We start from the raw sequence: 71,029 nt of genomic DNA, 5'->3' as shown, positions 1-71,029 counted from the left end.
TAAGCTAAGTTCCATTGCATGATGGGATGTGTAGAAGTTAGTACGTCATTGACTACCAAATCCATACAGGTACCCATGTTGTCCCATTATTGTCCTAAACTGAGGCGGTCAGAAGCCACTGTATTTTTTAATACACATATTTATCCTTCATAGAACATTCTGGAAGTTATCCTGCTCAGGGTAATAATGAATTGATAAACAAATACTTAATAAATGAATTGCCATACCCTGCCTGTGAATGATATCTAAAGGAATAATGGTTCATTATCTATTGTAAAGAAATTATATCCCTAGAATTATTCTGTACAAGGGAAAGACAATTTAAATCCTGCTAATAGCCCAATCCTATCCTCAGGCTGCGCTGCTAGAATGCATGCCCTGGTTAGGTTGCATGATTTATGATGTTGCCACTAACAGAAATGACAAGTGGTAGGGGCCATGCAAGCAGGCTCCCTGTATTCCCCGCTACCAGAAAGTCAGTGGCAGAGGTGGTCTGTGGGTGGGGAGGGGAAGGGATTGGGAAGACAGGGGAATTTCTGGGTGGGGAAGAGGGAGGAACCAGGGGCAGGAGGGTGTAAGATCCACCAACAATGGATCATACCAGATCTCATTCCCTCCCTCCCCAACCCTTTCCTTAGCTCTGACAAACACCAACAAAATAAGTGGCTTACGTCCAAGGTGACCCAAAGGTGATTGGGCAGTGTACCATTGTTACCAAAAGGGCTGTTTTGTTTAGGGGAATTATTACACTACCCTTATTGGAACCTTAGGATCGTAGGCTGGATAACAAGACGGCGTAATGCAGAGAAATTCCCTTTTGCTTAAAGAGGAGACTGAGAGAAAGATAACTTTTAATCAAAGATTATAGTTTTATTACAAAAGCACAAAAGTAAACATAATGCACACGGAGAGATGTTAAGTGTATGTTTCTTGGTCCTAGTACTTGAATCTAGTGTACCTAGCTTTCATGGTGGTTGCATGTAAAGAGAATTTGGTGCACCCGAGGAAATTAGAAAAAGTAAATGTTGTAGGGAAGGATTTTAGGGGTCCCTGATCTGCCAACCCCAGCTGCTAACTAAAAATGGGGAGAGAAGGGGAGGAAAAGGGGGGAGAAGGGAAAGAGTTCCAGGTGCAAGGTAGTTACCTGTCCTATAGAGCAGTTCAATGGGGGGGAGAGTCCTGTGAAGAGGACCCTCTGACACAACACAGATGTGTTGATCCTTGGAGAGAGAGAGAGAGAGAGAGAGAGAGAGAGAACATGTGAGAGGAAGCCCTCACTTAAAAGGGGTTTGGAGACAATCCTGATTTGGATGGTAGCTTGATTACTACCACACAGCAGGGTGCTTGGAGTGTGTAAAACATTGAAAGGATCAGGATGTCAGTTATCAGCAAAATTCAATGGGGTCTATGGCCAGCTTCCTAGATGGGGGGGACTTAAACAATACAATGAATCAGCAACACAAGAAGGCAGTTCAAGTTTGCATACTTGTACTTAAACTGTGATTGGGTTAGGAGACACTTTTGCATACAGTTCTTAAACAGTGATTGGGTTAAAACAATACAATGAATACAGTAGTGTAGGAGACACTAAAACAATGATTTAAGATGCCAGACTTCCTCCCATAATGTCTGACCATGGGGAGGTGGTAGTTGTGTAATAATGAGCTTGTGACTTGTCCAGAGTTTTGGAAATGTGGCCTGTGTGAGAAGTTTGGCCTCATGATATTTTAGTCCATAGTAACATAACCAGATACAGAGAGAAAAATCACAACTAAAAGGAAAAAGGGGATTTTCACATAACACCAGGAGGAAAGTGCAAAAAGTTTTCACTTACCTCTTGCAGGTTGTCCAATTGCCTCCACCCACTACCTTAAGATGCAGTGAGTGCCTTTTGAAATGGCTGCATTGGCACTGGTGGAGTTGAAAAAAAACTGGGCTCTAAGTGACTTATTATTTTAAAAAAATTATAGCTCCATTGTTTCTCTTTCTTTCTCCACCAAGCTCCACTCACTTCTTCTGAGGTTCTCATTCGACAACACTTGTGGAGATGAAATTAAGTTTAATGAGCATGGAGAACTAAAAGCTGAATTTGATATTACAAACCTGATCACTTTCCAGAATGACTCCTATGTCCAAATCAGAGTAGGAAGACTGGATCCTCAAGCTCCTCCAGGGAAAGAGTTCACCATTAATGATGACAGCATTGAGTGGCATGAAGATGTGACTCAGGTAATGACTCTAATGGCACTACAGGTATTTATTTCATGATAAGGCATATTGTTGCACTATTGGTTACATGAGTAATACAATGAAATTCTAGTGAAGGGAGAATTTCAGAAGAGAAGCCTTGTTGGATCAGTGCAAGGGACCATCTAGTCCAGCCCCCTGCATCTCACAGTGGACCACCAAATGCCTCTGGGAGTACACAGACAACAAGATACCTATACCCCGTTGCCATCATATAATCATTATGGATTGTAACTGTGATGGATTTTATCTCCATTTCCCTTTTAAAGACATCTAGACAAGTGCCACCAAAAGATCTTGTGGCAATGAGTTCCACAGATTAATTATGTGCTTGGGAAAGAAATATTTCCTTTGTTCTAACTCTCCCAACCTTCAGTTTTAGCAGGTGTCAACTTAGACTGGCACTAGCAATATCACTGGTACAGTGACCCATTGCAACTCCTGGGACTTACCCTGTCACCCCGAGGAGACCTCCACCTCACAAAATTCTCCCTTGTAGTTGACGTAGTGTAGCTGGCGCAGGTGCAACTTGCCTTGATGATGTCATAGAGTTACCTGACAGGGAGAGTGGGACCCACGTGTCATCACTATTCCACTCCTTGGTGGCTTGGCACATGCCCATCTCAGTAAGAAGCTTGACTACACCAGCCATGATGAAGGACCCAAACCCACATCCAGCACATGGATGGAGTTTCTTGATCACTGTTCTTATCAAAACGAACCATTGTTTTGTCCAAGAATGGAAATTATAATCATCTTCCATTTGAATTTATACAAATTTATGAATTTGAATTTATGCAAATGATGTGCATCGTTCCCAGTAAATGTTCCACCTGTGAGCTCACAGACACTTCATCACCACTCATGTTAGCAGTGGAATATATTGTAAGGCAAAACAGAAAAGAATCTCAGTGTTCAGGTCTCCTTTTGTTGAAGAACAGGTGCCTCCCTTATCTGTCTGTAATGACAACTGCCTGCCTGGTTCCAGCCGGAGAAGGAAGGAGGGGGAGAAATTTTGCTGCTATGATTGCGCTTCGTGTCCAGAAGGGAAGATCTCAAACCAAACAGGTAAGAGATAAACAGTGAAGAGATATGAATTGGATTACGTTAGTGCCGTGTTTCTCAAACCAGTGGGTCTCAAACTGCTTGTTGGTGGGTCTTGAAACTGAGAAGCTGGTAGCTGACAAGGCAAATGTATTGAGCCCTACTGAAAGGGAAACCGAGCCAGATGCAAGTGTAGGCAACTGTGCCTTCTTATTGAAGGTCAGGTGAAGGGGAAAGTAAAGCTGCCGGAATGGTCCTGATCCAATGTACATGGAGCTTAGCAAATGATCCAGAAGGAGGTCCCCTCACTATAGTAAAAAGGATAAGAACAGGTGCTTGAGTGGCTGGTAAAGTGAAACTTTAGACTAGTAAAGCTAGGTGGGTCCTGACAGAGTGTTGCTTAAAAAGCGTTTTAAAAGGGTTTGGGAACCATTGTATTAAAATATTAGAAGCACACTTGACTGTGGAAAAACTTCAGTAGAACATTTTGAACCTCAGCAAAAATTAGTCTCCTGGTCTAGGCTAATGCCCAGCAGAATTTGATCCTTGGTGGAGTACAATGAAGTGGACGTTTCAGGGTAAAATGCAAAATAATTGCTGAAATGTGAACATATCTTAATTCCAACACTGCAAATGGCTCCCGCTGCATCCCAAGTGCAACCTGGGCAGTGCTGGCGGCTTCTCAGGAGAAGGGGACTAGTCCCCTTCCCCTGGGTAAGGCGAGTAGCCCCTCAATGGGGCTACTTGATTCTACAGTGACTCAAGGGTTGGTGTAGAATCAAGAGCCTCCATGTCGGGCCAGCGGCCCAACCCAACACAAAGGCTCAGGACCAGTGGAGTTCACTGCACTGGCTCCACTTCCCTCCCACCCCTGGCACGCCTCCTCTCTGCCCTCTCCACGCCCTCCCCCACCTCCCTCTGCCACGGAATGGCTCCTCCCCACCTCCCCCATGCCCCCACCTACTTCTCTGCAACCCAGCGGTCTGTGTGACCCCGGAGTGGTGGAGCAGTGGTGGTCTACCATTACTAGCCCAGCGCCAGCCGGGCTAGCACTGGCGCTGGACTTGCGCTAAGGGCCACAGATGTGCCTTACGGCATGTTTTAAACAGTACAAACATGTTAAGGATTGGACCCTGAATCATATATGCCTATCTTTACTTCAAGGTTCAGACCACCAGTACTTTTCAGTAGTATAGGAAGGAAGAGTAATACCTTAATATATCAATACAAATTAAACTGGAATACTAGAGGGCATTAGTCCACTTTCAATATCAGGTAACTACAGAATGGATAATAATTTAACTACTGGATTTGATTGACGTTTGAGAATTCATCAGCAAACATTGTCATTAATGTAGCAACATGGAGCTGGCCCAAAGGCTCAGATGCCATTCCAAACCTGCTCCCATGCTACTCATTCTTGATCCCCAAGAACTCAGGAGATCTGGTCCCAGTTATTCATTGTAAGATATAATTTTCTCCTAAACTTCAGATAGATCTACAAATCATCAATACACCTGCAGGTTGAAAACGATCCTTAGAAAGCAGTTCATTCTGTTGAATATTATTCAGTGGCATAGCTAGAGGGACGTGGATCGCACCAAGTGATGCATACCGGGGGTGACCCCCCCCCCCACTGGCCAAAATTTTTACAATCTTGGTATTTTTGAATAATTCCATCATGTTATATATCAGTTATTCATTGTAAGATATAATTTTCTCCTAAACTTCAGATAGATCCACAAATCATCAATACACCTGCAGTTCATTCTGTTGAATATTATTCAGTGGCATTGCTAGAGGGGCGTGGACCACACCAAGTGACGCGTATCAGGGGGGTGACCCCCCTTACTGGCCAAAATTTTTACAATCTTGGTATTTTTGAATAATTCCATCATGTTATATATCATTCAATGCACAATTTGTTGCAGAGTGCAATAAAAAAAACTACATTGAAATATCTCCATTCTATAGAAAGTTATATCCAAAAAGATAACCAGTGTGGGTGGGGCAAAATTACATTGGAATGCCCACTACCTGGGGCGTTACCACACCCACTGCATGGGAGGAGGTCCATCATCGGGGTGACATGCTAATCTTCCGCACCAGGTGATGCAAACCCTAGTGGCGCCACTGTTGCTATGATTGTAGATTTCAAGTAGGAATGTGTTCCTCTTTCAGACATGGATTACTGTATCACCTGCCCAGAAGATCAATATCCAAACAAGGACCAAGATCAGTGCATTCCCAAGATGCCCAGTTTCCTGTCTTTCAAAGAGTCCGTGGGCATTGTGTTCACTTCCTTGGCTCTTTTCTTTTCTCTGATCACAGCTGTGGTGCTTGGAATCTTCATCAAGGAAAGGGACACTCCCATCATCAAAGCCAAGAACTGCAGCCTCACCTATGTCCTCCTCATCTCCCTCCTCCTTTGCTTTCTCTGCTCATTGCTGTTCATTGGAGAACCTCAAGAGATGAGGTTCGACAAACAGCTTTTGGCCTCATCTTCACTGTTGCTGTTTCTTCGGTTTTGGCCAAAACCATCACAGTGGTTGTGGCTTTTGTGGCCACAAGCCAGGAAACATTTTCCGGAAATGGGTGGGAACAAGATTGGCACATGTGATTGTCTTGTCCTGCTCCTTTGTTCAAGTAGGCATTTGTGCTATTTGGTTCAGTACTTCTCCCCCATTTCCAGATTTGGACATGCACTCACTGACAGCAGAATTCCTTTTAATATGTAACGAAGGATCAGTTACCATGTTTTACTCTGTTCTGGGCTACATGGGCTTACTGGCCTCAGTCAGCTTCATTGTGGCTTTCCTAGCCAGGAAACTGCCCGACACTTTCAATGAAGCCAAGTTCTTCACCTTCAGCATGCTGATCTTTTGCAGCGTGTGGCTGTCCTTTGTGCCAACCTACCTGAGCACAAGAGGAAAAGCCACGGTGGCTGTGGAGATCTTCTCCATCTTGGCCTCCAGTGCTGGGCTACTGGGCTGCATCTTCTCTCCCAAATGCTATATCATTATATTGAGGCCTGAGTTGAACAATAGGGAGCAGCTAATCAGGAGAAAATGATGAGAGATCTATTAATAATTACTGCACAATCCAAACTTGGGCTGGAAGGGGCAGGCCGATGAACCTGCACTGTATTTAGTGTGGGTTTCGGGCTGTCTGAGACTTGGCCCAAGGCAAGAGGAATCTTTTCCCCTTTTCCCGAGGAGAGCTGCAGCAGCCCCAATGGGTCTACTCAGATCTGCGCTGCCTAAAGAGGTAGCGCAAATCCAAGCAGCCTGGGACTGCCCTGGGCCGCCTGGGTTTGGGGTTGGGATCCACCATAACTGTCAGATCCTGGCTCATCTCCCACTCCCTGCCTGCTCCAGGGAAAGCCTGCCTCCCTTTCTCCCTGCCCTGAAATACCTCCCTCCGGCCTCCTCCCCACCCTACCTTCTCCCTGCCCTCCCCACGCACCCCCCAGACTTTCGCACCAACTGAATTTGGCCAGTGTGGACTCATCACTTCCCAGGACCTGTGTCGGCGCTGGGAGGCCGACCCACATCTCTGCACCCACCTATCTCCCCTCAGAGTGGCACAAAAGCGCTTTATGGCACTTTCATGACACTCTTCAGACTTGCGCCAGCCAAAAGGGGTGTTAGGATTGCGCCCTTAGTCTTTTTCATTGCTTATTTGACTTCATCTGAAAGTGTCTTCTGCATATGTCACTATAACTGTCCAGAGCAATGGTTTTCAACCGTTTTCAGCTCAGGGCACACTGACAAGCTACTAAAATTGTCAAGGCACACCATCATTTTTTGACAATTGACAAGGCACACCATGTTGTTGGTGGGGGGGGGGCTCACATCCCCTAATGGCCCTACAAATAAATGACTCTCCACCACTCCGTGGCACACCTGTGGACCATTCATTCAGCCGTGGCACAGTGGATGAAAATGGCTGGTCCAGAGTACTCTATCAAGCTTCTTCTCATATTTCACCTAAATGCCACCGTTCCGATGTGTATGTAGAATAAAGCCTTGTTTGTGATGAGTAGGAGAGAAAGCATTATAAGCTGCTTGTCAATGATTTTTTATTCTATCTGCTTGGGATTTGGGGGGAGAGGGGGAACCAACAGCTGCTTGATTCTTTCCCATTACAGATGGGGAAGAGTTCTCTTTATTCTCCTATGTGTGCCTACTCTGGAGTTAATTCCATTGTGTTCAGCAAGGTTGACTCCTGTTGTCTATAGGCTTGCAGCCGAAGTCATGCTGAAGGAGGCTGGCAATTTGTCTCTCAAACTACTGTTTCCCCACTTGCTTCGTTCTCCTTGAAAGTGGCTGCATTAAACAAGTGGCTTCCTTCCATCAAGCAATTCTTTTTCCTTTGCCCCATTTGTTTCACGGAGGAACCACCTTTCAAAGCATCCAGGAGGGTGTGTGGCTTTGTATGTCTCCGCATACTCCTCTTGCTCTTGGGGGTTCAGCTGGGAACAGCCTATGGTTGGATTGGCCTCCTTTGCTGCATGAGTACAATAAAGACAACTTCCAACTCCTTGCTGGAAAGGCACAATCCTATCCATGCCTGATCAGAAGCAAGTTCCATCATATTCCACGGGGCTCCCAAGAATGTGTGTATTGCCATAGGAACTGAGGCAAAAGGATTGGGAGGAGGAGGCTCCTTCTTTCCTGCTTCCCATTCTCTGTTTGCTTTTTGCTGTCTCCCTCCTCCTGCATTAGTGTGTAGAGCTGTAGCTCAGAGCTGTGGTTCTCTTCTTCCTGCCCGTGGTGTAGCTAAAGGAGGTGCAAAGCACTAAGTTTAACTGATGCCTGAACACAACCTGTGCAAACGAGCCCTCCCCCTCCCCTTTGCAGATGCCTCCGTTTTGCTCCCCCAGAATGACTCCAAGGGGGGGGCGCTTGCAAGGCGCGTTCAGGCACCTGCAAAACTTAGTGCTTTGCACCCCCCTCTAGCTACGCCACTGCTTCCTGTAGTATGTGATTGCATTTCAGTCAGAGCAGCAGGCTTGCCAGAGCTGAAGGGAAAGTCTTTTCATGCATGTCTGGATGCGTACTCTCCAGCAGGGGAATGGGCTTTCTGACATAACCCTGGGTGTGGATGTGTGAGAATGCGTGCTCCTTGCTCCTTTTGCTTCCCCATCTCTCTTTGCCCAAGAGTCCAACCAGATTCACTGAGCACTGCTGTGAATGACTTTTTTCTCCCCGTGAAGACGGGACTTTGTGACACGACCCTATGCCGGCCTTGTCAGAAAGGCCAAGAAAATAAGCAGCACATGAATTCTGCTGTCACCGGCAAGATCACCCCTTTTGCCTGGCAAGTGCTGCTGGGATACATGCAGGTGCAGGCAGCAATTGTTACCCTGCACATGCCTGATCTTGGAAGCTAAGCAGGGTCAGGCCTGGTTAGTACTTGGATGGGAGACCGCATGGGAATACCTGGTGCTGTAGGCTTATACCATAGTCTTTTGAGACTGAAGGTTGCCAACCAGGCTGCCAAGGGATAATTGGCAGTGCCAGGGATTGGATTAGCACAGCTTTTGCCTCAAAGAAAACCCTGGAGAACATGTGGTTCCAAAGCTTGCTCTAGATCAGTTGCGTCACTAAGCTTTGTGTCACCCTGTGCAGGAGACCAGCTCATCACCGCTATGATGCGCCTTCTCCCATGCAGTGGGAAGTAGGCAGTGTGATGTATCACTGCCCCACCCCTGCTGGGGTTACAACGTTTGATAACAAAGAGGTATTTCAATGGGGTCCGTTTCATTGCATTCTGCATGAAATTACGCACTGATTGATGTATAACATGGTGATAGTATTAGAAAGTACCAAGATTTTAAAAATTTTGGCCAGTAGTGGTGTCACCCCACCCCATGCACATCACCTGGTGCGACCCAAGTCCTCCGCGGCCCTTGCAACGCCACTGCTCCAGATCTAAACAAAGATGGGGGCAGATTGATCGCTCTGAATGTTCTGTCCTGGCAGGTCACGATTCCTCACTGTGCAAGTGTTATTTCCATAACATATTCAACCTGTGGTCCAAATGCTATTAACTACCCATTACATAAAGAGCATGGGATGTCAGTCATCTGTTTTCTCACTCAACCTGTCAAATTCCATTCCTTCCTTGTCAGTTATGGATGCAAGAAAACTTTTTTGTTTATACAGTTATGCACAGGGGATTCATTCCTGGACCGCCTGGATAATTAAATTCATGAATGGGGGCCATCAGAGGACCTCCAGACACAACGGGAAGTCACTTTCAGTCACATCCAGAAGGTCAAGTGAGACCCTCCGGCACAGGTTGGCACCCGCACTAAGTCAAATCCATGGGTACTGAATCTGTAGATAAGGAAGGCCCACGGTATCCTAATTGCTCCTTTAGAGATTGTTTCAAAAGTTGTCTCTACAGTGCCATAGAGACCTCATATGCAGAAGGGGGTTTGGATATATTGCTTCCAATATTTTTATTAAACCTGAAGGCATATCAGGCAGTGGAATAGAAGATGCTTGGTCACGTCCCACATTTTCTGTGGGTGCCTCTAGTTGGACAAATGTTGCCGCAACTGTGACATCTGACAAACATGTTTGCTTTGCCAGTTCTGGTATCATGGATGGTACTGCAAATCTGGGGGGGGGGGGGGAAATCAGAAGCAATTCTCTCCCCTCTAATTAACACAATCACTGCAATTAGCTCAGTTGACCAAGGATTCAATGACATCCAAGCAGACATAAAAAAGAAATAAACGCTAATCAGTGTTTTGAAATGCTTATAAATACCCAGTGAGTCATGAACTGAAAAGATTAAGGACAAGAGGAAGGCAGGACTCTGTCCATTTGAACCCTTTCAAACATCCCTTCTATGTATCAGACTTCAAATCTTATCCCAACTATTAGCATTCAAGGCTGGCTTTTCTATCACTGTTGGGACTGAGAAAAAGGCAGATCCTTGTCCTTTGAAGACATTCAGTGGCTTCAGGGTCAGCTGCCATGCTCATATCAGGCCAGTGTTAGAATGATGCTGCAGACAGTCACACGTCAGATTCCAGCACTGGGAGAAGATCTTTGGTCAAAATGATGGAGCCTGCACTGCTGTTAGTGCTGTTACTTCTGCTCCCTCACATGGTATACAGAGGACAAGCTGCTAAGTGCATTGGAAATGATCCTGTCCATATTCCACAAGAGTGGGACCAGCCGGGTGACATTCTCATTGGGGGGATTGCATCTCATGTCCATTACATTTCGCCCAGATATAACTTCAGGAAACATCCTTCTCAGGAATGGGCAAAGAATCTTCTGCTGTAAGAATTCTTCCTCCTCTCCCCTTCACTTTTGATTCCATTTTAACATTTCTTTTAGCTGTGTGGTCACAAACTGTCTGATAGTTGTGAAAGAACTGGGGTAATTGAAACAAAATACATGAAGGTTTGGATGACTGATAGCCAAAGAACCCCAATGCTCGCAAGCATATTACAGTTCCAATCCTATACACACTCTCCTGGGAGTAATCCCAATTGAATTCAATGGGACTGACTTCTGTGTAGACTTGCATAGGATTGTACTGCACAATTTGCATAGTGTTCCCTCCAAGGCAACAGACTCTATTAAGCCATTTCTGCCCAATGTTGCATTTACACAACAGGGATCAAATGTGTACACCTGTGGGCTGTGCAGAAATGTGCTAACATTCTTTTAGCTGATAATCTTCTGTGCAGAATTTGGGAACAACATGCTGGCAGTAGACTTGTATTTGAAAATGGAAGGTGGGACAGAACTTAAGCAGTACGCTTAATCTAATCATATCCAGTATCATATTCTGTTCTGTTCATCTAGAGATATATGTCAGTTTCTTTCATTTTAGAGAATGATATATATCAGTTTCTTTCATCTAGCAGGAAGGGTTGACTTGCAAATTGAATTTCTAACCATTAACCCCCTTTGTTACATCTCGTTAGGCCTTGAAATTCGAAAATCTTTTATCCCAATCATTCCCAAACATTTTAGCACCAGGACCCACTTTTTAAAACAACACTCTATCAGAATTCACCTCAATTTACCAGACTTTAAAAAAGGAGATCTAGAAATATCTATCTATCTCTCTATCTCTCTATCTCTCTATCTATCTATCTATCAGTAATAATAACCAGAAAGACCCACATTTATCTCCCTATATTTACACCAGATTGCAAACTGCAGGAGTTCAGATCCTTGCAGGGCAATTAGCAGCTACAGTATCTGATTTTTGAATAGCTTCAGGGATGGAAGCAATTAGTTATCTGATCTCTCCATCATCCTTTGACTACCCACCAAAAATCAGGTTGCAACCTACCCGTGGGTCCCGACCCACAGTTTGAGAACCACTGTTTTATCCCATTTTGTGTGGATGGCACCACAATTCATGAGTGCTCTGACAGACGTTAAATATCGTTTGAAATGAAACCTGATACCTCTTCCTCGCTTCAGAAACAGACTTAATGTCTACAAATCTATAAGTGAATTATCAGGAAAAGATCAGCCCTGGCAAATTTCTCTTGTTTCCCATGGAACTTGGTCATGACTCACTTTGCTGGCTTGTCCCATTGACTCACAGCAAGGCAGCTAAGTGCCCAGTCCTATTCAACTTTTCAGTGCCAATGCACCCTCAATGCTGCTCTGAGGTAAGGGAAGGAACATTCCCTTACCTTGAGGAGGCATCTATGACTGCCTCCCTCCCCCTGAAGGATGCAACACGTGCCCTGTTGGCACTGCTGCATCAGTACTGGAAGGCTGGATAGGATTGTTCCGTGATGAGCAGGAGTGGACCAATGATGCAATTTCGGACATTATAGAATTCTTCCTTGCAGCTACAGCCAGTTCCTTTTGTTTGCAGTGTGTTGACAAAGTTCTACCAGAATGTCCTGGCCTTGGCGTTTGCAGCAGATGAAGTGAATGAGAACCCCAAGATCCTGCCCAATCTCACTCTTGGATTCCACATTTATGACAGCTATTCTGATGCAAGGATGATCTACCAAGCCACTCTGGACCTTCTCTTCAAATCACACAGATTAATCTCCAACTACAGGTGTGGCATCCAAAACAATGTGATGGGAATCATTGGGGGACTTGATTCTGATATCTCCTTATATATAGCAGACATCGTAGGTCTTTACAAAATTCCACAGGTGAGATCTATTGGGTGGGTGGGTGGGGCATGGGGAGTTTGCCTAAGTCTGCAAGTGTTCTTCCAGTCTCTCAAAATTAGGTGGTTCAGAGTGAGAGGTAGAACTGAATGAAGTAAAAGAAAATGAAATTGTTGAATTGGCACAGTGCTTGAGATTGTCTCCTTGTGAGGGAGAGAGCACACTGGTGAATGAAATGTGATGATGGACTAATCTCATAGGCCATGTCTTGGGGTGAATGGAAACTTATCCATCCAGGAATGCAAAGAGTAACCATTTCTGCCATAATATATTCATGCAGCATAATCTCTGTTGCCCATGACAGGAGTTCATGTAGGCAGACTACAATCCATGATGCTTTTCTTGTCTGAAATTCTGGGCTCAGAAAAATATAATCAGTGATTTGAGATCCAAGCAAGTGGTTCACTCTTTCTTCTTAGTAAACTGCTTGGTATTCAACAGATGAAGTGCTGTCTGAGTTGCTCCTTCATACTTGGAAAGGCTTCTACCTAATGCTGTAGCTAGAGGGGGTGCAAAGCACTAGGTTTTGCAAGGAGTCGCATCCTGGCTTGCAAGTGGCCCCTCCCCCTCTCCTTCAGAGCCATTCCAGGTGGTGGGGGCAAAAAGGAGGTGTACACTGAGGGCCAGAATGACTTCGACGGGGAGGGGGGGACCACTTGCCTGCTACTGTGAGGCTCCCTGCAAAACTTAGTTTTATCGCACCCCCCCTCTAGCTATGCCATTACTTCTGCCAATTAAATTTGTGTATGCAGTCCTTAATTGCTAATCTTGTGACTTTGAGAAAAAACTTTTGCTGCAAAGCAGATCACAAAGGTTTCCCCTTATTTCAAATTATAAAAAAGAGATTCGTTCTTATAAATTTCTTTAAAAAATTATTAGTAGTGAAGAAGAAATTAAGTTAACAGAAAAGTAAATACATATTACTAAGGATCTAAAAGAGACAAGATGACTTCCTATAATTCTATTCCCTGCCTAATATGAGACCCTTGTTTTTCAAAGTTTTCATATGGCTCCTTTGAACCAGTAAAAAATGAAAAGACCCATCTTGATTCCTTTTATCGCATGGTCCCCAATGAAGCTCTTCAGTACCAAGGAATTGTCCAATTGCTTCTGCATTTTGGATGGAAATGGGTCGGCCTCATCACGATGGATAATGATGCCGGGGACCATTTCTTGCAAGTCATGGAACCAATGCTTTCTCAGAAAGGAATCTGTACAGCCTTCACTAAAAGAGCTGTGCATAAAATGCTCTCTGTGTCTGTTACTGAACTGATCGACAGGGTCCTGAATAACATTCCATTTTTCATGGAAAGCAAAGCCAATGCTATTGTTATATATGGGGAAACAAGATCCATTATATGGTTAGTAAATGCTATATGGGGAAGCACAGCTTTGCTGCTTTCTGGATCTGAAATCCCTGTTGGGAAAGTCTGGATTACTACAGCTCAAATTGATTTCACAAGCAATATCTATTACGACATGTTGCATATAAAACCGTTCCGTGATGGTCTGTTCCATGGTGCTCTTTCCTTCACAATTCACTCAAGTGAACATTTGGGATTCACAGAGTTTCTTCGGAATCTAGACCCTTGGGAGGCAAAAAGGGATGGTTTTATCAAGAATTTCTGGGAGCAAGCTTTCAGCTGCTCGTTCCCAAAACTCGGTGTGCCACCCAAGAGTACAGAACCCTGTACTGGGGAGGAACAACTGGAGACCCTGCCAGCACCTGTTTTTGAAATGAGCATGACCGGCCACAGCTACAGTATATACAATGCCATCCATGCTGTGGCACATGCTTTGCGCTTTGTGTATACGTCTAGACCCAAGCACAGAGCAGGAGAAGATGGAGGCAAACTGAACTTGGAACCATGGCGGGTAATATATATATATATTTTTTAACTGACATCACTATATCTCCATAACCTTAGTGCCAAATCACAGTGTGAAATGAAAACATCAATATGCAATTGTCCATGGACTCCATATAAAGAGAGGAGCAGCATAATGATCAATTGATAAAGTTACAATGTGTTATGATTTGCCACCTATATAGAATCTAAAGCAGGTATGGTCCTTCATCAACTGTGTTTCTAATCCTGTCCTAGTAGAAAACCAGCTAAACATGGCTAAAACATTTGTTTTAAAAGACCTTGGCAGGAATATTATCCACTTAACAGTCTCATTGACTCTCTTTCCACCTAGCTTCACTCATTTCTTCTGAGAATCCCATTCAACAACACTTGTGGAGATGAAGTGAAGTTTAATGAACATGGAGAATTAGCAGGCGGATTTGATATTACAAACTTGGTCACTTTTGAAAATGACTCCTATGCCCGAGTAAAAGTGGGGCGGCTGGATCCTCAGGCTTCTCCAGGCAAAGAGTTCACCATTAATGAGGACAGCATTGAGTGGCATGAAGATTTGACTGAGGCAAGACTGTAATGGTACTATCTGTAAAGGCAAAATTCATGGTCAGCAAAGAAAGTGGGAGGGCACGTCATTTACGGGGCCATCGCCAAACAAGTTCCTGAGACATCTCAGGCCCCTGGAAGCATGGTTGATGAGGTGGCAGCTCTTGTTGCCAAAGTCACCACGCTATCGTATTTGGGGCAACTGTTACTCAATGATGTTAATAACCACTGTCATCACCCCTCTTCTTAACCAGAAGATCATTTACACAGCAATATTCCCATTATAAAAAAACACTCAGTGTTATTTTTCCTTTTTTTTTTTTTTAAGGATAGGTGCCCCCCTTATCAGTCTGTAATGACAACTGCCACCCTGGATCCAGCAGAAAAAGGAGGGAGGGTGAAAAATTTTGTTGCTATGACTGTGTTCCCTGTTCAGAAGGGCTGATCTCAGATCAAAAAGGTAAGAAAAGCCCTATTCAGAAATAAAACTGTATTAGAAGGACCAGTGAACTTGCACTGATTTTGAATCTTAGCAATAAGAAGTTCCCCAGCCCAGACCATCTCCTAGGAGAATGGTCCTTTTCTTTTGACCTCTTTGGCAATAATGAAAAAGTATTTAAAGACTGTGTTCATTGTTGGAAGAGGGACAGAATGTGTGGTAAATCTGGACAGAAGTAGAGGAGTGAGGATATGTATGTGTCCATCCCCACCAGGTGGAGGAGCAGTTACCTATTCAGTTCCTAGTTCAGACATTTGTGGGGTGCCTCTCCTACTTTGATTAGGCTTCTCATTAGCTTATTTTCCTCTCTCTCTCTCTCTCTCTCTGCCCAAATAGCCACAAACACTTACTTGTTTTATTTTATTTAGCAGAATACTCTTTTTGTAACTCAACTGTGCAGTGAATGTATTTGTTGTTGTTGTTGTTTTCTACAGTGCTAAAATTTATAATGAATTTTTCAATTATTTTGAGTGTAAGAGAGAATATTTGAAGTTTCTGGAAGCAGGTTATAGAAGAGTAGGACATGTGCATAAAAAGGAGTGAAAATTGGAGACTCTGAGCATCAGCTGAATGATTCTGGCAATATTGTTGGCAAGATAAGACTGCTTCATTATTATTATTAACAGTATTTATATACTGCTTTTCAACTAAAAGTTCACAAAGCGGTTTACAGAGAAAAATCAAATAACTAAATGGCTCCCTGTCCCAAAAGGGCTCACAATCTAAAAAGATGCAAATGAATACCAGCAGGCAGCCACTAGAACAGACACTGCTGGGGTGAGGTGGGCCAGTTACTCTCCCCCTGCTAAAAAAAGGAGCACCCACTTGAAAAAGTGCCTCTTCTGAGTGCCTACATACAATGGAATGCCTTGGAATCCAGAGACTGTGACTGACCCTGCTCTCATGGTCTTTTCCCAAGGGGACAAGTCTGCATCGCAAGGATTGGGGTGTGACATCACCAGTACCCAGAAGTGGCCCAGCCCCAATAAACAGAACTGTAGATGTTCACACCTGAGTTCCTTGAACTTGTTTGTCAGAACTCAGTCCCTTAATATTCAGCCTTTGCCATCTGAAGTTACTAAGCGCCTTCCCCCTTTACATTTATTTCCACCAGGCCCTGAGGGCTAATTCTTTCCCTTCTTCCCCTTCTGATCTCCCCCTTGCTTTTGTCAGATGGCTTAGACTTCCCATCACCAGCTCTCCTCCTGTGCTCATTTCTGACTCTCATGATCAATACAATCCAGCTCCTCTTCAGCTTCTCTCCTGTCTAACACCATCGTTTGTCCTGTCTCCCTTCTACTACTTGCCCTGCTTTTGCTGAGCCTCATTCCCTTGTTGTTGTTGGTCCATGGTCCCTTCTCCTCTCCACCGCTGATTCCTTGACCTTAATCTCCATCTGTTGCTGCTTGTTATCCTGTCTCTGCTCCAATGCTCAGGCAACTCTCCCTCCACCTCATGCTCTAGCTCTCCCTTGTCTCTGCTGGCATGCTTTCTCTCCTGCTCCTTCCATCTCAGTCCCTTCCCCTACTCTTGCCCAGCTCTCCTGTCTTTTCTAATGCACATACCGTCATAGTGTGAATTAAATTAAGAAAATAAAATTGGGGGGGGGGAGAGATGAAAGGACCACTCGCAAATCACTGATTCAGAGGCCATTCCAAATCTGATCCTCTGCTGCTCCTTCTCAGTTTCCACAAAGTCAGGAGATCTGATCACAAATCTTAGACATAATGTGCAATTTAGTCCTCAGCTTCAGACACTGGCGTAGCTAGAGGGTAGGTGGTGCACTAAGTTTTGCAGGAAGCCTCCCTGTGGAGGCGGGGGAACTGAGGTGAATGGTTCCCAAGGGGGGGAGGAGCCACTTGCACGCTGCAGGGAGGCTCCCTGCAAAACTTAGTGTGCTGCCCTCCCTCTAGCTACACCAGTGGCTTCAGATAGCTCTGCAAAACTGCAGTAGTCAGACCTGCAGGTTGAGTCAGGTTCTTAGAAAGCAGTTCATTCTTTTGAGTCTCATTGTTGTCCATTTCAAGTAGCAGTGTGTTCCTCTTTCAGACATGGATTACTGTATCTGCTGCCCAGAAGATCAACACCCGAACAAGGACAGAGATCAGTGCCTTCCCAAGACACCCAGCTTCCTGTCTTTCAAAGAGTCTTTGGGCATTAGTTTCACTTTCTTGGCTCTTTTCTTTTTTCTGATCACAGCAGTGGTGCTTGGGATCTTCATCAAGCAAAGGGACACTCCCATTGTCAAAGCCAACAACCGCAGCCTCACCTACCTTCTCCTCGTCTCTCTCCTTCTTTGCTTCCTCTGCTCTTTGCTCTTCATTGGAGAGCCTAACAAGGTGACCTGCCTCCTTCGCCAAACAGCTTTTGGCCTCGTCTTTTCCATTGCTGTTTCTTCTGTTTTGGCCAAGACTATCACTGTGGTTGTGATTTTCATGGCCACCAAGCCAGGGAACATTTTTCGGAAACTAGTGGGAATGAGACTAGCATATTTGATTGTCTTCTCCTGCTCCTTTGTTCAAGTAGGCATTTGTGCTGTATGGCTGGCCACTTCTCCTCCATTCCTAGATTGGGATATGCACTCAGTTGCTGGAAAAATCATTGTGAAATGTAATGAAGGATCAATCACCATGTTTTACTGTGTTCTGGGGTACATGGGCCTTTTGGCCACAGTCAGCTTCACTGTGGCTTTTCTAGCCAAAAAACTGCCAGACAGTTTCAATGAAGCCAAGTTCATCACCTTCAGCATGCTGGTCTTTTGCAGTGTGTGGCTGTCCTTTGTGCCAACCTACCTCAGCTCGAGAGGAAAAGCCATGGTGGCTGTGGAGATCTTCTCCATCTTGGCCTCCAGTGCTGGGCTTCTGGGCTCCATCTTTTCTCCCAAATGTTATGTCATTATACTGAAGCCTCATCTGAACAAACGGGAACAGTTAATAAGGAGAAAAAGATGAGATATAATAATTAGTCTTTCATTGGCTTTTGGACTTCATCTTAAGAGTCTATCAAATGAGGTTTTGGGTCTGTCTGATGCTTTAACTTGAATTGTCTATACTTGTGGTGGTTTGGGAGTTGGAATCAGATCTGGCAGATCCAGGTTCAAATCCCTGGTCAGCCATGAAACTTCCTGTGTGACCTTAAGTCAATCACCATCTCTCAGTTTTTACTACCTCACAGGGTTGTCGTGAGGACAAAAGGGAGGAACTGTCTACACCACACTGAGCTCCTTGGGGGAAAGGTGGTACAAAAATGTGGGGAATAAAATAAATAAACAAATAAATTTCTTCTCATAACTCTGTTAAATGACCTAATCTTAAAGGGCATTTTTGGCAGAGTAATCTCACAATCCGCAATGGGATGTGCCACTGTGGCATCACAAAAGCTATGGTGCTGTCATGTGTATAACTGGCCCACCTCACCCCAGCACTGTCTGCTGGTATTCCTTTGTATCTTTTTAGATTGTGAGCCTTTTTGGGACAGGGAGCCATTTAGTTATTTGATTTTTCTCTGTAAACCGCTTTGTGAACTTTTAGTTGAAAAGCTGTATATAAATACTGTTAATTAATTAATAATAATTATGGAGCCACCAGCACAAATGTACAGAGGCTCTGAGTGCACACTAGCAGTTCCTAGGTGCTTCACCAGAGCAGATAAGGGGATGGAGGGTATGACTCTTGGGGGACAGCTTGGGGGACAATTGGGAAGGGAGCTAGGCTGCACTGGAAGAAATTCTGGGAGGATGGGGCTGTGGTCTCACATTCCAGAATCTATTCCTATAACCCCACCCCAGAACATCCCCTGAGCTGACATAAGTTTGAGAAGAGGTCGAGAGCATTCTGGAGCAGGGTTGTGGGTATAAGATCTGTCAAGCTGGACTGTTGCTGGATTTCACTGCTCCCTCCCTGACACCCCTCAGTTCCTACCACAAAACTCCCTAATCCCCCCTTCCCATCCACAGCCCCCTGCCACTAACTTACTGGCACCGGTGATGGCAGAATGTTCCAGTAGTGCAGAATTGAGGCTGGAGGGGTGTTTCAGGGCAGGGGAGGGTGGGGAGGGGGGCAGTTAAGGCTCAGGTGGGGGGAGGGGATGGTGGAGACCCCTGGCCTGCCCAATTTCAGCACTAGATATGATGTGGGTCATGTGGCTGTGCTGCGCCAGGGCTGAATAGAATTGGGCTGCTTATGATCCTAGGAGACCTCAGTGTATAAGCTAAGAGGAAACAGGAGAAGCTAAGAGGATTCTGGCCCTGCCTCGCACTCCTCACCTGCCCACCCTTGGGCCCACCCACTGCCTGCCCTCCCCCTCGCCAAACCGACTTCTCTCAGCCCTCTGCCTGCCCCTCCCCAGTCCCACACACCAGCCAAACTTGGCCAGCACAAACTTACTTTCTCCTGCCACCACAGAGGCTGGATTTGGCCTCCACTGGCCAGCACACCTCTGTGCTCTGGTGTGGTTTACTTCCACAGAGGCGTAAACGTGCTTTATGGCATGTTTGTGACTCTCCTGGGCCGGTGCAAGAGACTTGTGCCTGCCCAGGATGCAGTCAGAATTGCGCCCTAAGAAAAAGGTCATAGCATCCATGCACAGGTCTTGCCTGTGGAATAATTGAAGGACCTAAGATGTCTGCTGTGGGCACGGAGGTGACAGAGTCAACTCCACCAATGACTTCAGTGAATTTGTCCTTAAAGTCACAGCTGTAGTTAGAGCAAACTAATATGACCAAAGAGCAAATCCAGAGCATTACAGTAGGTCATCTTGGAATCAGAGTAGCTGTCATAGATGTGGAACTCCAGAGCAACATTCAGCAATTTTGGGATTTCCATTGCTCTCCATTGCCAAGGCCAAGATGTGCTGGTAGAACTTTGTCACCACTCTGTAAATGGCATTTGGCTGTCTCAACTCAGACTCCAATAATGTCTGAAATCATTTAAACATCTAATTGGTTCACCCAGGCGATAGGATTGCAGAGACATCTAGTTGGAATGGATGACATGTTGCTGTATTTCTGGGCCCGAATAGGCATGACACACAACATGTGAAATTTGAATCTCTCACATGCAAGATTACGCATATTTCATAGAGTTAGCAGAAAAGAAGCCATATTTTAAGGATTGACCAGTAGATGTAGTGGCCTTCGACGATTGCAAATTAGTTGTGAACTTGACTGGTGAAAAGCTCTGATGTTTGAAAGTATAGGAAGGCTCATAAATGATTCCCTTGGGTTTTATAAAAATAATTTAGATTCCAGAGGGGAAGGGTTGTTGGGGGGGGCATGCCACCCCCAAGAATTTATTAGCATTCACTGTAATTCTCCTTGGAGGGAATGAGGTCAACGATGGTGTTTTCTTCCTGATGCCACCCCGATGGTGGGGCAATGGGAGTCATTCTGTACTCAGTCCCCGATTCGTGCTCTACTGTGAGATCTGACAAACGTGTTTGCTTCCCCTGCTGTTCTGCTGTTGATGTCACATGACACAGATGATGTCACAGAAAAAAAAAGTGTAACAAAATGGGTTCTCTGCCCTGTCATTATGATAATCACTATTATTAATTTAAACGGCCAAAACTTACATGTTTTTCAAGGTAGCAATAGAAAAACATCCATGGACCAGCCTGGAAGTGGATATAAAAAGTGCATCGTAGAATTCCCAGCTCAGGTTAGGGAATACAGGGAGGCAGGGCTCTGTCCTTTTGAATCATTCCCCCCGCCCTTTCCTTAGCTAACTGTGGTTTCAGAGTATAATCAAGGATTGCTTTTCCAACACTGTTCAGATTTACAATAAGGTGGATACTTGTCCTTCTAAGGGCTGCCTTGGCAGAGTCATTTGCCACCCAAGCCAGCTTGTTTGAATAGGCTGAGAGTAGAGATGATTCTGTAGAGAAAAACCAAGAGTGTCCCTGTCTATGCAGGATCTTCTGTACCAGCATGTTGGAGTCTGTGCTGTTCCTGCTGATTCTGCAGCTTCCTCATATGGTGTGCAAAACCCGATGCCTTGGAAATATTCCCCTTCATATTCCCCATGAGTGGTACCAGCCAGGTGAATTTGCCATTGGTGGGATTGGAACTCATATCCATTACTTCTCCCCTAAATATTCCTTCACGAAACACCCTTCTCAGGAACGACTTAAAAATCTTATACTGTAAGGAGTTATTCCCCACACTCACTCACCCAGATTACATGGTACAGGCTTTAATTTACTGAATCTCTATGTTGGTATGGACCTTTTGCTACCTGCAAGTGTCTAATCATCTTCCAGGAAAGACATTCTGGGTCATTCCATTTTTAATTGGAAGGATGGATGCAGTAGGCTTTGGTAAAACACATAGCATAATTCTCTGTGAGTAGGTGGTTCTGCAAGTAGGTCTGTGTAAACTGAAACAAATTAAATAGAATTTGGATTGGGGCCCTGCAGCAGGCAACAGCTGCAAGCTTTTGCACCACCAAGACTTATAGTAAGAGATCAGGAGATCCACCACTATAAACTCTGGATTGGGGCATTTGTGATGTAGGGTTTAACGTATACATTGGTATCGTCATTTTAAGTTGCTCTTCTTTTGCTAGCTGATGGACATCTACCCATATCCCAAAAAAGACATTCTGAGTCATTCCATTTTAGAATGGGAAGAATGGATGTAGTAGGGTTTGGTAAAAAAAAAAAAGAAGAGCACATAGCACATAATTTGCACATAGACAAATGCTGTCCCTTCTGCATAGTGCATATGGGTGCTCATATACTTTTTGACATGGGGAAAGTAACATTACGAAGGTGGAGAGTAAATAGATGACAGCCTTTCCCCATTTTGTTCAGTGTCTGTTATCATGTTTTAAAAGGAACATGAATATCCCAAATCACAGTTGTCCACTGACACATTTAGCTTGACCCTGAAATACATAAATATGTATGTCATCCTTTGAATCAATGGTTCTACAGTGTATGCCTTTGCAAATGGAAACATTTTAAATAGAATTTGGGATGGAGTCTGGGCTGTGCGTTACAGGTACACACAGTTTCAGAACATCAGAGGAGATCCATAACAGATTCTGCATGAGTCCAGTGGCTCTCAATCATAACTATGTTGAATTTTGCCCTCAAACCAGGCAGCCGCATCTCTTAGAGCCAGAGTGCACCACTTAGGTGATAAGATGATGTCAGGAATTGTTGGAGTCTCTTAAAACTGTCGCTTTATTTGCAGGGTAGTGACCAGGTTCTACCAGCATATCCTGGCGTTGGCATTTGCCATCGAGGAGATCAATGAAAATCCTGAAATCTTGCCCAATGTCACGCTGGGATTCCACATCTATGACAGCTACTTTGATGCAAGGATGACCTACCGTAACACTCTGGACCTGCTCTTTCAATCACGTAGGTTTATCCCCAATTATAAGTGCGGCACCCAGGACAATCTCATTGGAGTTATTGGGGGACTTGACCCGGATACCTCCTCACATATGGCAAGCATCTTAGGCCTTTACAAGATTCCACAGGTAAGATTGAAAGACATAAAGTTATTGGAACACAGTTCTCTTCTGAGAAAATATATTTAAGGTCAAACAACTCCAGCAAAGTACTAGGATTTTCCTATTTAAATTCAAATTGTGCAGTTTTTCTCATTTCTGCCTTCTCAAATATTTTTATTTCTCATTTCATGACAATGGAGAGAAGTTGTCTTTTACAGAATGGGAATAAAAATTCACAGATTTTATTTACATGCTTTGAAAGACTTGGAATATATATCAATATTTTATGATTCCATTAAGCAGACATGAAGATTCTTCTCTGAAAAAGTAGGAAGTAAGCTCCTAAATTCACAAGTAACTTGAATAACAATATTGTGAGTGAAGACAACCTCAGATAAGACAATGTCCTGTCTAATGTAATTGAATTCCTTTTTAAGTTTTCGTATGGCTCGTTTGAACCAGCAAAGAATGATAAATCAGATGTTCCTTCCTTTTATCGCATGGTCCCCAATGAAGTCCTTCAGTACCGGGGAATTGTCCAGTTATTTCTGCATTTCGGCTGGAAATGGGTTGGGCTCATTTCCATGGATAGCGACGGAGGAGATCATTTCTTACAGGTCTTGGAGCCAATGCTTTCTCAAAATGGAATCTGTTCAGCCTTCACTGAGAGATCCAAAAACAAAGTCCGTTTCACAAACATACCTGACCTTATGCAAGAAGTCCTGCAAAATCTTCCAGGTTATCTGGAGAGCAGAGCCAATGCAATTGTCCTCTATGGGGAAACAACATCCATTATATTGTTGGAAACTGTTCTATGGATCTCAAGAACTATGATTCCTCTGGTACATCCAGGCTACAAGGTTCCTACTGGGAAAGTGTGGATTACGACAGCCCAAATTGATTTTACAAGCAACATCTATTACAAGATGTTGCGTATAAAAAATTTCCGTGATGCTACTTTCCACGGCGCTCTGTCCTTCACGATTCACTCAAACAAGCAACCAGGTTTCCAAAACTTTCTTCAGGCTTTAGATCCCTGGGAGTCAGAAGGAGATGGCTTTGTGAAGAATTTCTGGGAACAAGCATTCAACTGTTTCTTCCCCAAAGGAAGCATGACACCAACCAATACAGATACCTGTACTGGGGAAGAGATGCTGGAGAGTCTACCTGCACCGTTCTTCGAAATGGGCATGACCGGACACAGCTACAGTATCTATAATGCTGTCCATGCTGTAGCACATGCCTTGCATCACAGCCATTCATCTAGACCCAGACACAGAGAAATTGTCGACAGAAGCAGACTGAACATAAACCCCTGGCAGGTAATTGTTTCTCACTTAAGCACCATATCATATGATACGGATTGCTGTGGGCCATATGTCACTGACTACCAAACCTATACAGATGATGGGCAGTCATGTCTTCTTTAGACAGGCATGCGGTGCTTAACAACCTTCCGCTTAATGACGGACCGCATATACGATAGTGGTCAATGCATGACAAAGAGGCTCTAAATGAGGCAGTCAGGTCTCCCATGGCCTAAAGCAGAGTGTCAGTTTATACAACCAAGAGGCTCTTAATGCAAAGAAGAGGCAGTCTTCCTCCAGAAGCCTGTGCAGCCAGCTAGTGCCTGGCAGGGAGTGTCTGCTTACACAACAAAGGCACTAGATTGGGCTGAATGTTTGCTTAACAACCTAATCACATAACAACGGGCATCAGAGAACGTACCCCTGTTGTTAAGTGGCACACGCCTCCAGTCCCTAACTCCTTTGCTTTCTAGTCTGAGAATGTATTGGCAACCTTCAGTCTCGAAAGACTATGGTATCGCGTTCTGAAAGGTGGTTCTGGCACAGCGTCTAGTGTGGCTGAAAAGGCCAATCCAGGAGTGACAATCCCTTCCACATCGGGAGCAAGCGCAGTCTGTCCCTGGTCTGTCTCCCTAGCTATGGGCCTTCCTTCTTTGCCTCTTTGGCAGAGTGGGTAGTGACAGCTGCATCGTCGGCAAAGAGGAAGTCACGCAGACATTTCAGCTGAACTTTGGACTTTGCTCTCAGTCTGGAGAGGTTGAAGAGCTTTCCGTCTGATCTGGTCCAGAGATAGATGCCTTCTGTTGCAGTTCCAAAGGCCTGCTTCAGCAGGATAGTGAAGAAAATCCCAAACAAGGTTGGCGCAAGAACACAGCCCTGCTTCACTCCACTTCGGATGTCAAAAGGGTCTGATGTGGAGCCATCGAATACAACAGTGCCCTCCATGTCCTTGTGGAAAGATCTGATGATGCTGAGGAGCCTGGGTGGACATCCAATCTTGGGGAGAATCTTGAAGAGGCTGTCTCTGCTGACCAGGTCAAAAGCCTTCGTGAGATCTATGAAGGCTATAAAGAGTGGCTATGATACAGCAAAGAAAACCCAAAAAACAAACTCCCCATACAAACCTTCAGTATTATTAATAATTTAAATACCCTGCTTGCTCCTCCACTGTTCTTTATGGAAGTCAACCTGAGCATAATAATCAATTGATACTGATACTGAGAGGTGATCTGCCAACTCTTTCCATATATGGCACCTGAAGTAGGTATAGTCCATTAACATATACAAAATAATTATATCCTTTGCTGGCTCATTTGAAGAGTAAAACAATTTACATTCAGCTAAGAAACGTATTTAAGACCAATCGTAATTGAGAATATTACACCGTAACGTCCCACTGACTCTCTTTCCACCTAGCTTCACTCATTCCTTCTGAGGAACTCATTCAACAACAGTTGCGGAGATGAAATTAAGTTTAATGAACATGGAGAATTAGCGGGTGGATTTGATATCACGAACCTGGTCACTTTCAAAAATGACTCCTATGCCAGGGTCAAAGTGGGGAGGCTGGATCCTGAGGCTGCTTCAGGGGTAAAGTTCTCTGTTAACGAGGACAGAATTGAGTGGCATGAAGACTTGAGTCAGGTAGGAATAGAAAGGCACAACCTATGACAAGATGAATCCATGAGAATTAAATGATAACACTTTACGTACACAGCCTCAATCTCTCAAATGTTTATGCTGAGAAACAGGCTTTGATAGTGAGCTTCAGAGTGAACATCGCCAACTTTCAAGAGCTAGTACTTAAGACAGTGATTTTCAACCTTTTACATCTCGTGGCACACTGGCAAGGCACTCAGATGGTCAAGGCACACCACCAGTTTTTTGAGAATTGACAAGGCACACTGTGCTGCCAATGGGGGGGGGGGCTCACATCCCGAATGACCCTACTAATAAATGACCCTCTACCAAATTCCCGTGGCACACCTGGGGACCATTCATGACACACCAATGTGCCACGGTTGAAAATGGCGGGCTTAAGAGATAACAGATGCTCTTGAACATTATGTCTTGCTTGTGAAAGTCAGGCATTTCTCTACCGCTGCTTTAATGGAGAACATTTGTCTGCCTAAATATGGAAATTAGTACACTCCTTCCTTTGTATTTATGCAGATGGCAGTATGTATTTTCTCACTGAATATGCTGTGTGTGAGCTCATAAATGTGATCACCATTATCATCACCCCAGTGGCATAGCTAGTGGGGGTGCAAAGCACTAAGTTTTTCAGGGAGCTTCACCACAGTGTGCAAGCGACCCCACCCCTTCAGAGCTATTGCAAGCAGGGGGAGCAAAACAAAGGCATTCAACCTACATTTTGCTCTCCCTGCCCAGAATGGCTCTGAAGAGGAAGGGGGAGCTACTTGCATACTGCAGTGAGGCTCCCTGCCAAACTTAGTGCTTTGCATCCCTCCAGCTGTACCACTTCATCACCCCTTATCCAGCATTAGGTCCTTTCTGCCTTCCCTTACCCTACCTTCCGCCATCCAAATCACAAGTTTTTACATCTGGTATCATCTCCCTTCTTGATGACCTTCAGATCATTTGTATCGATATCCATACAAAATAATCTCAATGTTACATATTCCTTTCTTTTAAGGACAGGTGCCACCCTTATCTGTCTGTAATGACAACTGCCACCCAGGTTCCAGCAGGAAATTGAAGGAGGGGGAAAAATTTTGCTGCTATGATTGTGCTCCGTGTGCAGAAGGGATGATCTCAGACCAAGATGGTAAGTGTTGTACTACTCTGAAATATGAATCTCAATTAGAAACACAAATAACAATTCTGAACTTTAACAATGACCAGTTCCTGGCCCCACACCAACTCCCAGCAGGATTTTAGAAAACAAACAAACAAACAAACAAACAAACAAACAAACAAACAAGCTTCGTGACAGAGATCTCTTCATCTGATCTTCATGCTAAAGCATGTGACAGACTTGAAACTTCTCTAAATTCTTGTGGAATCAGGATGCCATAACTAAAAGTAGTAGACATGGGAAATAACTTTTCCATGCATCATTACAGATCAACAAATTGCGTTATTTCAGGGTGTAAGTCCTCATTCAATATCTATTTTTAGAAAGGCTTAGATTTCTCTTACAAATGAGAATTATTTATTTCCTGAATTTAAACCGCACCTTTCTCCAAGTAAAGGCACCAAAGGCCCTTCATGGTAGCTTGAAGGTGATATGTTCTCCTTTTTTCAGACATGGATTTCTGTTCTCCTTGCATGGAAGATCACTATCCAAACAAGCACCAAGATGGATGCATTCCCAAGACAACAAGCTTTTTGTCTTATGCAGAACCTTTGGGTATGAGCTTAGCTGCCTTGGCTCTTTTCCTTGCTGCCATCACAGCTCTGGTGTTGGGAATCTTCATTAAACAAAGGGACACTCCCATCGTCAAGGCCAACAACCGCAGTCTCACCTACGTTCTCCTCATCTCCCTCCTTCTTTGCTTGCTCTGCTCTTTGCTTTTCATTGGAAAACCCAATAAGTTGACCTGCCTCCTCCGACAAACAGCTTTTGGCAACATCTTCTCCATTGCTATTTCTTCCGTTTTGGCAAAGACCATCATGGTGGTTGTGGTTTTCATGGCAACCAAACCAGGAAACACCTTCCGGAAATTGGTGGGAACGAAACTGGCACATCTTATTGTCTTCTCCTGCTCCTTTGTTCAAGTAGGCATTTGTGCTGTTTGGTTGGGCACTGCCCTCCTTTCCCATATTTGGACATGCACTCGTTGTCTGGAGAAATAATATTGGTCTTTCTTCCTCCAAGGAGCCTATGAAATGAATGGAGCCTGTGGGAACTTGGGATATTCTGTTCAGCATACCCCAACATATTGCCATTGTTATAGTGTGTTTGTAGAATAAAACTTCAGATTGGATGATGGATTGGATTAAGATTCTTCTGTAGTAGACTGGATCTACTGTAGTCTATTCAATGACCTACTTTCAGAGTATTCTCACTTTTTCTTTAAGTTTATTATTGTAATAAAGGCATCATTTGAACCTCTTGAATCCTTCTTTTTCTCAAAGTCAGAAGGACAAAATCTATGACTATAATAAAAAGAATGCAAGTATGTCCCCTTGCAACTGTCTACCACATAAAATGGCAGCAGAATACAAGGGGTTCATGACCATAGAGGAGCATTCTGCCCCACACAACTAGTTGCAGACCAGCATCTACAAAACCAGCAATTGCAGAAACTATAAAAAGTAAGCAAACTACCTTATCCTATTCACTGCCACATTTTAGCAATGGAGGGTGTGCTGCATGCTATGGTGAGGGGGGTGTTTGAACAGCCTGCAGGAGGTTCTTTATTAATAGCTCCATAGGTAGACTATCTGATCACCCATGGATGTCCTCAGACATACGCTAGTCATTTTGGTGGTATGTGTCCAACGAAAGAAAAGAGGAGAGGCGGTTTTAAAAAAGGAGGCAACATCCAATGTGCACAAGTCCTGCAGGATCCTCCCCCTTCCCATCCCAGTCCCTCCCCAACATGCCCATTACTTCCCCTGACCACCCATGGCCCACCCCTGGTGCTGACTGAATGGCACCTGTGGAGCTTCCCGGGACCACTACAGTGTGCACTATGTATCTTGCTGTACGCAAGGGCAGCCTGGCAGTGCACAACAGTTGCCCAGTTTTCATACTTCCGTAAAGAACCGTGGCCTCATTGGGGCCTAAAAGATATGCAGTTTCTTAGAAGGAATGTTAACAGAGCTCACGGTTAGTAACCTCAGTTCTGCCAAAATAAAAGATACACCAAACACTGAATGCAGAAGACCTGCCCTTTTGCTAAATGGAGAAGGAAGGGAGACGGTTTTAAGATGGAATGAAACAGAGAAAGTTTTAAAAGTGCAATATGGGGGGCTCTTCATCACCCGTGGATTTGACTCAGTGCGGGTGCCAGTCCCAGACTGGAGGGTCTCACTTGACCTCCTGGACACAGCCAGAAGTGCCTTCCTGTCGCATCCAGGAGACTTTCTGAGGCCCAGAGAGACCACACATGGCCTCTACGGGCCTTAGAAAGCCCCCCAGAGGTGCTGAAAAGGCACTTCCAATTTTTGTGAAATTGGGGAGAGGGAGAGGAGTGGGGGTACTTCCTCTAGTCGTTTCCTGACTCAGGAAGCCTGGAGCACGTTCGTACTCACAGCAAACTAGGAATTACCATCGCATGGTGTAATGACATTGTGTGGCAACATGACATCGTGACGTGCCTGCCCCCCACTGCCCGGGCCCCTGGCTATGCCGCTGGCTCTAGCCATGTAGCAGCAGGAAGTAGATGTCAGACCTGGAAAACATGTTTGCTTTGAACATGCGTGATGATGCAAATAAGAGAAACATGTAACAGAAATGACGAATGTCCCTGTAATTATGGCAATCACAGTCATTAACTATCAAGAGCAAAGCTTCCAAACAGGCAGAAGGAAAACACAATGAGCCAGTCCAAGAGTGGTTATAAAAACTGCCCTGCACAATTCCCAGCTGAAATCAGGGACTAGATGCAGGCAGGGCTCTGTCCTTCCGATCCTTTCCAGCCTTTTCTTGTCTAAGTCAAATCCCAAGTTCCAAGAATGGGTGTTCAAGTCTGGCTTTTCAGTTGAGATGCAGGATCAGGAGCAAGGGAAGCTTCTCCATCATCATGGTGGAGTCTCTGTTGTCGCTTCTGATACTGGTGCTCCCTCACACACTGTGCAAAGCGCATGCTGAAAAGTGCACGGGGAATGTCCCCGTACGAATTCCACATGAATGGCACCAGCCAGGTGAAATTCTGATTGGTGGGATTGCCACTCATATGTATTACCTTTCACCCAGATTTTCGTTTAAGCAACATCCTTCTCAAGAAGAGATTCAGAAGCTTCCACTGTAAGGAATAATCTACCTCCTGCATATGGTGATATTCAAATATATTTTAGAGATTCTGCATATTTGAATGACTGCAGCTGATCTCAGTGCTGGGGGTGGTGGTGGAAGAGCAGTGACTTTTTTGTCCTCTTTTACTAGGATGGATACCAAACATTAATAATAAGAAATGGGGGATGCTTAAAAGTCATAAAAGCAAACACATATGCTATGCTCACAGTAGAAAAAGGACTTTTGTGATTGTGGTTAAGTAGATATCAACTTACATGCATTTGGGGCATAAAATCTTTTTTATTACCTGTAGCTTTTTGGTCTCTTCCCTGCTTGTACTCTAGACATCTTTGCTTTCAACTAAAGATTCTAGTTTACTGTTAGAGAAATGAGGTTAAATTGATGTCATCTTTTCCAAAAACACAGAAACCAGGCAAGTTGCTGTGGTCAAGTTTCTTGACCTTTCTCTTCCTGAAGGATACTGACTGAGCCATGTGGCTCAGGGGGGAATTTCAGGGGGAAAAATCTATTTTTTAAAATTTCCAGAGAGAAAGTTGAGAAGCTTCCAGATTTCTGGGCCCCAAAGAGGGGCTACAACAGAGACTCAGCAGGTTTCACGTTTGTGATTTTCTCTAAGAATGTAGTAAAATATCCAAGTTTCATTGCAACAGGTCAAACCTCAAATACAAAAATAGAACTAATAATAATAATAATAATAATAATAATAATAATAATAATAATAATAATAATAATAGAACTTAGTAGAGAAGCTTGGTGTTACTGAGATAAATGGGGTCAATTTCTTAAGATTGTTATGGCAGGAAGTAAATATTATTTAGATTGCAAATGGGGGCTGTGTTTCACTTCAAAAATATATTAGATTCCTATAAGTACATGCTCTTGTCATCAAAGAATAACTGTGACAGATTCCTCATATTTTCAGTTGTGACTTTTTTTTTTCAATTATGCCCTCATGTTATTTCCCAGCAGCTGAGTCTCTTAGAGCCAGTGTGAAGCAGTTAGGTTAAAATGTTAAGTTAAAAATGATTTCAGGCTCTGTTCCGGCTCTACCTTTATTTGCAGAATGGTGACAAAGTTCTATCAGCATATCCTGGCTTTGGCATTTGCCATTGAGGAGATCAATGAAAATCCTGAAATCTTGCCCAATGTCACGCTGGGATTCCACATCTATGACAGCTACAGTGATGCAAGGATGACCTACCGCAACACTCTTGGTCTGCTCTTTCAATCGCATGGCTTTGTCCCCAACTACAACTGTGGTTTCAAGAACAATTTACTCGGAGTCATTGGTGGATTTGACTCTGATATTTCCTCATACATGGCAGATATCTTAGGTCTTTACAAGCTTCCACAGGTGAGAACTATGAATGGAGACCATGAATACTTTTCCTAATTTCACATGTAATTCACTCTTTCCTTGTTTCAGGATTAGAGGTCACACCAGGCACTCAGGACAGATAGTCTCCTGGTGCCCTTTCCTTTGCCCTTTTCTAGCTCCCCTTCTTTTTCCTCTTCTCCATGACCCTTCCCCGTGATCATAATAAATTGCTGTTCAGAACCTGCTGAGTTGCCCTTCTAAGCATGTTCCCTGCAGACAGGACATAAGGACATAAAAAGAGCCTTACTGCACCAGGCCAAGGACCCATTCAGTCCACCTTTTGTAGCTTATTGTGGCCCACCGGCTGCCTCGGGCAACACTGAAGACAACGAGATACCTTTATCTGTCTTCACTCCATTGCAACCAGCTTTCAGACATATGCTACCTCTAAAAACCTGACATTGTATATAGTAACTCGTAATGGATTTTTATTCCATAAATCTGTCCAGTTCCCTTTTAAACTAGACCACCCTGTGGCAGAAATCTGTGGCAGAATAGAAAATATTCTATTAGGTTGGCTGCTGGTTAGAGCTCAGGCCTCTAATCAAACCAATAAGTGCATATATTATTGAATATTCCTTTCTCTTCTGTAAAAATATATATAAGACTAAACAGCAGTAAAATCTAAGGATTTTTCTATATAGGATAGGAACCATTTTTCTCACATCTGCCTTGCTAAAAATATGTATTTGGGGGTGTGTTTGTGTTCTCAAAACATTGGAATGGAAAACATCTTTTCTACAAAATGGAAAAATAAAGAGGTGATCTTAAAATTGTTTCAAAGATTGTCAAGTGCTTTTCTCTTTTATGCATTCGATATGATAAACATCCAATATGATATCGCTTTGCAAAAAGAGGAGGCAGAAATTAATTTCATAAATAAATACATAGCTTGAATAACTATCTGAATGAAGAAAAATATTATTATTATTATTATTATTATTATTATTATTATTATTATTATTAAGTTTTCCTATGGCTCATTTGAACCAGCAAAGAACAACAAGTCAAAATTCTCTTCCTTTTATCGCATGGTCCCCAATGAAGCCCTTCAGTACTGGGGAATTGTCCAATTATGCCTGCATTTTGGATGGAAATGGGTCGGCCTCCTTGCTATGGATAACGATGCCGGAGAACATTTCTCCAAAGCCTTGGAACCCCTGCTGTCCCAACACGGAATTTGTTCAGCCTTCACTGAAAGACATAAAGGCAAAGTCTACTTCACAACCATAACTGAACTGATTGATGAACTCCTGAAAAAGACACCCGTTTTCCTGGTGAGCACAGCCAATGCAATTGTTTTCTATGGGGGGATATCAGACATTATAGCAATGACGGCCACTATATGGATAACTAGAATGATGATTCCTCTAGTTAATCCTGGATATAAAGTCCCTGCTGGGAAGGTGTGGGTTATGACAGCCCAGACTGACTTTATAAGCAACACCTACTACAAGATTTTTCATATGCAGCCGTTCCGTGATGGTCTGTTCCACGGTGCTCTTTCCTTCTCAATTCACTCAAATGAACCTCTCGGATTCACTGAATTTCTTCAGAATAGACATCCTTTGGAAGAGAAAAACAATGACTTTGTGAAGATGTTCTGGGAGCATGCATTCAGCTGCTCATTTCCAAAACTCGGTGTGCCTCTAAGGACTAGAGGAGCATGTACCGGAGAGGAGGACCTGGAAAATCTTCCTGCGCATGTTTTTGAAATGAGCATGACAGGTCACAGCTACAGTATCTATAATGCTGTCTATGCTGTGGCACATGCCTTGCATATCATGTCTTCCTCTAGAGCATGGCATGAAGAAATAGAAGATGGAAACAGACTGAGCGTGAAACCCTGGCAGGTGATACTTCTTTGCTAACACAATATTACCGTCAAATACCATACCATAGTGTGATATGAATTGGCAACCAAAGTGGTGATCTGCCATTGGCTACCCAAGTGGTTCAGAACATGGGCATCCCTTTCCTGCCTAACTACCCAATGCTTCTGGCCCACTGCATGTGTGTTCTAGTGGCGCAGTGTGCTTTACTATGGTCGCAAAGCATGATCCAGCATTCTGTGCAGCAGGGCTGCCACTGCATACAGCCTCCAAAGAAGCCCCAGTTTCAGTGAGTGAATGGTAGGGGTGTGAGAAATGGGGATGGGGAGGAACAAGGCAGAGACCAGGGCAGAGAGAGGATGATTAGCAGCAGCAGTGGCTCTGTCAATATCTCATCCCCCTTTCCCGGCCTCAACCCAAATATCTGGATCCACTTGGACTTGTGCCAACAAAGTAGCTGGCGCAGATCCAAGTTGATGCATCAGAGAAGAGAAGGCCTGCCAACTCCCTTACCTTAAAAAGGCTTCAAAGACCCCAAATAACCCACCAGGATGCCTCGTTGGTATGGCTATATCAGCAGGAGGAGACTTAAGTTGGATCGGGTTGCCCAAACTCCTTGGATCGATGCATCAACAGACTTGCAGTAATAGCACTGAAAGCGCTCTTCCAACATCAGAAGTTCTTCTAGAGCCCAACCCTATGCACTTCTACTCAGAAGTAAGTCCCATTATAGTTAATGGGGCTTACTGCCAGGGAAATGTGGCTAGGATTGAGGCGCTAATCCGTATCATAATTCATTTATACAATTAGTGATCAGGATTTTCCTGTGCTCTTCCTGCATAATGTTATGTAAACAAGTGTTGGGAAAGTTAGGAGAGACAAAAGAAAATATTTATTTACTCAGCGTGTAACTAGTCTGTGGAACTCCTTGCCACAGGATGTGGTGATGGCATCTGGCCTAGATGCCTTTAAAAGGGGATTGGACAAATTTCTGGAGGAAAAATTCATCATGGGTTACAAGCCGTGATGTGTATGTGCAAGTTCCTGATTTTAGAAATGGGCTATGTCAGAATGCCAGAAGCAAGGGAGGGCACCAGGATGCAGGTCTCTTGTTGTCTGGTGTGCTCTCTGGGGCATTTGGTAGGCCACTGTGAGACACAGGAAGCTGGACTAGATGGGCCTGTGGCCTGATCCAGCTGCTCTTCTTATGTTCTTAACAAGACATGGTCCAAAATAACTTGTCAAATAATCATACAGGATAACAGTATAACAAGCTGGAGTTTTGTTCCAGATTCCCTCCCCCCCCCCCCCACCATGGATAACTGAAACTGTGGATAACCTGGGATGCCTTTTAAAAAGATAGTGGAATGTTTAAAAAATCTTCCTGGTTGCTCTGAGGCTTCTCTGATCCTCCAATGCATAGCAACCAGGAAGAGAATGCATTGTGATGCATCCTGGGGTAACATTGGAGGAATGGAGGAGCCTTGGAGCAACCAGGAAGAGACAGCAAGTAGTTCGGAAGGTTGCCTGATAGTGCCATAGCTAGAGGGGGTGCAAAGCACTAAGTTTTGCAAGGAGTCCAGGAAATACAGTTATGAAATTAGTGGGAACATCACTGCAGTTTATAGTTGATTCATTTTATGACCCTTCCCACCAGCTCCACTCACTTCTTCGGAGGCTCGCATTCAACAACAGCTGTGGGAATGAAGTGAAGTTTAATGAACAGGGAGAATTAGAAGCTGGATTTGACATGACAAACTTGGTCACTTTCTGGAATGACTCGTATATCAGAGTCAAAGTGGGGAGTCTGGATCTTCAGGCTGTGTCAGGCATAACATTCACCATTAACACGGGTGAAATTGAATGGCATGAAGATTTGACTTTGGTAAGTGGATCTTGATTATTGCAAGATAAATACTGCCTGACAATGTTTTTATTTATTTTGTTTTAATATGGGCATAGTTACACAGATACATGGCAATAGGTGCCTTCCAAGAGAGCTCAAGAATCATGGTGATGACGCAATTTTTGTTAGTAATATCATCACTCCTCTCCACTCTGTTATATTAGCTTGGAAGGAGCCTTGCCTGATCCTTGGAAATTCCATTAGCAAACAGATCTTGACCCTCCTGTCAAAGCCAAACTCCTAGGAGCTCCCTGACTTAGAGCAAACTTACTATTGACACTAACAAAGGGTCTCCAACCCTAACTGTACTTACCAACTTCATGACCAGATTTACAGCCCAAACCTATTCAACTGCTACCATGACAAAATGGAAGCACCCTATGGGGTTTGTTGAAATGCTGGTGGGCCCCTTGAAATAAGGGAACGTCCGTCCAGTGGCATAGCTAGAGGGGGTGCAAAGCGGTACGTTTTGCAGGGTGCCTCACTGCAGAATGCAAGGGGCCCTCCCCTCCCAAAACACCTCTGTTTTGCTTCTACTGCCTGAAATGGCTCCAAAGGTGAGGGGCCCCTTGCACACTGTGGTGAGGCTCCCAGCAAAACGTAGTACTTTGCACTCCCTCTAGTGACTCCACTGCAAATGCTGCATCCAGTGGTGGAGAGGTTTGTCCTCTTGAGGAAAAGAGACTGAGTGCAGGGCTGCCCTGCCTGGGCTGGAGGAGGAACCAAGTATCTAACCAACTCCCTTCCCACCAAAAGCAATGAAGTTCTGCAAAATCAGTGATCCTCAAATGGTGGGTCACGACCCACTAGCCCGTTTAACACTGCCCCTTTCCCTTTAAGAGGCGTGGGCAAGGTGAAAGCACCTTCACCTCCCTCTTTCGTTTATGCCAATCCATTGAATTTTGCCATTGGCTACTGCGCATGCAACTGATCAAAGTTTGTTCTAAAATGCACAACGGCTAACAACCGCGGATATCTAGATTCATCATGGGTCTGTCCAAGCATGGAAACTATAATCATCTTCCATTTGTATTTTGTATTGGCAACCTTCAGTCTCGAAAGACTATGGTATCGCGCTCTGAAAGGTGGTTCTGGCACAGCGTCTAGTGTGGCTGAAAAGGCCAATCCGGGAGTGACAATCCCTTCCACACCGGGAGCAAGTGCAGTCTGTCCCTGGTCTGTCTCCCTGGCTATGGGCCTTCCTTCTTTGCCTCTTAGCCTCAGACTGTTGGCAAAGTGTCTCTTCAAGCTGGGAAAGGCCATGCTGCACAGCCTGCCTCCAAGCGGGTCGCTCAGAGGCCAGGGTTTCCCACTTGTTGAGGTCCATCCCTAAGGCCTTCAGATCCCTCTTGCAGATGTCCTTGTATCGCAGCTGTGGTCTACCTGTAGGGTGCTTTCCTTGCACGAGTTCTCCATAGAGGAGATCCTTTGGGATCCGGCCATCATCCATTCTCACAACATGACCAAGCCAACGCAGGCGTCTCTGTTTCAGCAGTGAATACATGCTAGGGATTCCAGCACGTTCCAGGACTGTGTTGTTTGGAACTTTGTCCTGCCAGATGATGCCGAGGATGCGTTGGAGGCAGCGCATGTGGAAAGCGCTCAGTTTCCTCTCCTGTTGTGAGCGAAGAGTCCATGACTCGCTGCAGTACAGAAGTGTACTCAGGACGCAAGCTCTGTAGACCTGGATCTTGGTATGTTCCGTCAGCTTCTTGTTGGACCAGACTCTCTTTGTGAGTCTGGAAAACGTGGTAGCTGCTTTACCGATGCGCTTGTTTAGCTCGGTATCGAGAGAATGAGTGTCGGAGATCGTTGAGCCAAGGTACACAAAGTCATGGACAACCTCCAGTTCATGCTCAGAGATTGTAATGCAGGGAGGTGAGTCCACATCCTGAACCATGACCTGTGTTTTCTTCAGGCTGATTGTCAGTCCAAAATCTTGGCAGGCCTTGCTAAAATGATCCATGAGCTGCTGGAGATCTTTGGCAGAGTGGGTAGTGACAGCTGCATCGTCGGCAAAGAGGAAGTCACGCAGACATTTCAGCTGGACTTTGGATTTTGCTCTCAGTCTGGAGAGGTTGAAGAGCTTTCCGTCTGATCTGGTCCGGAGATAGATGCCTTCTGTTGCAGTTCCAAAGGCCTGCTTCAGCAGGACAGCGAAGAAAATCCCAAACAAGGTTGGTGCAAGAACACAGCCCTGCTTCACTCCGCTTCGGATGTCAAAAGGGTCTGATGTGGAGCCATCGAAGACAACAGTGCCCTTCATGTCCTTGTGGAAAGATCTGATGATGCTGAGGAGCCTGGGTGGACATCAAATCTTGGGGAGAATCTTGAAGAGGCCGTCTCTGCTGACCAGGTCGAAAGCCTTTGTGAGATCTATGAAGGCTATAAAGAGTGGCTGTCGTTGTTCCCTGCATTTCTCCTGCAGTTGTCTAAGGGAGAATACCATATCAGTGGTGGACCTGTTGGCTCGGAATCCACACTGCGATTCTGGATAGACGCTCTCTGCAAGTACCTGGAGCCTCTTTAGTACAACTCGGGCAAACAGCTTTCCTACAACGCTGAGGAGAGAGATGCCGCGGTAGTTGTTGCAGTCACCCCTGTCACCTTTGTTCTTGTACAGCGTGATGATGTTTGCATCCCTCATGTCTTGAGGTACTCCACCTTCTCTCCAGCAGGGACAGAGGATTTCATGCAGCTCAGTGACGATGATCTCTTTGCAGCATTTTAGGACTTCAGCAGGGATGCTGTCTTTTCCAGGTGCCTTGCCAAAGGCAAGGGAGTCCAGGGCCACGTGAAGTTCTTCTAGGGTTGGTTCACTGTCAAGCTCCTCCAGCACAGGCAGGCACTCAATGTTGTTCAGTGCTTCTTCGATGACTACATTTTCTCTGGAAAATGTATTTTCATTTGTATTTAAGCGTATAATTTTATGCGCCTTTACAAATTTACAAATTTTCATTTGTATTTAAGCGTATTCATTTGTATTCATTCATTCATAATTCATTTGTATTTAAGCGTATTCATTTGTATTTAAGCGTATAATTTTATGCGCCTGTCCCACGCAATGTGCCATCTGTGAACACAAAGATAGTATTGCGCTCTGTCATTAGCCCTCCTCTTAACAGGCACATAATTTGGACAGCAAAGCTCCCCAAAATGTCTTCACTGTTCACCTCTCCTCTTGTTTAAGGGCAGGTGCCTCCCTTGTCTCTGTGTAATGACAAATGTCAGCCTGGTTCCTGCAGAAAAAGGAAAGAGGGAGAGAAATTTTGCTGCTATGACTGTGCATCATGTCCAGAAGGGAAGATCTCAAACCAAATAGGTAAGGCATGTGCTGTTAGGAAATATGGAACTGATTATGTTAACTTATCAGAAGCACCAGGAATTTTGGAAGAAACTTTGAACCTTAAATACAAGATTCTAATGGCCCAGACTAACTCCCAGAGGGCTTATAGGAAATGTTCCAAGACAATCTTTGCGTAAAGGATGAGTAACCCCAAGTTTCCAGTTCAAATGCCAAAATCATGGGAGAAATCTGAGATTACTTCAGTCCCCAAACCTGTTAAAAACAGAGATCCTCCCAATCTTATACAGTAGACTTGTATCTTTGTCTCATATCCTATCTGAATCAGGATTTCAAAATTTGGATCTCAGTTCTGGCTGTTAGACTTTCTTTATTCAGCATGTGGTTGGTCTGTGGAACTCCTTGCCACAGGATGTGGTGGTGGCGTCTGGCCTGGACGCCTTTAAAAGGGGATTGGACAAGTTTCTGGAGGAAAAATCCATTACGGGTAACAAGCCATGATGTGTATGCGCAACCTCCTGATTTTAGAAATGGGCTATGTCAGAATGCCAGATGCAGGGGAGGGCACCAGAATGAGGTCTCTTGTTATCTGGTGCGCTCCCTGGGGCATTTGGTGGGCTGCTGTGAGATACAGGAAGCTGGACTTGATGGGCCTATGGCCTGATCCAGTGGGGCTGTTCTTATGTTCTTATGTCTGCTGTGCCCAGAACCCACATTCTGGCAGAGCATCGTACTTTACAGAAGCCACAAAATGCGACACTGCATAGATCACAGCCTGGCCATTATCGCAGACAGTGACTGGCAATGGCCAGGCGGTGGCAGCAAGAGGACCAGTGGCCTCCACAGGGTCCTTGGGGCTGATCAGTTAGTGCCGAATGGAGCAGGGAGGAGTGAGAATGAGGCAGGGACTGGGACAAGAATAGAAGGTGTCAAAGGCAGGAAATGGTGGTTATTGGTGGCAGCCATTCCACTGCTACCTTATCTCTCTTCTTGGCCTTGGTCCACCTACCTTGTTCCACTCAGACGTGCACCAGCAAGATCACCGGCACAGGTCTGGGTGGACCCATTTGGGCAGAGGTGGCTTACCCCTGGTCAAGAGAACAAATGTTCTCTTACCTGTAGGAGACCTCTGCAACTGCCCTCCCAACGGTGCAGAATGCACTCCAGTGGTGTGCTTCCATTGGGGGGAGTAGATTTAGATTGTTAGAAAAATAATAAACACATCACTTTGGATCAATCTGGCTTTAACGTCGCTCAGTGACAGGCCAGACCTTTTCAGACAGACCGCTGTGGGTTTTAGACCCATCTCCCTGTCCTGTTTAGTCCATGCCATGGAGCTTTCTTACTTGCCTTGCAGAGGGTGACAGTGCCAACATGTGCTCCATTTTCAGACATGGATAACTGTATTCCTTGTATAGAAGATCACTATCCAAACAAGCACCAAGATGGATGACTCCCAAAGACTCTAAGCTTTTTGTCTTATGCAGAACCCTTGGGCATGACTTTAGCTGTCTTGGCTCTTCTCTTTGCTGCCATCACTGCTCTGGTGTTGGGAATCTTCATTCAGCAAAGGGACACTCCCATCATCAAAGCCAACAACCGGAGCCTCACCTACGTCCTCCTCATTTCTCTCCTTCTTTGCTTCCTGTGTTCTTTGCTCTTCATTGGAAAGTCTTCAAAAACAACCTGCCTTGTCCGACAAACAGCCTTTGGCCTCATCTTCTCCATTGCTGTTTCTTCAATCTTGGCCAAAACCATCACAGTGGTGGTGGCTTTCATGGCCTCCAAGCCAGGAAATGTTTTCCGGAAGTGGGTGGGGAAAAGACTGGCACATTCCATTGTGTTTTCATGTTCTCTTGTTCAAGTAGGAATTTGTGCCTTTTGGTTGGGTGTTTCTCCTCCATTCCCAGAGCTGGACACGCACTCCTTGTTCAGAGAAATCATAGTCCAGTGTAATGAAGGTTTAGCCTCCATGTTCTACTTTGTCCTGGGTTACCTGGGCTTCCTGGCCTTTGTCAGCTTCAGTGTGGCTTTTCTAGCCAGGAAATTGCCAGACACCTTTAACGAAGCCAAGTTCATCACCTTCAGCATGCTGGTCTTTTGCAGTGTGTGGCTGTCCTTTGTGCCGACCTACCTGAGCACCAAAGGAAAATACATGGTGGCTGTGGAGATCTTCTCCATCTTGGCCTCTAGTGCTGGGCTCCTGGGCTGCATCTTTTCTCCCAAATGCTATATCATTATACTGCGGGCTGAATTGAACAAACGAGAACAGTTAATAAGAAGACAGTGATGAGAAATCTAATAACTAGAGATGTTCTTAAATTTTTTTTTGGAGATTTCATTTTTTCCCAAGGATGAAAAATGCATAAAGAGTGTGTGTGTGTGTGTGTGTGTGTGTGTGTGTTGTTTTTATTTGAAAGACATTTTTATACTTTATAGTTATAAGTTATGATCACTTTAAAAGTGTATTAGGTAAGTGATCTAGGTAGTAGTGTCAGCAGATGCTGCCATAGTCATTACCCATGCACCCCCCCGGCCATTACCCACCCCCCTGGTCAGTCCAGCCCAACCACAAACAGTGATCAATTTTTACAGATGTTAGAGAGAGAAAAGACCTGCAGCAGGGGACTCTGTGTGCAGGCCACTTTGTCAAGGAACCATCTCGTAAGCATCTGGTTCCTCCCAAGTAATTAATGGGTGTTGCCAACCTGACTCAAAGCTACCCTCCATCAGAGACAGAGAGAGCTTATCATTGTCAACCCCAAAGGGCTGGCGCAGCTGGACTGCACTGCTTCCCACAGAGCAGTGAGCATGGTAGTTCTTTGCGTCCAACCAGATGGCTTGCCAGCCAGCCACACTGAGCCAGAAAAGTAACATGTGAGTGGTATCTACTGACCTTACTATGATATCTGACCAATGGGTCCTGCATCCAAATACAGGTCCCAGTGGGTTAGCTGCATTGGTTTTCCAACACACCCATCTCATTGTCTCAAGCACACAGTGAGTCTGTGATGCACATTTCTCAATTTTCTGAAGCGACTAGAACCCTTAGATCAGTGGTTCTCAAACTTTTTAGCACCGGGACCCACCTTTTAGAAAGATAATCTGTCGAGACCCACCAGGAGTGATGTCATTAACCTGGAAATGATGTCATAGCCAAATGTGACAACATCAAGCAGGAAAATATTTAACACACCCCATACAACAAAATCAAATCAAATTAAGGGTACAACTCAAAAGGTGCTCTAGGCCAGCACAAGTCGTTTGCACCGGCCTCCGGATATTGCAAAAGTGTCATAAGGTGAAGTACTGTAAGGAGAATTCAGCCTCCAGAGCATGAGCATCTGGTAAGTTTGCGCAGAATGGCTTCAGCCAGTGCGGGGGTCTGGGAAGCTCAGGGAAAGGGCATTTTGAGTGCATTCTGGGGCCAGGGCATGATGGATGGTGGACAGGCCTGTGGACGGACCAGGCCCTGGGGGGGACCAGGATCCCGTACTTAAGCTGGATCCTAATCATGCTTCTGGGTGACCTGGTCTGGCCTTGCATCGGACCACTTGGATCTGTGCCATCGGATTAGGTGGCACAAATCTGAGTAGCCACATTTAGGCTCCTACTGTGTTACCCTGGGTAAGGGGAATTGATTCTCCTTGCCCTGGGTTGTACCGCAGTCAACCCCAACCCATCCCCAATGGATGGGATTTGCCAGCAGAGGGACACTCCCATCATCAAAGCAAACAACCAGACCCTCACATACATTATCCTCATTTCCCTTCTACTTTGCTTCTTCTGCTCTTTGTTCTTCATTGGAAAGCCTACAAAAATATAACCTGCCTTGTCCAGCAAACAACCTTTGGCATCATCTTCTCTATTGCTGTTTTGTCTGTCTTGGCCAAAACTATGACAGTGGTTGTGGCATTCATGGTTTCCAAGCCAGGAAATATTATCTGGAAATTTCTCTTCAGCCTAGAAAAGAGATGCCTGAGGGGGGACATGATTGAGACATACCATTTTATGCAGGGGAAGGATAAAGTGGATAGAGAGATGCTCTTTACACTCTCACATAACACCAGAACCAGGGGACATCCACTAAAATTGAGTGTTGGGAGAGTTAGAACAGACAAAAGAAAATATTTCTTTACTCAGCGTGTGGTTGGTCTGTGGAACTCCTTGCCACAGGATGTGGTGATGGCATCTGGCCTGGATGCCTTTAAAAGGGGATTGGACAAGTTTCTGGAGGAAAAATCCATCACGGGTTACAAACAATGATGTGTATGTTCCACCTTCTGATTTTAGAAATGGGCTATGTCAGATGCAAGGGAGGGCACCAGGATGAGGTCTCTTGTTATCTGGTGTGCTCCTTGGGGCATTTGGTGGGCCGCTGTGAGATATAGGAAGCTGGACTAGATGGACCTATGGCCTGATCCAGTGGGGCTTTTCTTATATGTTCTTGTGATGCCAACACCATATACTAAAAGCATAATTTATTGATCACTGTAATTTTTTTATTGACATTTAGAAATTCCAATGCTTTGTAACTTTCTATATAAGCTGTGTGTAGCAAAGGCTCGGGGCTCTCGCCTGATCTGAGATTCAGGTCTCTGGAGAGCCTTGAGAATTCTCAATAAACAAACTTTGTTTTTCTTCTGCTCTTACTGGGTGTCTGTGTGATTCATTTCACTCTGTGCCGCCCTGGGACGCATCCACCAGCCTTTAGCCCCAGCAGGGCAGGCCTGTACTCATGACCAAGGACAACAACGTCTTTCTGAACTATTTACCTGAGGCTTGAAGATTACCAACAGGTCAACGAAAGTGGACTCTCTGTGCCCTCACGATGGCAAAAAGACTTACAGTACTTAATTGGAAGGAATGCAACCCTCTGACTTGAGTTCAGTGAATGGATGATCTTCTGCAGTTTTTAGGCAATTCGCTTATAGACATAGCTGCATACAGATAGATTTGGAACTATCAGGAGGCCATACCTTGACAAAACACTTAAAACTGCATGTAGATACATTTATTTAATATTACAGACTGTTAGTATATCCAATTTTTTTGGTAACTGGTAAATTTATAATGATCACATTTCTGTATGTTTTTTTCTGTTGCGCAAAATAAAATAAAATTTAAAAGGGGGGGAAGAGGTGGTCATTTAGAGCAGCGCCCACTTTTTTCACCACCAGAAATAATTGCAATTAAGTATGGCTCACGGCGGAGTGGCACTGGCCTTCCTGGCCCCAGGGTGGCACAAGGAAAGCCAGTGCCCTGCGTCAGCCTGGGTAATTGGCTCCACAGTGGCTGGCACCGCCGCAGTCGAGGGAATTGGACACTCAGCCAGCCGGCCCCAGTCAGCCTCCAGAAGGGCTGTTGCCCCACCAACTCCCCAAGGGATGGTGACCCTCCAGGCTGGGGATGGGTTTTAAGCAACTTTTCTTTCACTCTCCCTGTCATTAGGGCTATTTTTCCACTTTAGCAGCCACTGAAGCCTTGCTCTTTCTCTGTGTGAGCGCCTGCATGCTGCTTCCCCTGTTGTCTGCTTCCCACTAGCAACATCTCCTTGTTCCCCCTGCTGGGCACATGGTGAATTGCTATCAATTAGCAGAAATGCTGTTAATGAGTAGAAAAAGAAAATTTTCTTTTCTTGGACTAGGAGCCCAATTCTGAGCTCAGAGCGCCAGCTCACCACCAGTGCGCACTGTTGCAAATGTACTGTAAGTCACATTTGCGGGCCCTACCGCTGGGCGAGCACCAGTGGTAGCCCAGTGTTTGCCGGTGCTGGGCTACCACTGGGCAGGCGTCCAAGCTCCACCGCTCAGTGGGTGCATGGACCGCCGAGCAGCAGAGAGGTAAATGGGGGCATGGGGGAGACAGGGAGGAGGCGTTCCGGGGAGGGAGTGGAGAGGGAGGGAAACGGAACCAGTGGACCTTTGCTCCACCGGATCCAGAGATTTCGCGTTGGGCTCACCACCCAACACGAACATTCTCGATTCACCGCCAAGCTTTTTGTTGGCAGCGAGTTGAGTAGCCCCATTGTGAGGCTACTCCGTTTCCCTGGGGGAAGGGGACAAAAGTAGCTAGGTAGCTCAAGATTGAGCTGAAAGCAAACACCAGACAGGCCAAAAACAATAAAGGCACCTCTCTTCTGTGATTCTGTTACATTGTGAAGAATAAAGGTACCTCTCTTCTGCTGTTTGGGTGAATACATTTCACCAACATAAATGCAGTTTTCTGACTGTCAAATTGTAGTTTTTTAGCCTTCAGCCAGCATGTTAGCATGATACTTTGTGCGGGGCGGGCCTCAGGAGCTGCGGGCCCAACTGGAAACACTTTTGCGGGACCCCCCTCCAGGGTCACAAATAACTAATAATCACAAATGTCATAAATAACTTTATTAAGAACTTACAAATAAATAACTTATTAAGAATGTAGAAACTATTTAAAGACCAGGTGCACAATCCAGAGAGAGGGGGGGAAGAAAGAGAGAGAGAATATTAGTACTCTTATTAAGCAATGTCCAAATATATGAGATTTTATCTCTGTTATCGCCACCAGCACCACTACAGATTTTGGGGCCTCACAGGCCTCTACAGTCCAAAATGTGCTGCACCAGGGAAGCAAAGAAAGTACTAACATTTTTTTTAAGCAATATCCAAAAGTACATCAGGAACTATTTCTTTGTAATCACCACTGCAACAGATTTTGGTGCCTCACGTTCACACACTTTCTTGAAAATGGTATCTGAAATGGTCCTAAGACAGGGGTGGGCAAACTTTCAACTTGAGGGTTCCTGGACCTTTAACAATTGTGTAGGAACAGGAATTTCAGCAGGTGCACCTTGTCATCTTATAGGAGCCTGATAAGACATGTCCGATAAGATGGGAAATGCAGGATCCTGCAAATAAACATATGGTATATATGCCATGATTCCACGGTGGATCCTGCTTGTTCCCTCTGGTTATTTGCAAAGGGCGTCAAAAGTTTACCCAGCTCCCACTGGTAGGCAAGGAAGAAGGGGGTGGATGCTTGTTCACAAGGCACTGTGATTTCTCAAATATCTTTCTCTACAGTGGAAACATCCTAATGTGGGGGTGGGGGGTTGCTAGGTACCAGTGGTGAGGCAAAAAGACACTCTCCCCGTGCCTAGCTGTGCAGCTTGCATTTGGCTTTGCACATTCTGCCCAAGACGAAGTGATTGGATGATTGCATAGTTGAGTTGAAAGTAAGCCAAGCTAGATCTAGGCATGCATCCTAATGTGCACATAGTGGCGACAAGCAGCCTGACAATCGGACTCCTTCCTGTTGCTGGGCTTTTTGCAGTGGGTCTGCAAAGGAATCTTCCAGCATAACCCCTGTTATGCGGAACAAGCAGCCTCTGTTTGCCTATTCCCTTCTCCCATAATAATGCAACAGCTGCTCACTCTGGTTCCCTTGCCTGCTGCGGTGTCAGTAGTTGGAGAGTGATTCATAATTCTGGAGTGTGGGCAAAGGCAGCGTAGCTCCTCCTTGGCAAGATCTACCTTCATCATCGCACACCCCAGCTCCATGGAGAACAGAGAGAGGGTAAGGAAAAGTGCCGAAGCACTGTTTAAGACCGCAGGGAAGCCTCTGATGGATTCCCTGATCGATCCCGGAGTCTCATAAGGCTGTTTGCTGCAGGTGAGTGCGGCATGGCTTTGCGCAGGGGGGCGCCATCGTGGACCTTTGCCCCGGAGTGCCTTGAGGACAGGTCTGCAACTGCTTTGTACTGCCCCGTATCAGGAGCACTCTACCAGGTGGAGGGAAATTCAGCAGTTCTCCTCCCCTCCCCTGTTTTACTTTCTCTACTGGATGGTGCTGCTCAGCTCCACCTCCCCAAACAGCTATGGGATCTTTCTCTCCCTGCTTCCCTCCCAGCTCCAGGAGTGTGGGGCTGCCGTGATTGGGCTCTGATGAGGAAGGAGTGAAGCTAGAAGGGGTGGGGGCAGCCACTGCTCCAGCCGCTACCCCCTCCCCATATGAAAAGGATAGGATAATAAATTGTGTCAAGCTGTACCTGCCCTGAACAAAGAAGGAAGGGCTGCTGCAGCGTCAAGGTGCTTTTGAAGTCTTGCGCCATGTGCTGCAATAGCACCGACTGCCCAGGCTGAGTGAAGCTGAAGTGGCAGGCTCTGGAGACGGGCAAGTCAAGTGTGCAAGTCACCTTTAGCTTCACACAAGGGCTTGCTCAGTCCAGGCAGCCTCTGCAGCCGGCTTGGTGCGTCGCTGCCTGGAAATCAGTACTATCTCCAATGATCTGCCAGCCTAGTGTGGGGCTCTGTTAGAGGCAGGGCCCAATTTCAGGAAGTTGAGGAAAATCACCCTAAGGCCGGCCCTGACTGTAGAATTTCTGCCCATCATTTAACTTTTAAAGGCACAGTGTCCCTGCCAGAAAAAAGTGATGGCAACAACCCTAATCACAGGCAAAGGTGTCGGATTGCATTTTGTGATCTAATATATAGTTCCTTTCCATAAAACTCAACGGGAGCTCACCTCTCAGTAAGGAATGTGAGGTGGGCAGGTTGCCAAGATCGTTTTGGGAGCTTTTCCTGAAAAGGCAATTCAGCAACTTAAAACAAGTATGTTTAATTTTCAAAATCCATTCAAAAACCGTAGTTCATTTTGAATTTTTGAAATTTGTTTCTTATAGCACAATTCTATGTACGTCTACTCAACAGTTCCATTGTGGTCCATGGGACTTACTCCAAGGAAAGTGTGTATAGGATTGCAACCTTACAGTCCAATCCTAACGAGTGTTGCCCCAGCATGAAATGCCTTATTGGAGTTAAATTCTCCAGCATCATGCAGAGGCAAGCACTGCTGGAATGCCAGCAAGAAGGCCAGAGCGTTCCCACATGTGCCAGCAGATCCACCCGCCAAGGCAGGTAGGTTGGCAGGCAAGGTGGGGTTGGGGAAGGGCAGAACAGAGGTGGGGAAGATGGAACAATGTGGTGATAGGGGCTACAGGGGTGGAATGGGGAGGCAATGGGGATAGGTGGGTCGGATCTGGGAAGGAGGCAGGTTCAGCGACAGCAGTGGCTACCAAATCCTTACCCCCTTCCCAGAACCATCCAACAGAGCAGGTCCACATGGAACTGTGCCAGCAAATTTGCTTGCTCAGGTTGAGTTTGAGATGTGGAAGCTTATCCCTGGGTAAGAGAGCAAAAGTTCCCTTACCTAAGAACATAAGAACAGCCCCACTGGATCAGACCATAGGCCCATCTAGTCCAGCTTCTTGTATCTCACAGCGGCCCACCAAAAGCCTCAGGGAGCACACCAGATAACAAGAGACCTCATCCTGGTGCCCTCCCTTGCATCTGGCATTCTGACATAGCCCATTTCAAAAATCAGAAGGTTGCGCATACACATCATGGCTTGTACCCCATAATGGATTTTTCCTCCAGAAACTTGTCCAATCCCCTTTTAAAGGCATCGAGGCCAGTTGCCATCACCACATCCTGTGGCAAGGAGTTCCACAGACCAACCACACCCTAGTAACCTTGGTAGACTATATCTGCTGCCTTCCTCCCAGGTTTTAGTGAACAGGCAACAGCACAGTAAACACCCCCTCCCTGATCAAAAAGCAAGTGGGGCACAATGGTCTGTGTGTCAAGCTAGGCACAGGGAGACCTGCGTTCAAATCCCTGCTCAGTCTTGCAGCCCACCAGGTGACTCTGGGACACTCAAGACTCTCCTTCAGTCTAATCCCCCTCACAGGAGAGGATAAAATTCATATCATGATGTGAGGGTCTTCACCCAGCTGAGAAGGGGATGGTCCCTTTTGACCACAGAACCAGAAGATAAAATGTGGGACTTTTCACACCTTTTGTGTGTGTGCGCGCACCCGTGCATGGAGGGGTGCTGTGAACAGGAAGCCCTGATAGTCATGAGTGGGCCCACCTGTTCTCTACCACATAGCAACACTTTGCTTCTTGGTGCCAGCAGTGACTCCTGAGGCATTTCTTCAGCTATCTGCAGGGGGGGGGTATATTCTGGGAAGGCAGGATATAGACATGTACAATTAATGGATTCCTGTACTTTTCACAAGTGTGAAGGAGAAAGATTTAAGGCAAGTGCGGCTTGTCATGCAGGAATGTGAGAAGCTGCACCAGCCCAAATTCTGCTGCAGAAAACGGGGGCAAGAGGAGCTCTGCTGCCCTCCATCTAGTTTTGCAAAAGGAGTGTGGGTGGAATGACAACTTCAGAAATATATGCAGAAGAAAACACTTATTAACATGCTGTTGTGCTGTTGCAATAAAAAAAGGATCAGACAAGAGGGATTCCCAGAAGGCAGTTCTTCAGAGATAGTATTCTCTAGGATGGGAGCTGGAAATTTGCTTTGCCTGATGACTTGCAAACATAATGATATCAGAGGGACACCTATTGAGGCCACAATCCTATCCACTCACCTGGGAGTAAGCCCAGTTGACAACAATGGAACTTACTTCTGAGTAGACATGCATAGGATTGGGCTCTCATTCAGAAAAATCCCTCAAGGTGAGATCCATTCACATCCCAGCAGGCACCGTTGGGGGCTAGTGCCTGTTCTACGTTACCTACTTGCAGACATATGCGTTTCGTTTCTCGCAGGGAGAATCGTTCCATGCGTTGAATTCTAAAATGCAAAAGACAGGACAAAAGTTCCTTCTCTTTTTCTCTCATTGGAACCCTTCATTTTTGCCTGAATGGAGCTAGCCAATAAGGTGTTCTGCTTTCATTCATTCAAACCATTTGCTTCTAGCCCTCAGGCTGCTAATGTAATAAATATTCTAAGACTGAGTAAGAAAGGCACCAGGAGAAAAGAGACAGCAATTAATTCTTCTCCCTCCTCCTCTTCCTCCTTTTTTAATCTCATGATATCTACTTCAAGAGGTTTCCCATTCCCACTTCATTTTCCCACTTCCCAATCTGGGTTCCATTCTGAGACCACACTCTCATCATGAACACTGCAGGAGTTTCCTGTATGTCCCTGACACCAGTAAGTGAGCATGGGGTGTGGGGATGGGCGAAGTGGTAAGAGGATGGAAGGTGTGGGAGGGACAGAAAAAGGGAGGAAATGGGGCTGAATGGGGGGCAGATCAACTGCAATCACATACCATGGTAGCATCAAGTCTAATATATTAAAAATAAAATATCAAAATGAATGGGAACCCACCTGAAATTGGCTCGCGATCCACCTAGTGGGTCCCAACCTACAGTTTGAGAAACGCTGGTCTACAGAGTTCAAAAAGTAGACCAGTACTAGACTGGCAAGTAGGGATCCTCAGAACAGTAGCTGAGGCAGGCCCATTCCCGCATCCCCTATGACTGCCAAATCCTTCCTCAGACTCTGAGAAGTAAGTTTACTTACCTGTGGAATAGGTCAGCTCCACACAATATTCAGACTTGTTAAGGTTGTTGGGCTGGTTTTCCATCCAGGACTCGTAGTTGTAAACGGATCCATCAGCCCATCTCCATTTTCCATTCTGTAGAATCGAAGCAAAGCAGATCACGTTTAAAGAAATACCAGGAAAACGTAACAGACTTTTGGGGAGTTGCTGGTACAAAGGTAGAAGAGGACCAACCACAAGAATGGGAGAAGTAGCATGTGGGATTCAACGTAGGCTGAAACTTCACAGGACGATCACCAGGAATGGAACACGACCAATGCTCACCTGACGGGCATCAAGGAGTCCGATCCAGATGTCACTTGGGTTTTTCTGGTAACGGGTGATGTATTTAGCCAGCAACTCAGACTCGAACTTGTTGAGGACAGAGGCAAGTTGAGACCCATGGCGATAGCTCTGGCAATCAACCTGAAGAAGGAGAAGAAAGAGATGAACTTTGCCTCCGTTCTCCTTGCTTCCCATTTTGAAGGCATTTCTATTGGAAGAATTGAGCAAGGACCTCTGAGCATCTTCTTGTCAATTTCCATTTCATTCCCTAGTGAAGATCTTTCAGGGTGCTTAGAACTATGCCAGGGAGGGAGGGGGAATGGGAAAGGTTCTCAGACTGCTGCTACATTGTAAACATGGGGAGAAAGTCTCCCTACAGGCAGCATTTCTTCTGCAGTTGGATGCTTGTATGGGGGAAGAGGAAGACGTGCATCACATGGATCCTTCAGAAGCCCCCTGTGGAGTCCATCAGCACAGGAGAGAGAATGTCTATAGGGAGCTCTTCTTCTATAACAATAATAGACATACCATCCAAACCACTGTTGTCTTTCTTTTCCTGGCACCGTGAGGCAAACACATAGGCCAACCAAGGCATCTCTCCTGCTTGGATGAGAAATGCTTCTTACCTCAGCCTCTGCCCAGGACAGTTTTTCATCAAAATACGCATAGCAGTTGCCCTGGTTCTGCATCCAGTCTCTGTCACAGCTCTCTGCTTCGGCTGCATGAAGACAGGAGCGAGAAAAGGAAAGCAAGAATGGATGGTGCAATGAGAAAAAATTGCTTTTAAAGTTTCCTGTTAAAGGAAAAGGATCCCATGACCCGGAATTGGCAAAGTCTTGTGGAAGTCTTGTGGAATTCCATTTGGAAATGCTACATGTACGCTGTTTTGCTTCACGTCTGATGTATCCCCAAATTCCCTGCTAGGGGGAGACTTTTGCCCCAAGTTAGACCAATTAGAGATGCCACTTGTCTCTCCAGTTTTGGCCCTTCTACACAGTGGTGTTACTAGGGGGGGGGTCAGAGGGACAAAACCCCAGTAGGGCCTGAGGGGGTGGCACCACTGTGTCTGCTGTGCCCAATGTGCTACCACTGTCACCTCCACACGCCCTCTGGAGCCCTTTCACTAATCCTCTGAAAACCTTCTCAGGTTTTCTGATAAAAACTGGAAATATTGTTTAACAGCCCTCAAGAGGACTCAGAACGCTTTCAGATGGTCAGCGGACATCGTTTGAGGCTCTATAACAAGGTAAGTTTTCTCTGGGGGGGATCGTGTTGTGGTCCAGTGTCCCAGGGAGGCACAGGGGCTAGGTCTGCAACTGCTTCTACTCCTTTGCTCAGTAGAAATTAGCTGGGTTAGCATCCTTTCAAAAAGGTTACACCTGTTTTTATTCTAATCACACATATTTCTCTGTAATCCTCACTTCCAGTTTTGATCATCAAGTGATGACAGAAGATCTTTGTTCTTCCCCCAGTGCTCCTTTCAAAATGTGAAGATAGCTTAAGGGTTTGCTCAAGGGACTCACCTCCCAAGAACAAACTGGACATCAGGATGCCAAAAAGACAAAAAGAAGATGAAGTCAGGAGAGACATCTTCTTGTTCCCTGCTGGATGGACAGGAAGGACAGTAAGATTCAGTGAATGGCAGCAAGCAATGCATCCAAGAAAAGAAGGTGCAGCTCTAAATGCATGTGAGTTTCAAACAAACACTTGGAAAAGTAGCACCTCCTTGAGGTATCATTGTCATCATGTCAGCAGCAAGCAGTGCAGTTAGGAGGAAACAAAGATACCACAGCAATGCCCTGAAAGGCCACCTCAGACTTAAACCTATGGCAGCAAATCTAGACCTCTTCTCAAACATGCTCCTGAAGGGAAGCCCCTGCAGCCAATCCCAGCTTCCAAAAGGTGCACCTCTGAGACGTGTATTTTCAAACCCATTGCCTGACACATTTGCAGTTCATATGTTTAGGTGTACATCAGAAAAGAGTCAGGTGCAGTGGCATCACTATGGGTGTGCAGGGGGTGCAGGCCGCACCAGGAGATGTGCACAGGGGGGTGATGCGCACTGGGGGGGTCACCCAGTAAAATCGTGGTTTAAGGATTAATTCCACCATGTCTTATACCGTTGGATGCGTAATTTACAGCTGAATGCAATGAGAAAAACAAGAGTGAAATATCTCCTTTCTACCAAATGTTATGGCCAGAAAATCAGAAAACAGAAATGCATGGAGCCCTATGGAAAGTGAAACTGAGCCATATCACGTGTTTACTCATGCTAGGTGAACTTGCATTCGTCCATCAGAAAGGGCAGGCTAAGAGCAATCCAACAACACCAGAACAGTCCCAAGCCGATGAACACAGCCCCCAAAAAGCACCCAAGAAGAAAGTCCCTCCCTCCAAGCTGACGAATGTACTGAGCCCCTTGGAAAGTGAAACTAAGTCACACAGTTGTGTTTACTAGTAAATAAGCAAACATGCCTTGGCTTGTGATCAGGTCAGGCAAAGGAGAATGTGAGGCCACCAGAATGGTCCTGATCTGACTGAACTGGAGCTCAACAAATCCTCCAGAAGGCAGCCCCTCCCCCCCCAAAGAATAAACAGAGTCTTCAACTAGTAAACATTTTTTTCATTTTTAGACTTGCAAAGCCAGAGGGATCCCGACAGTGATCTGGTTTAAACATAAGAACTTAAATTGAACTGGGCACTGGGTAGGGCTCAAAATCCTAGTGATTTGGGGGAGGGGTATTTAATTGTTTTACTTTAATTTAATTATTTATAATTATTTATTTTGATTTGCTTGATGTTGTCTCTTCCGGCCATAACAGCACTTCTGGTGGGTCCCGGATAGATTGTCATTATAAAAAGTGGGTTCCAGTGCTAAATGTTTGAGAACCACTGCAGTAAGGTGTAATTTGTACTCTCTTGGGGGGGGTGTGTGGATGACACCCCTAAGGACCAAAATCACAGTTTGTAAGAATAACTCCATCACATGTGTGTGTGTAAAAGCCATCATATTTATATATATAAACATTAACAACAACAATAATAATAAATCATGTAATTTCATGCAGAATGCAATGAAACAAACCACGTTGAAATATCTGTGTTCTATAAAAAGATACAGTCAAAAAACCAGCACTTCATGGGAAGAGGTTCATCATGCGGGTGACCACTGGTCAGGTGTGAAGAGGCCCTGAGAGGTCCAAGTTCAGAAGCAGGTGTTTGTTATGGACTCCACCAATTAAGCAACTGTTACCCTGCACGTGCCCAATCTCTGATCTCGGAAGCTAAGCAGGGTCAGGCCTGGTTAGTACTTGGATGGGAGACCGCCTGGGAATACTGGGTGCTGTAGGCTTATACCATAGTCCTTCGAGACTGAAGGTTGCCAACCAATTAATCACAGGCCACATTTCAGCCTGCGCACTGTTCCATTAGGTTAGGATTGCAGCTGCACTTTCAGTCTGCTTAGAAGTATCAAGCTCCTTTTCCATTCCTGTGTCTCCTCTGTTCAATGGAGCAACCTCTTGCGCTTCCTGCCTCCCATACATCCCTCTACATTAATGTTATCACCACTTTTCAAACACTCTGAAACCATGTAGCTTTGCACCCTCTAAAGCCTGCAGGAACCTGCTCCCTGAGCCATGCAGACCTACTTCCCAGCGTACTCAGGCACTCACTTTCTGATGCTTTTTTTCCTGGACAGGAGAAGTTGGACAGGCAGATGCTGACTGCTCAGTTTGCAGGCTCCTCTGTGGCCCTGGTCTTTCTCAATGGCTCTTATACTGACTCTGAGCTGACATGGTGCAATAATAGGAAGGAGCAGGTACTTCAAGGAAATCCAACACCCTGTGGTGAGGAGGAGGGGAGGAAGAGTGAAGCAGCAGGCATGTTCTCCTCCCCACTCATTTCTCAGCTCACATGATTGATTTTCCTTTATCCAAACAAAGGGTGGGGTCAAGAGGCTTTAGACAAGCAGAAGATCTGATTGGATGTCGTTTCACTACTTTAGCTTCCTTGAGAGTTCTGCAGAAAACCCAATGTCAACTTCCTCTTCCCCACCCCACCCCCCCAAACAAAAGAAATCCAAAGTCCTGAGTGGTGTGTTATATTTTTCTGAGGCTGTAGTCAGGAAAACCCTGAAAAGTCAGCCACAGTCCCTGTAGCTGACATGCTGACTGAGGCAGAATTTATCCCCAAACCCAGGAGCCAAAGGAAGGGACCCAGAAATTTCCCAGAATCTTATTTTTCTATCTCACCCAAACTCACTGCCTGCATGGGATGTTGAGTATGCAGCTGCTGTGGCTGCCACAAGACGCATACACCAGGCCGAGCAATGCACACATGACACTCCTTAACGCTAGTGGCATAGCTAGTGAAGGGCGGGGGGGTGGTCCACCCTTGGGAAGGTGACACCACAAGTGTCTGCTCCACAGGATCCAAGGCACTTGTGTAGGGCTGTGTGCCCTATACAAGTGCCTTTACCTTACCACCATAAAGTGAGTAGTCCCATTGCAGGGCTGCTTACCTTACCTGAGAGAAGGGGATGAAAATAGCCTTTCGGAGACATGTAACTGATGTCCCGAAGGGGACGCGGTAGCCCGGGAGGCACAGGATCCGGCAGCAGCCCTTCTCGGTCTGCCGAGCTTGGGAGCCCTGGGCAACTCAGGATTGGGCTGTTAGTGGGGAGGAGAAAGGGCAGGCTAAGAGGAATCCAACAACAGAACTGTCCCAATCCAATGAGCACAGCCCCCCCAAAACCACTTGAGAAGGAAGTCTCTCCCTCCAAGCTGAGGAATGTATTGAGTTCTTTGGAAAGTGAAGCGCAGTCATACAGTCATGGTAATAAGCAAACAGAATATGCAAACAGGTCAAGTTCAGAAGCAGGTGTTTGTTATGAACTTCAGCAATTAATTGCAGGCCACATTTCAGCCTGCGCACTGTTCCATTAGGTTAGGATTGCAGCTGTACTTTCAGTCTGCTTAGAAATATTCAGCTCCTTTTCCATTCCCCTGTGTCTCCTCTGTTCAGTGTAGCAACCTCTTACGCTTCTTGCCTCCCATACGTCCTTCTGTATTAAAGCATCACCTCTTTTCAATGACTCTGAAACCATGTAGCTTTGCACCCTCTAAAGCCTGCAGGAACCTGCTCCCTGAGCCATGTAGACCTTCTCCCCAGAGCACTCAGAAACTCACCTTCTGATGCTCTTTTCCTGTCCAGGCAGATGTTGACTGCTCAGTTTGCAGGCTCCTCTGTGGTCCTGATCTTTCTCAATGCCTCTTATACTGACTCTGAGCTGATATGGTGCAATAACAGGAAGAAGCAGGTACTTCAAAGAAATCCAGCTCCCTATGATGAGGAGGGGGGGGAGGAGTGAAAGAGCAGGCGTGTGAGTTATATTCTCCTCCCCACCACAAAGCTTTCTCTCTTCAAATGATTTCCCTTTATCCAAACAAAGGGTGGAGTCAAGAGGCTTTAGACAAGCAGAAGATCTGATTGGATGTCGTTTCACTACTTTAGCTTCCTTGAGAGTTCTGCAGAAAACCCAATGTCAACTTCCTCTTCCCCACCCCACCCCTCCAAACAAAAGAAATCCAAAGTCCTGAGTGGTGTGTTATATCTTTCACCCCCGGAAGATCTGAGGCTGTAGTCGGGAAAACCCTGAAAAGTCAGCCACAGTCCCTGTAGCTGACATGCTGACTGAGCTGGGGGGGGCGGGGGAGTGAAACAGCAGGCATGTGAGTCATATTCTCCTCCCCACCCCAAACCTTTCTCTCCTCAAATGATTTCTCTTTATCCAAATAAAGTGATAGAAGGATCTTAAAATGAGATCCTCAATGGTTAATGCTTAATGGTTAATTCACTTCTCTAACTTAGACAAAAAACTGAAATTGGAGCCAAGAGAATGACTGTTGTTCCTCTCAAAGGCAGGATGGGAGTGTTGCTGTCACAGTGACCCTAAGAGTCTCAGTGTGTGGTTGGTCTGTGGAACTGCTTGCCACAGGATGTGGTGATGGCATCTGGCCTGGATGGCTTTAAAAAGGGATTGGACATGTTTCTGGAAGAAAAATCCATTACGGGGTACAAGCCACGATGTGTATATGCAACCTCCTGATTTTAGAAATGGGCTATGTCAGAAGGCCAGATGAAAGGGAGGGCACCAGGATGAGGTTATCTGGTGTGCTCCCTGGGGCATTTGGTGGGCCGCTGTGAGATACAGGAAGCTGGACTAGATGGGCCTATGGCCTGATTGAGTGGGGCTGTTCTTATGTTCTTATTGACAAAACATGTAGATCATAATTTTCCCAAAGGGAGTTACCCCAAATCTTGTCTAACCAAGATAAAATAAAGTCAACATGACATGACATGACAAAGTTTCCTGAACTTGTTAAGCTGTTTGTTGTTGAGGATAAATTGATTTTGCTAGTAGGTGTGGTTGGAGAGATGAGGCTGGATAGCAGACAGTGGACATTTGTATCCAAACTGAGATCTATATGGCTTCAGGGACAATTTACTTGGGGTCATTGGTGGACTTGACTGGGATATCACCTCATATACGGCAGACATCATGTTGGCATCCTTTAGTCTCGGAAGACTCTGGTATCGCGCTCTGAATGGTGGTTCTGGAACAGTGTCCTCTCCAGTGCGCAAAGCCTGGGTAAAGTAGGTAAGGAGGATAGGCTGTTCATATGAAGGGTACAATTTATGGAAATGGGCTGCCAAGGGATATGCAAGTGAAAAAGTTTGGGAACCACTGCAGGAGAACCATGAATCAAATCCACCTTTAAGGTGTCTGGTGTGTTAAGCCAGAAGCTCTACGTACAACATACAACCCACACCACATAACTGGGAGTGTGCAATTCAATTCACAGCAGAGAGATGGAGCTGCATATATTTGCAACCCTTTTTACTGAGAAGTAGATCCACTGCTTTCCATGGGCAAAAATTTCCCATGCTTTCCCACTGCTTTCCAAAGCAAAAATTTCACGTACTATAGGCGAGTATCTATGGTAAGTCCTATTTTGTTCAATGGGGCTTACTCTCTGGAAAGTGTGGTTAGGATTGCAGCCTTAACCTCTTCTCCTTCAATTAGAAAAGAACAGAAAAAAGCCTATAAAGTGTCAGCGATGGTTAGCGCCCCCCCCCCCAAAAAAAAAACCCCATCACAGTCTGGAACCTAAATTAGTTTCTAAAACCAAATGAAAGTTGTAGTCCTATACATGTCAACTCAGAAGTAAGTTCTGTTATATTCAATGAAGCTTACTCCTAGGAAAGTGTACACAGGATTGTTGCCAAAATCATGCCCTGCTGTCAGGGTGTATGAGAGGGGGGCTAAAGGGGGTAATTTGTACTCAGAACAAGGGTCAGAAAGGGGTTCAAGAGCCTAAGGAGGGGAACCAGAAATGTCCTAGTATCGTACATTTTCTGATCTCACCTGACTTTGCTGCCTGCACATGATGCTGGGGGCCAGGGCCTGGGGGGGGGGGTAAAGGGGGTAATTTGTGCCCAGGCCCAGGGTCACAAAAGGGCCCAGGAGCCAAAGGAGGGGACCGAGACTCACTGCGCATGTGGGATGCTGTCAATGCCAGGCAGACAGGTAGACCTGACCTATCTATTGGAAGATTGGTAGACCTTGGCTCCTATTCTGGCTTTTGCCACTTTCCCTTTGTTTTGCCCCATTCTACCCACCCCATTGCCACCCCTGACTTGGTTTCATCCCCTTCCTCTTTGGGAAGGGGCCCCAAAGAAACTTTGTACCCCTTGATAAAATTTCTCTCAGAGGCCCTGCTGGGGACACTACTGCAGACACACTACGGTGGCTACAGCTGAAAATCATACACACCAGGCCCAGGAACACAGACAGGACACTCCTTAACACAGTGTCAAATCTGGGGGGAAACCGGCCTGCTACAGTAGTTCTTTGGCTTGTGGATGTGCTTACCATGAAGACGTGTACAGGAGCTCAGAGACACAGCTGCAGGACTGCAGCTGCTGCAGAAGCCAGTTTTGGTACACACAGGACACTTTCCATTCTAGTGTGAAATATCCCGAAATACGATGATGCTAATTTTCTGATTTAGGAGTGCGCTTGGTTTAACACACTATTGTAACTAGTGGCCAATGCCACAAGTGCAGGCAATGTTTGCCCACACCTGCTTTAGAGCAAAACAGATTTTATCAAGCACAGGCATTGTGTGCTGTTGCTTGATAAAACCTGTTTAGCTCTAAAGCAGGGGTAGGCAAACATTTTGACAGGAGGGCTACATCATCTCTCTGACACTGTGTTGGGGGGCCGGGAAAAAAGAATTAATTTACATTTCAAATTTGAATAAATTTACATATATTTTCATAAATGAATACATTAGACACGGAACTTATATGAATGAATGAATTTGATTGAGCTTATTTATAATACACATGAGAACTATAATACAGGCTGTACTCCTAACCACACTTTCCTGAGAGTAAGCCCCATTGAACAAAATAGGATTAACTTCTGAGTAGAATTGGTTAGGATTGTGCCCAAAGGCATGTGGAACCACATGAGAACTATGCACTGTTTGCCACACACCTCTTGCACAGTGAAAACATACAGACCAAGCCAGAAACCCAAGGAGACATTAGTTGTTCAGAGGCAATGGGAAGGCATTTAAAATCAGGCCCAGGGAAAAGCAAAAAACACATGGAGACTATAAAAGGCCTTGCTCTAATTTGGCCCACAGCTTGTGTCTGGCATTTGCGACCAGCAGTTGCAGGCCAGAATGGGCCAACGTGGACCAGAGGCTCATTGGAGACTGGGGTCTCCCTGTGGCCCTGATTTGGGGTCCCCTAGTGCCACAAATGGCCCGCAGGCAGGGGTTTGCTCATCCCCTGTTCTAAAGGAATCCTCTATTAGCCCAATTGGGAGAAGGGCAGAGTTAAAATTCTTCCATCACCACAGAACTTGGTAGTTAACCTTTGAAAGGACCATTTCTTTTAACTTTCAGGTTCGGCCTCTGCAATTAGATAGTAATTATCCTGATCTTCCTCAATGAATTGTTGTAATATGGATAAAGGAGAAAATGTAGACGCACAATTTTCAATATTATACAGTGCACTGTAACTGTTTGATAGTATTATGCCAGGGACTAGACGGAAAGCCACTGAGACGTGATTAGCCATGGGACTCATACCCCCTTTCTATTCTGAAGCCACTGTTCCTGACTCGAAGACGATTATGAATAAAATAATTCAAAGTAAAACATTTATTTTAATAGTTTTAAGTTAACAATAAAATAGAAGGATACTCTGGGTTCAGCTCTTGTTATTCCAAAATTTCACCCTGAGCTTCTGCCAGGAAACCAAGAAAAATGCAACCTATGGCATAAGTACATTTTCACAATGTTTAAACTGAGAGTTTTTATCCTAGGTACACATCACAGTCATTTTGTTGGAGGGGGGGGTGCGTAGATTAGATTCTTATGTATAATCATCCCAGGCTTCACCTTTGGACAGAACACCAGCTCTTTCCATATGTCAGAGACAGGACACTGAAGGAAAAAAAAAACTGATTATTAGATACATCATTGTTGTCGTCTTATTAACTGTTCTCGTTTGTTCAGATCAGGCCGCAGGATAATGATGTAGCATTTGGGAGAAAAGATGCAGCCTAGTAGCCCAGCACTGGAGGCCAAGATGGAGAAGATCTCCACAGCCACCATGGCTTTTCCCCTTGTGCTCAGGTAGGTTGGCACAAAGGACACCCAAACGCTGCAAAAGACCAGCATGCTGAAGGTAATGAATTTGGCTTCATTGAAACTGTCTGGCAGTTTCCTGGCTAGAAAAGCCACACTGAAGCTGACAGAGGCCAGGAAGCCCATGTAGCCCAGGACAAAGTAAAACATGGTGGCCGAACCTTCATTACATTCCACTACAACTTCTCTAATCTGTGAGTGCATGTCCAGCTCGGGGAATGGAGGAGAAACAGCCAACCAAGCAGCACAAATGCCTACTTGAAAAAGAGTGCAGGATAAGACAATAAAGTGTGCCAATCTTTTCCCCACCCATTTCCGGAAAATGTTTCCAGGCTTGGAGGCCATGAATGCCACCACCACTGTGATGGTTTTGGCCAAGACAGACGAAACAGCAACAGAGAAGATGAGGCCAAAGGCTGTTTGCCGAACAAGGCAGGTTGTGTTTGTAGACTTTCCGATGAAGAGCAATGAGCAGAGGAAGCAAAGAAGGAGGGAAGTGAGAAGAACATATGTGAGGCTGCGGTTGTTGGCTTTGACAATGGGAGTGTCCCTTTGCTGAATGAAGATTCCCAGCACCACAGCTGTGATCACAGCAAAGAAAAGAGCCAAGGCAGCTAAAGTCATGCCCAGGGGTTCTGCATAAGATAAAAAGGTTGGTGTCTTGGGAATGCATCCATCTTGCTGCTTGTTTGGGTAATGACCTTCCATGCAAGGAATACAGTAATCCATGTCTGAAAAAGGAACACGAAAAAATCTAAGATTCTGTTCTTCTAAGGCAGCAGTTTTCAAACTCTTGGGGAGAGTTTGAGACGCTCTAAGTTCTTACGGGGCTGGGGGGAGGTAATCCATGTCTGGAAAAAGAACACATTCCACCTTCAAGCTACTATAATTGTTACCAGAAACTACTACCTGTTCTTCCAAGAGTGTCAGTGCTTTTGACACACTAGCAGCCCAATCTTATGATCCTGCTGTGCTGCTGGAAGGGTGGTGGTTGGTGGGAAGAATGGGTAGGGGGGTGGGATGAACAGGGTAGAGATCGGGGTGTGATGGAATGTGTGTCAAGAATGGGAAGGGGGCATTATCAGCTGCAGCATCTTTGCTGATATCCTATCCTTTTTCCCAGCCTCAACCCACCCAGTGGCAGTCCTGGAGAGGGTCGGGGGGGGCAAAAGCCCCAGGTGCCATGCCTGTGGGCCCCGTGGGGGTGGAACCTCTGTGCCTGCTGCAGCACTGCTGTGGCCACCTGCCCCTCAGAGCCATTCTGGGGGCAGGCAGAAGCCCCGTGTTGTATTCAAGGGTGGTCTGGAAGCCTTCTGAGTTCTCCGGAGTGCCCTGTTTAATGGTGCTCCGGAGGACTCAGAATGCTTTCAGAGCACCTGGGAACATTGTGTGAGGCTTCATAGGGTGTGTACGTATCAACGGGAGTGGCAGCGTGTTGCAGGGGGTGGCATGTTGTGGTCCCAGGGCAGCACAGGGGCCAGGTCTGCAACTGAATCCAGTTTGCCAAGTCAGCTCGGACCTGCCCCAGCAAAATTGTCCCCTCATGGCAGTGTACCCCTGGGGCAAGGGAACCAAGAATCTCGCAGAGACAACTGGGACTTCCCCTTTCGTGATGCAGGGTGTGCTCCAGCGGAAGGCTGTTCCAGAGAGGCGGGGGAGAGGGGTTAAAGAGGATTAATCCGATTCAAATTTCTTAGCTATACTCAGCTTACCGCTTTGATTTGAGATCTTCCCTTCTGGACACGGAGCACAATCATAGCAGCAAAATTTCTCCCCTTCCTTCCTTTTCCTGCTGGAACCAGGTGGGCAGTTATCATTACAGAGAGACAAGGGCGGCACCTGTCAAATCAAGGAAGTTTTACCATTAACACCAAGCATGTTTGGGGAGTTTTGGTGTACAAATGATGTGCCAGTTAAGAAGAGGGGTGATGAAAGTGTATAATACTATCCTTGAGCTCACAGGTGGCACATTTGCTCAAATGTACTCAAAATTATTAATGACATAGACATAAACACAAATAGAGGATGATAACAGTTTCCACACTTGGATGGAGCCCTGGTGTATTGAGGTCAAGAAGGAGGAGGTAGCAGTTGTTTTCTTGACCTGGCCTTGTTGTTGTTTTCTTGACCGGGAGCCTGTATTCAGCTGATCACTTCCAAAACTCAGGGCCCAATCTTATGCTTATTGCACCAAGCCATGCTGTGTTGGTTCTCTTCTTACACTGGCACTGACTGCCACTAAGTAGTCAGTGCAAGTAGCAAAACATCAGGAGAGGCAGGAGGGGATGGAAAGAGGGCAACTGGGGGGGCGGAGGGGTGGAATGGGCAGGAGATCTGAAGATTTCATCCCACTGGATATCTTAATCCCCTTCCTGGACCTGATCCTGCACACAGGTCAGTACAGAATTGTGACAGCAAAATAGATGTTCAAGGTCTGAATATACCTCTCTGTGCTGTGGATATTTACCCCTGAGTAAAGGAACTATTGTTCCCTTACCTGGAGAAGACCTCTGCAACTGACCCCCACCTTAGGATGCAGTGGTTGTGGTTTTGGTGCTGGTGCATCCATGGAGGTGGTGGTGGAAATGATAAGATTCGACTAAATGTACCTCTAAGGACTGCAGGGAAATCAACAGGTGAGTAGGAACTGGACCCCCAGACACCCACTGCCACCTACCTGTGTCTCTCTGCACATAGTAAAACAAAATTTCAAATTTTGACAGGAAATATTTACTTGCAAAAAACAAGATTTCCCAACCTGAATAAAATAGTCAGGCCACTCAATTCCATCCACATCAATGGCAAATGTTATGCCCGAATCAGCCTGAAGATTCAAACTCCCTACTTTGGCTCTGACATAGGAGTCATTCCTGAAAGTGATCAAGTTTGTAATATCGAATCCAGCTGCTAATTCTCCCTGTTCGTTGAACTTAATTTCCTCTCCACAACTGTTGTTGAACGAGAGCCTCAGAAGAAGTGAGTGGAGCTGGGTGGAAAGAGGCATGAAAGCATCAGGTTTAAAACCTACAATAATATTCCTAGTAAGCTGTTCTAAATGGAATTCCCTATATGAATTTCCTTCTTAGAGTGAAAAGGGTTTGATGGATTATTCTTTGACAAGTTATATTCGACCATAGCTTCCTTAGGGAGCATGTAAAGGAAAGATCATAGCCAGATTCTATGCCAATTAATTGCATGAGTTGGTTATGATGCTGATTGGGAGAACATCTGAAAAGAACCACGTGTCATGGTAGAGGGAGGGGTTCTCAGCATCTGTGGGCTGATCCAGGGCAGTAGGGCCTAGTGGTTAGCACACTCATACCTTTCCTGCCCCCCCCCCTCTTTCCCCTGCTTGGACACTCAGCAGAATGCAGAAAAGCCTTGGTACAGTGTCACCTCTGCCACCAGCCAGGAGATCAGGCTAAAGAGAGGGGCTAGCTGGGCAAAGCCCCAACTTTAAAAAAAAAAATAAAAATTGAACCTCTGTGTTTTCTATCAAAATCTTCCTCATACTAGCACTTGCAGAGGAAGTAGATGTGACAATCCACAGTGCTTCCCATTCCACAGACTGTGAAGACTCAATGTTCATGTATACTGTAAACAAATTACTAAAAGTCTAACCAAAAAGGGAAAAATGAAATGGTTGATAAAGGTTGTAGCAGTGCAATGCTGCTTTGGGAAGCACCCAAGGCTTAGGCCCTGTTGCTTGAGGGAGTGCAGAAAGCAGAAGCACTGAAGGAACTTTGGGAAAAGAAACTGAAGTAGCCGGAAGTCAGAGCTATGAATAAGACGGCAGACAAGGATTCAAATGTAGACGCAGGAGGGAAGGCTGGAGCTGAAGAAGGAGCTTCCGCTGCACCCCCCACAAGCCTTTTTATTGAGTCTCAAAGAGCACAGTATAAGCTGGGTTACTTTTGTTTAAAGATAAACATTAGCTGGCTCTAGTTTGACCACAATACATTCCTAGATAAAAAGCGTGTCTTCAAAGCACTGTCTCCCATCCTGTTTACGTAGGAACTAGGCAGTGAATTAAGGCTGTCTCAGAATGTGTTCTGAAAGCAAAATGCAGGTTTGCCTGCGGTGTGGCCAAGGTTCTCTAAGTCTTCTTGTTACAATGCCTTTTCCCCACAAAAGGTAGATAAGGAGGAAATAAACTTAGCAAAGGGGTATTCCCAACTGCACTTACAATTTATGTGAGCAGATGGTGCTGAGGCACTTCGTGTTGCATGTTAAAAGGACCAGCTGCAAGTTAAATCTGAGGACATAAGAACAGCCCTGCTGGATCAGGCCATAGGCCCATCTAGTTCAGCTTCTGTGTCTCACAGTGGCCCACCAAATGCCCAGGGAGCACACAAAACAGCAAGAGACCTGAATCCTGGTGCCTTCCCTTGCATCTGGCATTCTGACATAACCCATTTCTAAAATCAGGAGGTTGCACATACACATCATGGCTTGTAACCCGTGATGGATTTTTCCTCCTGAAATTTCTCCAATTCCCTTTTAAAGGCATCTAGGCCAGATGCCATCACCACATCCTGTGGCAAGGAGTTCCACAGATTAACTACACACTGAGTGAAGAAGTATTTTCTTTTGTCTGTCCTAACTCTCTGAACACTCAATTTTAGCAGATGTTCCCTGGTTCTGGTGTTGTGTGAGAGGGAAAAGAGCATCTCTCTATCCACTCTGTCCTTCCCAGGCATAATTTTGTATGTCTCTGGGCGCAATCCTAACTCACTTCCCAGCACCGACATAAGGGTAATACAACTTTGAGGTAAGGGAACAAACATTGCCGTACCTTCAGGAGGCCTCCGTGACTGCTCCCCATCTGCAGGATGCAGCACATGTCCCACTATCACAGCTATGCCAATGCTGGAAAGTTGGTTAGGATTGTGCCCTCAATCATGCCCCACTTCATGCGCCTCTCTTCTAGGCTGAAGAGGCCTGAATGCATTGTGGAAGGAGTACAAATGGCAAAAAAACCATAAGCACTGATGATCTGTAGCTAGACTTATTCCTGTCTTTTCAGGGTTACCCAGTAATCCAACATTTTCAATAATCTTCAGTGAGTCCCTTCCACCCAGAGCCCAATACATGGGCTTTGGGCTGCTGGAACAAAGAGAGCACTCCTTCTTGTCAGCTTGGAACTTTTAGCGCTAGGTTTTAACACCTAGTTTTTTTAACACAAAAAATGATGTTTTGCAGAGCAGAGGACTGCAGACCTCCTGCTCCCAGCATCTAAATGGCACAGCAACTGCCCCCAAATGCAGAGAAATGAGGAAATGCAGAGAAAATGCACAGGAAAAATAAACAGGGGAACTTGGGGAACGCAACCAGTCAGCTATCACCTTTCAGGAACCTGAGGACTCACAGTAAAATGGTAACATTGAATTGACAGGATTACCTGCCAGGGCTCCAGGTTCAGTCTTTTTCCATTCCCTCTTTCTTCATATCTGGCTCTGGGGGAAGGCAGGAGATGCAAGGCATGTGCCACAGCATAGACAGCATTATAGATACTATAGCTGTGGCCTGTCATGCTCATTTCAAAAACAGGTGCTGGGAGGCCCTCCAGCTCCTCCTCTCCAGTACATTGTCTTCTACTCTTTGGAGGCACACCACGTTTTGGGAACGAACAGCCAAATGCATGCTCCCAGAACATCTTCATAAAGTCATTATTTTTATCCTCCAAAGGGTCTATATTCTGAAGAAAGTCTGTGAATCCAGCAGGCTGATTGGAATGAATTGAGAAGGAAAGAGCACCATGGAAGAGAGCATCACGGAATGGCTGAGTATTAACTATCTTGTAATAGATGTTGCTTGTAAAATCAATCTGGGCTGTCATAATCCACAATTTACCTTCAGGGGGTTTAAATCCAGGAATGACTAGAGGAATCATATTTATAGCACACATAGCGGTCGTCAATGATATAGTATTTGGAATGTCCGCATAGAAAACAATTGCATTGGCTTTACTCTCCAGGAACACTGGCATATGGTTCACAAGTTTTTTGAGAAATTCAGTTTTTGTCACAGCATGAATTAGCCCTTTTTCCCTTTCAGTGAAAGCTGAACAAATTCCATTTTGGGACAGCATGGGTTCCAAGACCTGTAAGAAATGTTCTCCAGCTTCATTATCCATAGCAAGGAGGCCGACCCATTTCCATCCAAAATGCAGACATAACTGGACAATTCCCCAGTACTGAAGGGCTTCATTGGGGACCATGCGATAAAAGGAAGGGAATTTGGAATTGTCCTTCTTTTCTGGTTCAAATGAGCCATAGGAAAACTTGAAAAATAGAATCCAGTTACTTTAGGCATGAAATAGGATTATTTGAAATTCATACTATGTACTCGCTTAGAAGTTAATTTCTAATTCACTTTTTTTTAAAGATAGAAATCCTGATGGCTGCTTGGATTGAATTATAAATGTACTTTCCAGTCTTTAAACTGTTTAAAGAAAAACTGTGTATTTTGTCCCACTTCGACAGAAGATAATTCAATTTATTTATTTTTTATTTTTTTGAGGGGGGAAAAAAAGTTTGGGAAGGCTGAAATGTTTGTGCCATCTGATATACTCAAAAATAGAAAAATTCTTAGATTTCACTTATCTCTTTAATCCTACATATATTTTTTCAGAAGATAATGTTCCTGCCCTGAGTACCTGGTGACACATCTAATCATAAAAGAAGGGAAGAGTGACTTGCATGTGGAATGAAGAAAAGTGTTTGTGGCCCTCCCAAGTATAGTTCTTACCTGTGGAATCTTGAAAAGACCTAAGGTGTTTGACATATATGAGGAGATATCGGAGTCAAGTCCACCAATGACTCCAATTAAATTTTTCTTGGAGCCACAGTTGTAGTTGGGGATGAACCTGGATGACTGAAAGAGCAGGCCCAGAGTATTGCGGTAGGTTGTCCTTGCAACATTGTAGCTGTCATAGATATGAAATCCCAGAGTGATATTGGGCAAGATTTCAGAGTTTTCATTGATCTCATCTATGGCAAAAGCCAAGGCCAGGATGTGCTGGTACGACCTTGTTATCATTCTGCAAAGGAAGTGTCTGACAGTTTAAAGTAGAATCCAACAGTGTCTGAATACATTTTAGCAACTAACTGGCCCTCCAAGGCTCTAAGAGTTTGAGCTGCTTGGTAGTGAAATGAGGACCAAAATCATAGAATCCTAGAGTTGGAAGGTGCCTAATAGGTCATCTAGTCCAAACCCCTGCCTTAGGCAGAAAATCCTCTTACAGCACTCCAACAGGTGCTTGTCGAGCCAGTAAAAGTACTTGTGACAGAATCCACTGGAAATCTAGTTTGTCATAGTTGTCCTCTGCTGAAAAGAGCAGGTATTACTGTTTACATGAACGATATTTCTGAAGTGAGGCACAGCCCAGTCTGCAATCTAAATATATTTGAAATTTATCAGTGCACACACAAGCACACAGAAAGACATTATAGAACCATCTATTCCGAATGGATGGCACTTTTCCAGGCTCATGCACCAAATCAGAAATCCAACTGGATAAAATTTTCATTTGTCAATGGTGAACCTGCCATGAAGTGAAAGGGGCAAATGCCCTGGGCACAGAACCTTGTGCACCTCTAGGACCACACGGAAGCCTCATTGAGGCTCCTGACATAGTCAGTAACAGAAAGATTCTCCTTAAAGAATATGGTTGTTTTGATGCTCAACCAGCCTGAATGATACCTGAACATCGAACCACATTCCTGCAGAATATCAGGAATGTCCAAGCTATCCAATCTATTGGAGCCTCTCCTTGCGGTCCAAAAATTGGGGTGAGATTCTCAACTATAGTGCTTTCTCCGTGGAATATTTTAAAGTGGGGATTTCTACCCAAGGTGCTCTCTGAGCTATGTCGTTTAGGGCCCAATCCTATGAATTTTCTAGCACTGATGCAGCCATGCAAACAGGGCATGCACTGCATCCTGCAGTGTGGGGGCAGTCATGAAAGCCTCCTCAATGTTAGGGAACATTTGTTTCCTTGCCTTGGGGTTGCATTGCACTTGCGTTGGCACTGGAAAGTTGGACAGGATTGAGCCCTTAGTCTGGTAACTTTCAGGCTGGCCAACGAATCCTCCATCCAGGATAGCCTGGTTTCTGTGCTCTTAGAAGAGATGACATCAACTGAAAGCCTAATCCTATGAATGCCTACTCAGATTTAGTCCCAGTATAGTCAAGGGGGCTTACTCCCAGGTAAGTGTGGATAGAATTGCAGCCAAAATCTAATTTATATAACAGACAACTAGAAGAGTATTGTTGAGAGCAAGGCTTCCTAAGGCTTCCATGGTCACTAGACAGGAAACCAAAACACAATAGGTAATAAAAAGAACTGTATGATATTATATGTGAGTTGAAATGCTTTTTACTACAATCCAAAGGGCAGAATCCTAACCCATTTTCCTGCACTGGCATAGCTGTGCCAGTGGGGCATGCGCTGCATCTTGCAGTTGGGGGGAAGTCACAGAGGGTTAGGATTGCTCTCAAAATGTCCTTTTTGAGCATAGCATGTATGTCTCTTTGTATGTCTTTTAACCATTTCAAATGTTAAATTGTTCGTATTTCATAGCTATTCATTAAAGACCCCAAACACGTCTTAAGTGCACAACTCATTTTCCCCCAAATGTCAGATCTGTTGCAGACATGCCAAGATGCAGAATGCCTAAAAAATATATTAGACTATTGGAGGAGGAGGTGAGAGAACTCCTTACAGTGGTAATTTTTTAATCTCTTGCTTAGAAGGATGTTTTTCGAAGGAAAATTTTGGAGACATGTAACCGATACTAGATACGATCCCGCCAATAAGAATCTCTCCTGGCTGGTACCACTCTTGTCTGATAAGCATGGGAACATCCCCCGCACACTTCTCAGCATGTGCTTTGCACACCATTGGAGGTAGCAATAGCAACAGCAACAGCAGCATGATGGATAAGCCCCCCTTTCTCCTTAATCTCAACCATGTTAAAGAAGCCAGACTTGAATCCCTGTTCCTGGAACTTGAAAGGCTGATTTAGAGGAAGAGGATGAAACTGACAGAGCCCTGCCTGTCAATAGTCCCTAATCTGAGCTGGGAATTGTACCCTACAGTTTTTATAACCACTCCCAGGCTTGCTCACTGATATTTTTCTTGTGTGTGTTTGGAAAGAGCTTTGCCCTTGGGAATCGATGGCAACAATTGCTGTAATTACAAGGGAGTACATTATTTTTGCTATGTGTTTTTCTTACTTCCTGGTTAAAGGAGGCAAACCTGTTTGCTACTCAACAGTTTCAGACTCACTCAAAGTGATCAGATACAATAGGAGATGATACAATAGATAATATATCTATTGTATCATCTCTGTTTATCCAGAGGTTCCCAAACTCTCTGGGAGTTTGGAAACAGGGGAAAGTGCTTGCCGGGGGAGGGGGGGCAAAGGCAGTTTCGAGATTGGCATGATCACATCGCTGCTGGGGATAAAAGGAGTTTTTTAAACTCACCGTTAGCAGTGACTTTCGGGGGGGGGCTTCAGGGAGCCCTTGGACCCTTTTCTGGGCTCCCCACATCTCAGAACAACTAAAAATAGCAATCACGGCCCACTTCTGGTTTGCAACTGCGAAACCAAAAGTGGGTTGGGATAGGTATTTTTAGTTGTTCTGAGGCTTGGGGGTCTCTACACCACCTAGTGGGCCGGCATTGCTAATGGTGAGTTAAAAAACCCTTTTTATCCTCGGCAACAGCACAATCGTGGTGATGATGTGGCTTCCTTCACCATCGAAGTGACCCTTAAGGGGACAGAGACAGGGCTTCCCTGGCTGGGACGTCACAACATCCCAGTTTGAGAACCTCTGCCTTTAACTGTTGTGTAGAAGAGGTGCAGCTTTTTAAACCCTTCCATGTTGAGCTGAACCAGCCTAAATTCTCTATTTTGCTAATTAAGAATTGCCCTTTTGCAATTTCATGCTCAGGAATTCTTTGAAAAGGCTGACAGGCATGTGGATGCGGGAGAACCCATGGACATTATATATCTGAATTTCAGTAGGCGTTTGACAGAGACCCTTATCAAAGGCTGCTGTTAAAACTCCACAGTCAGGGATTAAAAGGACAGGTCATTTTATAAATTAGGAACGGGTCAAAGGCCAGGAAATAGAGAGTGGTTGTCAATTTGCAATTTTTACAGTGGAGAGAGGTGAAAACAGTGTGCCCCAAGGATTGGTCCCAGAATTGGTGCTTTTCAATTTGTTTATAAATGACCTGGAGATGGGGTGATCAAGTGCAGAAGGGATTGTGAAGCTCTCCAGAAGGATCTCTCTGAAATAGGCAAACAGACAGTTAATACACTTCAATAAGTAAATATAAAGTGATGCACAATGGGGTGAAAAAAAGTCAAAGTTTCACACATAAGCTAGTGGGTTCTGAACTTTCTGTGATGTATCAGGAGAGAGTTTTTGGGGTGTTGGTGGACAGCACGATGAAATTGATGGCCAAGTGTGCAGTGGCTGTGAAGAAGACCAGTTCAATGCTGGGGAAAATTAAAAAAGGGATTGAGAATAAAACAGCCAATATTATAATGCCATTGTACAAATTGACGGTAAGACCACACCTGGAGTATTGCATCCAGTTCTGGTCCAGTTATGTCATTGTCATTTACTTCCAGTGGTACTTCGAATAGGCGGGTCATGTGAAGTGGTATGACAGAGGACAAACCTTGAGAGACATTGTGGTGTTTTAGTGCTTATGCAGAAGCACAATGAAACTTTAGTAATGTGGCAAAGCATGAAAACCTACCCCCCCCATGGCACACTAAAGGGGGTGCTAGTCACCGAGGCTGAAGTGTGAAAATAACTGATACGGCACTCAAGAAAAAAGCACCCATTGTTCTAACCCCTGTATGTGATTCTAATGTGGCACAATCTGGGAACTGGATGTAACTTATTAAAGTTGCAATTACAATAAAACGGCAGTTCGGAGGCTTGTAAAAACAGCGTCTCTCTCTCTGCACTCTCAACCCTCAATCTGCCTGCTGTCTCTTGATTTCTGTCTGACTTTTCACTGCTTCTGCTCTTGCACCTACATCCAGCAACCTGACCGCCGAGTTTCGATTGCTCCCCAAAAGTCACTGCTACA

At 45.2% G+C, this 71,029-nt stretch overlaps 3 protein-coding genes and 1 pseudogene across 4 annotated transcripts; 2 read left to right on the top strand and 2 right to left on the bottom strand.

Moving 5' to 3' along the window:
- The first annotated feature begins 13,534 nt into the window (after window positions 1-13,534).
- Window positions 13,535-18,333, top strand: LOC136654402 (vomeronasal type-2 receptor 26-like). Its single transcript, XM_066631414.1, has 4 exons — window positions 13,535-14,347; window positions 14,675-14,902; window positions 15,217-15,343; window positions 17,432-18,333. Exons 1-4 carry the CDS (start codon window positions 13,535-13,537, stop codon window positions 18,331-18,333), a joined length of 2,070 nt encoding a protein of 689 aa, XP_066487511.1.
- A 19,552-nt stretch (window positions 18,334-37,885) lies between these two features.
- Window positions 37,886-55,450, bottom strand: LOC136652167 (C-type lectin BpLec-like). 2 transcript variants are annotated; one of them, XM_066629084.1, is made up of 8 exons: window positions 55,372-55,450; window positions 54,710-54,852; window positions 51,706-51,786; window positions 50,809-50,900; window positions 50,183-50,323; window positions 49,879-49,993; window positions 49,089-49,143; window positions 37,886-38,451 (listed from the first exon to the last, which is right to left on the bottom strand). In XM_066629084.1, exons 2-8 carry the CDS (start codon window positions 54,744-54,746, stop codon window positions 38,382-38,384), a joined length of 591 nt encoding a protein of 196 aa, XP_066485181.1. In that variant the 5' UTR covers window positions 54,747-54,852; window positions 55,372-55,450; the 3' UTR covers window positions 37,886-38,381. The 2 variants fall into 2 exon arrangements, with proteins under 2 accessions (XP_066485181.1, XP_066485182.1); XM_066629085.1 differs by lacking the exon at window positions 37,886-38,451 and having other exon boundaries at window positions 47,375-49,143.
- On the top strand, window positions 39,910-40,806 carry LOC136651195 (vomeronasal type-2 receptor 26-like; annotated as a pseudogene).
- A 4,289-nt stretch (window positions 55,451-59,739) lies between the features above and the next one.
- On the bottom strand, window positions 59,740-65,749 carry LOC136653707 (vomeronasal type-2 receptor 26-like). Its single transcript, XM_066630589.1, has 4 exons — window positions 65,312-65,749; window positions 62,669-62,896; window positions 61,623-61,749; window positions 59,740-60,641 (listed from the first exon to the last, which is right to left on the bottom strand). The coding sequence occupies exons 1-4, from the start codon at window positions 65,747-65,749 to the stop codon at window positions 59,740-59,742; spliced, it is 1,695 nt and encodes a 564-aa protein (XP_066486686.1).
- Between the last annotated feature and the right edge of the window lie 5,280 nt (window positions 65,750-71,029).

The sequence above is a fragment of the Tiliqua scincoides genome, chromosome 5 (assembly GCF_035046505.1).
Source record: "Tiliqua scincoides isolate rTilSci1 chromosome 5, rTilSci1.hap2, whole genome shotgun sequence".
NCBI classification, from domain to species: domain Eukaryota; kingdom Metazoa; phylum Chordata; class Lepidosauria; order Squamata; family Scincidae; genus Tiliqua; species Tiliqua scincoides.
Note: the sequence above shows the minus strand (reverse complement) of the source record. Positions and strands in the feature narration are given on the sequence as shown.

Excerpts from the sequence above, each read along its gene's own strand:
- LOC136654402 (XM_066631414.1), top strand. The coding sequence starts at position 13,535 with ATGGTCCCCAATGAAGCTCTTCAGTACCAAGGAATTGTCCAATTGCTT. Across the intron at positions 14,348-14,674 it reads TGAACTTGGAACCATGGCGG|CTTCACTCATTTCTTCTGAG; the intron begins GTAATATATATA and ends CTTTCCACCTAG. Across the intron at positions 14,903-15,216 it reads GGCATGAAGATTTGACTGAG|GTGCCCCCCTTATCAGTCTG; the intron begins GCAAGACTGTAA and ends TTTTAAGGATAG.
- LOC136652167 (XM_066629084.1), bottom strand. The coding sequence starts at position 54,746 with ATGTCTCCGAAAGGCTATTTTCATCCCCTTCTCTCAG. Across the intron at positions 50,901-51,705 it reads GTCCAGTTTGTTCTTGGGAG|CCGAAGCAGAGAGCTGTGAC; the intron begins GTGAGTCCCTTG and ends GTCTTCATGCAG. Across the intron at positions 49,144-49,878 it reads GGAGCTGACCTATTCCACAG|AATTCAACGCATGGAACGAT; the intron begins GTAAGTAAACTT and ends TTTGCATTTTAG.
- LOC136653707 (XM_066630589.1), bottom strand. The coding sequence starts at position 65,749 with ATGACAGCCCAGATTGATTTTACAAGCAACATCTATTACAAGATAGTT. Across the intron at positions 61,750-62,668 it reads GGCCTGACTATTTTATTCAG|GTGCCGCCCTTGTCTCTCTG; the intron begins GTTGGGAAATCT and ends TTGATTTGACAG. Across the intron at positions 60,642-61,622 it reads GAAGATCTCAAATCAAAGCG|ACATGGATTACTGTATTCCT; the intron begins GTAAGCTGAGTA and ends TTCCTTTTTCAG.